Below are 72,089 nucleotides of genomic sequence, written 5' to 3' on the forward strand. Positions count from 1 at the left end.
GCCCTTGAGGGTCTGCACTGCTCCCCTCTCTCCCTCTCTCTCTCTCCCTTGCATATACCCATCATTATAAAACATCTTCCTCCTACCATTATGGCTTAACGACTTTCCCTTCAACTTCACAAGAGGTATTAATGTCTCCATTAACAGCCACCAGAAATGGAAGCTCCATATATCACGGGTGCCGCGCCGCGTCCTTCTCCTCATGCAGAAGTTTCAGAAGCAGTTAAAACGTAGCTCTGTTGAAAATTAATGGCCCAATATACAAAAATGTGTAATTGCTGCTGGAGGCGAGGAGGAGGAGGAGGTGGAAGTGCTCAATCTTGGTGTAATTAAGTACCGTGTTCTGTGGCTGCTTCTCCCCCGTGCCGATGGGATGTAGGTCTCGTGCTTCACACACAAGGGATGGTGGGAGGCAAATGTTCCCTACTTAGTGTCATTTGCCCAACAGAGTTAAGCATCAGGAGAGGTGGCGGTGTGTGGCACAACCTTGAAGGCTAGGCTTGCATGAAAGGGGAGCAGGGGAGGAGCGGGAGCTGCCCTAACCTTCCCAGAAAGATGCTGTTCAGAATATCCCCCCTACCATTCCAGTTTAAGCAATGGAAAAGCCAGGCAGTGGGGTGGGTGAGCCCAGTCTGCTCTGTCCATCCACTTCCAGTGGGGAGACTCTAGCCCGTCGCCTTGTGGGGGACATCCATGGTGACCAGCAGTGCTGGGGAGCACTGGAGTCAGCCCCATGATGCCAGGAGGGCCAGTTCTGGTGGGGCCAAAGGGACTCTAGGACAATTGGAGCCTGCTCTGGTTTTCCTCAGCCTTGTTTTGGAGAGGGGATGTTGCAGTTACTCTTTTAATGGCCTGGGGGAAGATGCATCAGCAAGGCTGCAGGTCTGGTCTGCCTCTCCAAGGTACCAGTTGCCTTTAAACTGAATTAGTCGCCCGTAGTCATCAGGTGTTTTGAAAGTGCTTGAATGGGTTTATAATGGCATAAAGCTGATTTAGCCTAATTTGTTGTCAGGCTTTCTGGGGCTTGTGGTCTAAATTCAGTTACACCAGACCACTGCGTGCTGAGCGGGCTGGGAGGCAGCTGGGCGTTGAAGTCAGCGTGGGAGCACCGGCAGCTCCCAGTAAAGGCCTGTGGAGGAGAGGAGGGAAAACCTCAGCAGCTGCAGCCAGTGTCACCCATGGGCACTGCTCTGCCTGTTGCAGGTGGCCTGTGGATGGCGGGAGATAGGCTGAACGCTTGTCCTCCACGCATGCTAAGGATGCTGCAGGGGATGAAGCCCACACAAGGACTGGGGATCGGGGTGGTCAGTGCAGCAGATGTAATGGCCACTGTGAGAAGCACATCCTTTTTAAAAAAAAAATAATAATAAAAATCCCAGAGACTTCTTTTGAACTTGCTTCTGTCAACTGTGAAACAAAAATGACAGCAGCTAATGCTGTGACCTCCTTCTTCTTCAATAATCTGGTGTAGCCCTGGGGAAAACTACATTTTCAGAAGATTTTTGACACTCTGGAACGGGCTCAGCTGAAACAGGCTGGGGCAGTGACAACAGGGATGGCCATTCCAAGGGATGTCGAAATCCTGGGCCTCTGCACTGCAATAACCAGAAGATGACACATTTCATTAGCACAGTGAAAACAAAGTAGTAGAGTATTTTCAATTAAGAAAAAAAAATATTTTAAAAAATACAGTCAGATGACTAAACATTAATGAAACCATCAACACTTTACGCTTTTCTGAACATTGTCAGTTCTGCCAGCTTTGGGAAAAATAAAAGGCTTTAAAAAATACTTAAAAAGCAAGTTTGGCAGAATTTGATGCTATGCTTATGTGAAAGTCCCCCATTTTGATATTAAGCAAGAGGGCAGCGATCCTTCAGCCCTGGAAAAGAGAAACAGCGTGCTTTTCCTAACTTCCTAATGCAGAAGCATTTTTCTGAACAGTGAATCGGTGTCTGTTGGCTTCAAAAGTTTCAACGAATTTCGGCATAACACCAGTGCCCAAGGATGGGATTAGCCTTCTAAGCCTGAAGCCACTTCTTTCAGCAGCTTCTCCTTGTGCAAACAACTGCAAAAACCTTCCCAAAACCGTCCAAGAGAAGTCTTGGAAGGAGCTTGGCTGCAGCTAGGTAAAGAAAGGCACAGTTAGCGTGTGAGGGCATCCAGCTGATGGCTTTACAGTGGCTTTTTAAATTTAGATTGTAATGGTGCAGTGCTGGGAACATGTCATTTGAAATAATAACAAAAAAAAAAAGTGTTTTTCTACACGTAACAGGTATAGCCACCAAAAAATGGCAGAGCCTACCAAAAATTATTCTCCTGCTCTCATGTTAGTCCTTCCTTTGGGATAGGTTGTTACAAGTGAGCCATGTGAACGTAAAAGCCAACAGACAATAATGCACCTCCAGCTCCATACACAAGGGCAAAACCGTAACCTACCAGAATTTTTATTTTAATTGTACATTCACATTTCTCTTTTGACGTGGGCGGCTTGTACACCGCCGAGTGATAAAGTTACACATTTCGGCTCTTCCATGTGCATTGATTTCAGCCATCAAAGAAACTTAGAAAGCTAACAATAAACAAGTTTTCCATAGCTCTGTAGTCAGGCTGGGAAAAATTATGTGACTTTCCCTTCCTCTGGCACCCCCCCAGCAACCAAATAATTCCCTTGACTTTTAGGCTTTTCTCTTTTAAATGACTGATAACACTACTTAATATTTAAGATGGGTTCCTATGGGTCTCTCGCAATGAAGCTGGCGTTAGGGGCACACTGGGCTGTACTGCTCGCTCGCTCTCGCTTCTCCGGAAGCTCGTTTGGGTGCATCGTTAGTGGCTGTTGCGATGTGCTCTCCGACAGTGCTGTGGGACTATATAAATTTTCTTAGCCTGCTGTTTTTTCTTAAACATTTTAGGGTCATCACATGTCAGCTGCAGCACTTTACAGTTTACAGCCTTTTTTGCCAAACCTTCTCTGTACACTGAAAGTGATTCAGAAATGACAAAAAATGCCGCATCCAATTAGCACGTACAAACATTTATTTTGAAATTTCCATTCCGACCGTTATGAAGAATTACATCATCAAAGCACTTTATGGCAGTGAAAATAGCTCTTACCCATCTGACTCATCCATTACACCATTAAAGCTGCAAAATGTGCAATCTGCTTGAAAAATAGGTTGCTTTTTATTCCGTTTCCCATGAAAAGTCAAAATTCAATAACAAAAAAAAAAAAACCAAAAAGAAAAAAAACAAACCCAACCCAGCTTATAGGGACTCTACATCTGATCCTCTCCCTCTTCCCCCAAAAATAACTTACAAAGATAGTTTAAAGTTTTAAATGAGTTTAAAACCCAGTGCATCTTTTTTATTATTTTTTTTCTTCTTCTCATAATAATCTTAAAATTCTAAAAACCCATAATTTACTTTCTTGGAAAAAAGGCAGCGAGCCGTTGCTTCTTGATTGGAAGAATATGTATCTCCGGTGAGTTCATTTTCTTTAGCTTTACGCTCCTGTTTTTGACGGGTTTCCTGAGGGCCTCGGCGCTGTCCCGGGCCTCGGGCGGGCTCTTCACGTCGTAGCACTGCAGCACCGAGTCCTGGGGCAGGTCCCTTTTGAAGGAAAAGTTTTTGGTGGAGACCCCCGACAGGCCCTTGATCTTGCCGCAGAAGATGGTGGGCACGGCGTCCTTGACGGAGACGATGACTTTGGCTGTCTGCGAGGTGCTGACGATTTCGATGTTGTTGCCGGCCTTGGGCTCGCAGCCTGCCCTGCCCGCCTGCTCCACCAGCCACTTCTGCGGCTGCCGCAGCAGCTCGGCTGCCCCGCCACCAGCCCCCCTGCCCTCCGCCTTGCTTGACGCCTCCTGGGGCTTGCAGGGGGCGAAGGGGGCAGCCGGGCCAGGGAGCTTGTCCGGTGCGGGGTGACCGCCGGCCTCGGCAGTGGCGGTGGGGCCAGTGCTGGCCGCCTCCCCGTGGGGCACCCCTGGCTTGCGGCAGGAAGCCAGGGACAGGTCCAGGGCCCCGTCCTCGGGTGGCGGCGGTGGGGTGGCCTCGCTGGCCCGAGGCGCGGGCGGCCCTTTCATGGAGAGGTCCAGCGCCTCATTCTCGCCGCCCATCTTGATGACGGTGTGGCGGCTCAGCTGGGGAAACTCCCGTGGGTGGAGGAGGTCGAAGGGCTTTGTCTCCTCCTTCTCCAGGGGTGTCTGAGTGCCTTTGCAGGAGTTGGGGGTGAAGACCGGTGGCTTGGGTGGGTCGGGGACCACCTTGGCCTCGGCACCGTGGGGCACGGGGATGGGGACGGGGATGGGGATGGGGACAGGGACGGGCAGGGGCACGATGACAGGATAGGGCACCAGCAGCGTGGCAGGGGGCACCAGTGGGGAGAGGGGCGAGCTGAAGGCCTGGGGTGGGAGGGTGCCATACTCAGGGGGAGGCTGGCAGGGGGCAGAGCCCAGGGTGCCCTGCGAGGGAAAAAGGTCTTGAAGGACGGCGGCGAACCCCGGTGTCTGAAAGACAGGGGGCAGGACGGATTCCTGCGCTTGGCCAGAGGGCTTGGGGTCTAGGAGCTGGGGCTGCCCAACTGGAGTGGTGGTGCCAGGGAAGAGGCCAGCGTGCAGAGGGCTAGCGGGGCAGGCAGCCCCCGGGGGCAGCACCAGGGGTGAGTTGAGGTGCTGGAAGACGTGCTGCTCCAGGAGGACAGGCAGTGGGACGGGACCCTGGGTGGTCATGACGTAGGGGGTGGTGGCATTGGCGGGTGGCATCTGTGGGGCAGCGCTGCCGGCGACCTGCAGGTGGATGGGCAGGACGACGGGGCTGTCCCCCAGGCAGATGGGCTGCAGCACAGTGGCTGCGACCTTCAGGGCCACCCCGCTCTGCGACTCAGCTGGCGGCGTCAGGATGGAGGGTGCGGGGACCGTCACCAGTGGGGACAGGGCCTTCTTCATCAGGTCAGCTGAGTTGATGTTCCAGGCCTCCGCCGTGATCAGCTGGGCCACCCCGTTCTCCAGCTTGTTGTTGGCCATCGCCGAGGGCGAGCTGGTGACGTCCATGGGCAGGTTTGGGGCGTCCTTGTACAGCTCCTCCATGTCGCAGGGCTTCTCAGGCTCTGCCGGCGTCGCCTCTACATCGCCGTCAGCGGGACCCGCAGTGGCTCCGGGCTGCCAGGAGCATCAGCACCAACATAATTTGGCCTGCAAGCCAGAAACGTATTTTAGGCACCGCATAAATCTCCTCCTTAAAATAATATTTGCAATTGCCTTTAAAGACCCCATCGCCAAAGAAAAGCTGTTAAACGTTTCCACGCTTCAGGCTAACGGCTCCATAACACAGTGTACTATATACACAGAGATGCTGGATATACGTACAGCCCTGAGTGTTGTACGAAGAGTTTTAAGGAACTTATATTTAGCTGTAAACACAGATAATTTAAAAGGCCTCGAGGACTGCCTGCAGAAAAAAAAACCCCAAACCCCAGTATACAGCTTGACACAAGGACTTGGGCGGTCCGTTTCACATTTTTAAACAAAGCTTCACGTAATGACAGTGCACAGCAGAGCCGAGTGACAGTGTGCTGTTTTAACTCAACAAAAGCCCCCAAAAACAAACATTTCTAAAAATATCACGGCTAAGAAATGTTCCACCGCGAGCGAAGGGTACTTGATTCCCCTACAATACTCGTCCCTTTTCATGCCCATGGGATTTACTACAGGCGAGTGCCGCACGGTGCATACAGCACCTCCGAAACTGTCGTGTGCAGGGTGAGAAAGGAGGACAAGCAACGGCAAAGCAAAAACAAACCAAACCCTGCCACAGAGCTAAAGACAGTAATGTGAAGCAGGCACCTGATCCATTAAAGACCCGAAGAACAACAAAAAATCAAAGCAACTTCAGATTTATTTTGACAGCTCAACCCTTTATATTAACCAGCCAAGTAGCAATTAAGAAAGGGCAGAGATGGTTTCTGTTCGTGATCATGGTGAAATTTGCAGCCTATTTCCTAAAAAGATTAACACCTCCCTCCCTTGAAAAAAAAAGCAGCAAATTAATGGCGATGCGCATCCATTTATTTGGAAGGATAAATAATTTCTGCTCTGTGAGCTGCTGCTGGCAGACTTTGGGTGGGGGCTGGCCGCTCCGTGCCTCTCCCAAAGTGTGCGGCACATCCTGCCGTAGTAATAATCACCATGGAAACTTGTCCAGTTTCAACTCCGTTTCCATGGGAAAGCACCAGCGCACCCCAAATTTACATTTTTCACCTGCACAAGCGAAACGCTTGCCATTGCCGCCGCCAGGCTAGCCAGGCTGGTAGGGGTGAAGGCACTTCCCCGCGGTCCCGTGGGCACACTGGCGTTGGGATGATAGGGAGGGCGGCGCCACTCCAAAATTGGATGGGTGAGGAGTCCCAGCCTGGGGACGCATCTGTGTCTGGGAGCACAAAAAAAGTTCTGGCAGCTCTGGCACTTGCAGAAATGATTTGCTCACATAGATGTTTGTAGGACCGACACTGTAACCTGCAAACTAAGAGGGCACAGGGAAAAGGGGGACAAAAACCCAAATCTGACAAACAAAAGCTAAAAATGGCCAAGGCACGGAAGTGGGAAATCTCCTGAGTCTCTCCTGAGACTTGTAAATCCTTGGATTTGTCAGCGAGATGCCTCGGCGAGTGTACGACTACAGAAATGTTGGGAGTTAACAGCGGGGACTGGTTGGGTAAAATGCTAACAATTTATCGGGCGCATTTGAGTTCTTAAGCAGGATTTTTAAAAGTAAACAGATGAGTCATTTCTTTTCCCCTCCTGCTGCTGGCTTAAGGAGAATAGTTCTGGATTTTTTCTCATCTCATGAAATGTTCTGCTGCAAACATTCACAAATATAAGGCTGCTGGTTTTTTTGTTAGTTTCCTTTTCCAGCCTCGGCTGAGACAGATTGCAGGCAGATAGAGGTGCCCAAGCACTGAAAAAGAGGTGCAAAAATCAAATCCCTTATTCAGAAAGTGACAAGTATCAATATAAAAAAAAAACCAAAAACTAGGCCAGTCTTGCTTTGGAAAAAAAAAAAAGAAGAAGAGCAATCATTTCTAAAAATAAAGACAATGAGAAGACTGCTCAGCAGATTCAAGCTGAAAAAAAAAATAGGTTGTTGTTTCTGTTTAGGAATTAAAAAAGCCATTTCCTAGTGCTCTTATATAACCTCTCCCTCCCTCTTTTTAAAATGACCAGCTTAAAACCCTGTGGTCTCTGCAGTGTACATCAGCATCCCTGCTCCTCCAGCTGCCACAGCACAGCCCAGTATTTTGCAGATGACACTGGCTCTGCCCGACGTTTCTGTTTGCTGGAGAAGCATGAGATCGTGGTGTTTTCATGGAGAATTAATGATCTGGCGGGGACAGGAAATGACCCCCAGTTTCCCTGGCGAACCCATTTAACGTTGAGAAGCAGAAAAAATGAAGACGAAAATTACACTGCCTAAGAGACTTGAGGGATTAGCATGCCGTATGGACCCGTGGAGGGAGAGACAGATCACCGCCGAAGATGAAAAGTATAAAACAATGAAATCCCTCACCATTGCTGCTTTAAAAGGTGACAGGGCTGGAGGCAGAGGAAGTATCTAGATGAGAGGAAGACGAGCTCATCTATCACCATCAGACACCTTGAAGAAATGCCTGTGGACTTGGTTGGGTTTGTTTCTCAAAGCATAGCCAAATACTGTTTTCCACACGGAATCCTATCAGTTTCTAGGATGTATAAATAGATATTGTTGAGCTGGTGGTCCTACACCGCCTCCGCGAGGGCCTCACCATGCAAGGGGATGGAGGACAGGAGAAAGGTGAGGTGCAGCCCTCGACCCAGGTTTATGGGTTTGGAGTGGGGTTTTTCTCCCCCCCTCACCCTTCCTGTGTGGAAGTGTACCTTTCCATACTTCTAAGTCCACCTGCTTCTTCAGCATGTGATTGCTACAGAAAAAAACCAAAAAAAATATATATATATATACACACTGAAAAATATTTCACAATCCTGCCTGCAGCTTGGCTGTAGCTGGGTGCCAGGTACAGCGGAGTCCCAGCACAACTGCCCCCTGCACCCCGTAAAGCAATTTTCAGTGGCACCTAGGAGGCAATCCCAGGGCTGCTAAATGTGTTACGCTAAATACCTACTATTAAGGTCAGTAAGCAGGCAGAGTGAAAAGGATCCAAGTCCCTGAGCCTCAAAAGAGGAAATGTTTGAAGATCTGGGACCAAGGGACAGTCCTATGTTGTTTGAAGTGGCGTTTTGTAGTTCCTGGGCTCCTTTTTTATACTACCTACACCGAGTACACGGTGCAAAACCGTAAGTCAACATGGAGATGACTTCAACTGCAGTAGATTTTCAATGTTGGTCTTGCAAGTGAGAGCTATACTGTATTTCTCCTTTCATAAAAATCAACCTGAAGTATGTACTGGGTTTGGGTTGTTTTTTTTTTTAAGATTGCTGCTTCACTGCATATAAATTATTTAGTTACCCAGTTTTCAAAACAAGTTTCATGTACCTCATATACACAAATGAAAGTAAGATAATTCAGTGAAACTGCCTTACGTTTCCTCTGTCTACCACACCTCAGTGCCAGAAAATAAATTAATTTCACTTTCCCTACTTATCTGTTTAATATTTAATTTGCTGTTTGTTTTAATTGAAAAGAAGCTTGCAACACTGAAAGGAGCCCTATTGTAAATATCCCAGGCTTTCCCACCGGGGTGCTGATAAGAGTTAAGTTCATAGCACTACGCAGCGATGTGTGTAACGGCACAGGAAATGGTATGTTAGCTATACAGAAATGCCATGAAACGGCTGGTGATAAGTCTAGTTCACTTTTTTTTTTCTTTTTTTTTTTTTTTTATCTCCGGCTGATGGCCGTGCAACAGACTTTTCTCACGGCTGCTGCATGCCTTCCGGCGGGACTGCAGCGCTGCACCGTAGGCAGCTATCCCTGTGCTCTGCTTGCTCGTACCTACCGTGGCTTCTACCTCGCTGTCTACACAGAATTCAAATTATACTGTGCACACTACAGGAAGGGTCTCAGACATCCTCTTTGCAGGATGCCCTGCTCAGTATTTCCTGGAAAAATAAGGTTTCCCTTCAGTAGAAACACAGTATCAAACACAAAACAAAATTAGAAATCTTGACTCAATGGAACAGCTTGGGGACAAAATTATGGATGGATTTGGACTTCAATGTTTTGCCAAAACTCACTGCTTGCTGTCACTGACCCTCCTGTCAGAAGCAACATGTTCAATTTTCGCTCTGCAGAAGCCCTTTAACAAGGGCTGTGCTGAGAGCATCCCTGATGGGGACACTCCATGGCCCTTCGGGAGGGCGGCAGACCTGCCGAGGACCCCCAGTGCTCGACCAGAGCACCAGGCAAGGTCCTGCATGCCCCAGTCCCTACCAGACTGGTCCTTACCTCTCATATTTCCCACTCATTCATGTACTCAGGCACCTGGGACTGAGAATCTGGGCTACCCCACGTACCCTTTCAGTAGTGCAATCCTCAGGCACCAAAGGACAGAGAAGTAACCAACTCACAGCTAATGGTGAACGAGCCTTTTCCTCCATGTTTCACCATTCATGGTGCTGCATTTCATACAGAGGCAGAGGCACCAGGAGGGCTGGTGGGACCTGTCCCCACTCTGACAGGTGGGGGGTGACCTGGGAGCTGATGGTGACCCCCTCTGACGTACGGGGCAGGCAGAGCGGAGGAGACCCACAGGACATTTGTTAAGGCAACCAGCCCTTCTCTCCTGCCAGCTCACAGTCGGACCCCAAATGCAGTCCCATCACCTCTGGAAAGAGAGCTCGATGACCCCCACCATGGTCATCACCAAAGGGGAACCACTGGGTCCCTTCAAGGGGCACCAAGGAACCATCCTGGTTTAGCCCTGCCCTCTGCCCCCTCGTTCCCGTGACTCAAATACCCAGCAACTCCCTGTTAAGATTTAGGAGGCACTATTCAAAAGTGACGGAGGGCTAAGTGAGAAAGACATTGGAAAGGCAGGCGGGATTCACTCTGCTACCAGGCAGAGAGAGGAGGGAAGGCTACGCCGAGGTTTCCCCACCGGTATGAATGCTACACCTGCAGCCCTTGCTCCCCATCCCTCTGCACAATGTCCTCTGCTCACCACGCACCTACGTGCTGCCCCACGTTACTTCTAACTCTACGGGAGCTACGCCACAGAGGACGAGTTGGGTGCTGCCAAGGAGCCGTTAAAGTAAGAACATCTCATCAGACACCTCCAGGAGACGCTGGAGGAATAACAAGGCTCTGACGCAGCTCATGCAACAGGTACTCTTATTTTCCACCACTGCATCACGGAACCTTCCAGGAGGTGAACCTATTTGTGTCAAGGCTCCCATCCAGGCTGTAAAGCCTTGGGGGAACGAGAAGGAAAGGAAATCGTTATGGCGGCGCAAAATGGTACGTTATAGATGGGACATTGACAATATGCGTACGCTGCTTCCGCACACAGCATGATCATTCTCAAATGCAGTGGCTCGACTGGCTGATCGTACTTCGACTGCCTGATGGTACTTCGAGTGGCTGATCGTACTTCGGTCTTTTAAATAGTTCAGCTGAGACAAATACCAGGGCAGTTTGCCTATCACACAGGCTAATCGTCTGCAAAGACCCACGTTAAAGTCGTATATTTGCTAACTATATCGCTGTTGTCAACAGCCTGTAGTTAGCAATCCATTCCGGGGAGGAGAGAACTCACTCACTTTTTTTTTCTCATTTAAAAACAAATCAGACCAATTGAAAGAAAAAATCCTGTCACGGGCCTGAAACCAGTGTCTTTACTCCCGAGGGTAATATATACAAGACAGACGATAAACGCTGTGGAAGGAATAGAATATTTGCCTGACAAATTTCAACCTGTAGTGAATTTTTATATACAATTTGAAAGCCTCACAAAAAACTCCCTACATTTGCAGCGGAAACAGTGACGTACCCCAAGCGTAAGGGAGATAACGCGCCAGATGCCTCTTCCCTTCCTCTGTTGTGCTCATGAACTATTCCACCAACTGGATATTACACTTGACCGACGTTCTCCTCCTTCCAAAAGGACCACCGCTCACGCAATATATTGTATTAAATATAAGCAGGCACTATAAAACCAGGGCTACTTTGAAATTATTTGCGATTGATTTGCTATTCCCGAATGCTCCAGTGTTTCACATCCGCAGCACATCCCAGTTCCTGGGGTCTCTAAAGCATCACGCTTGGAGGAACCTTGCAACAAGTTTCCGAAAATAAAACCTTTTGAACGGTGGTTTATTTTCTTCCCTTGGCATCGTACAGAAATGCCTGAACAGCAGCAGCCTGCTCAGTCTGCAGTAAGCTGAACACACGCTCCGAGGCGGAGACAGTGCACGGAAACCTGATGTATTAAACCTGACATGTGAAGGACAAATACAAATTTGCCAGCCATAATTACTGCTGAGTCATGTGCCGTCCAGTTTGGTAACGCCCCTTCAACCCAGCAGGCTCTCCCGACTCGGTGCATCTCTCGCCCTCCAAATTTCTGTTCTAACAGGGAAGATGGGTTACTGCATTTGCGACTGCAGAAGTATCTGATCAAATCAGCTTTCCCTTGATGCTGCCAGCAACGTGCAGGTATCTCCTCCCGAAGCATGACATAGTCCCTTGAGATGGGGACGTCAGCAGCTGCAGTCTTGTGTTGGGACACAAGTGTCAGTGTGTCACACTGGGTGTGTCAGTGACCCAGTAATCACTGTCCTAAGCGCCTGAGGTGGGGAGGTGCTGCCTGCATGGCCCTGTGGGAGCATCTTCTCACCAGCAGCTTCCCAAAAGCCAAACTGGAGGGCTGCTTGCTCCTGGGAAAAGTCCTGCCGTACACCCCTCCCTGCCTCTCAGCTCCATTGCGCACCTCTGCTTGTTCAGAATCACTGAATCACAGATAGGCTGAAGCTGAAAGGAACATCTGGAAGTCATCTGGTCCAACCTCTCTGGTCAAGAAGGCCACCTACAGCCAGTTGCTCTGGACCATGGCCAGACGGCTTTTGAATATCTCCAAGGATGGAGACTCCACAACCTCCCTGGGCAACCTGTATCAGGGCTTGGTCACCCTCAAGAGACCACACCCTTGGAGTGAAAGACTGTTTCTTGATGTTCAGAGGGAACTTCCTATGTTTCAGTTTGTGCCCATTGCCTCTGGTCTTCTCACTGGGCACGCCTGAAAGGATCCTGACTCCATCCTTTTTGCCACCTCCCTTCAGGTCTTTCTATACATCAGTGAGATCCCCCCAAACCTTCTCGTCTCCAGACTGAACAGTCCCAACTCTCTCAGCCTTTCCTCACAGGAGAGATCCTGTCCCTTCATTACCCTCATGGCCCTTTGCTGGACTCTCTCCAGTATGTCTATGCCTCTGTTGTACTGGGGAGCCCAGAGCTGGACCCAGCACTCCAGGTGTGGCCTCACCAGTGCTGAGTAGAGTAGAAGCAGCCTCATGCAGCCTGTGACACCATTAGTCTTTTCTGTGGCAAGGGTGCATGACTGGCTCATGGTCACCTTGGTGTCTTCCAGGACACCCTAGGTCCTTTTTTTCCAAGCTGCTTTACAGCTGAGTGGCCTCCAGCATGTATTGGTGCTTGGGGTTGTTCCTCCCCATAGGCAGGACTTTGCACTTCCCTTTGTTGAACTTCATGAGGCTGCTGTCAGTGCATTTCTCCTGCCTGTTGAGGTCCTTCTGGATGGCAGCACAACCCTCTGATGTATCAACCACTCCTGCCAGTTTTGTGTAATCTGCAGACTTGCTGTGGGTATGCTCTGCCCCATCATCTATATCGTTAATGAAGATGTTGAACAAGACTGAACCCAGTACCGACCCCTGGGGTACTCCACTAGTCACTGGCCTCCAACTAGACTTTGTGCCTCTGATCACCACCCTCTGGGTCCAGTCATTCATCCAGTTTCCAATCTATCTTACTGTCTGCTCGTGTAGCCTGTACATCAGCAGCTTCTCTGTGAAGATCTTACAGGAGACAGCGTCAAAGGCCTTCCTCAAGTCTACATAGACAATATCCCCTGCTCTCCTCTGATCTACCAAGCTTGCTTCTCATACAGTAGGTCAGTTTCCCACAGAGAAGGCAAACTGGCAGCGGGTTAAGAGTCTAAGAAAGTCTAGACCAAAATATCAGGGAAAAACTGGATTTACTCAAGGGATCTCACTTGCATGAGAGCTCCTGAGATTTACTATACCTTGACCTCCATGGTTTTCACACATGTGGTTCATCCACGTGTTTACTTTTTGAGTGAGATTGTAAGAAGAATGCAGACTCATGCTAGCATTAAAAGACTTCTTAGGCTCGAAGAGTAAAGTGCATGATTTTCCTATGGGAAAAAAAATATTTTAAACAATTTCTCCTGTCATTAAATATCCCATTTAACTGATTATTTAGTATCATTTTCAATCCAAACATTATATTTGCCAGCAAAGCAAAGAAAAATGAGCTGTTTTGAGAACACAGAGCTAAACAAAACAAACAAGAGAGCCGTTACTTCACAGTAAATTTTAAAACCCATGCATTTTGTTTTCCCAGCAATCGATACACCAATGATAACAAGAGAAAAAGGATACCAATTAAATGTAATTGCCAGCCCCGCTCCCCCAAAACCCGAAACAAAAAGCACTCAGTGTCAGCCTGATAAAATATTTGCTCCTTTCCCAGTCAAGTGCTTTATTAAACAGTCCTTAAAGCATCTCAGTTCTTACAAAGGATTTCTAAGTTTGATGTCAGTGAAACGACTTCAAAGCCTCATTAGTTTCCTGGCGGAGGTTTGTTCTCTGCTCAGAGGCACTTGGCTCACTATTTCGTCCTGACCCTCCCCACTGATCCCAGGTCGAGATATTTTTATGACATTCATTTTGATCTTTTCCGACATTCAGATGAGAATTGGTATCGGTGTGGCAAAGGTCGCCATCCATTGCCCGTCTCTTCTTGCTTACGTGAACCTGTCTCTTTCCTGGTTACGAGGGACAGGGACCCCTCACAGACCAATTACCAAGGCTCAGCCAACAGGTTAGTGAGGTAAAGTTAAAAATCAGTTTTTAAACAGCTACCACACTTTTGCAGGCAGAACATCTGACTTTGCCCCATTATCCCAACATGGTTTCGAGTGCTTCGGCTGTCTCCCGACTAGCCACACAAGCAACACATGCCAGAGCACCCCTTGAGGGGTAAATCAGCTTCACCAGCTCAAAACCCATAAATGTAGTGAGGTGCCACCAGCATGACACATGCCATGAGACCCCCTGCCCCTCAGATGTGCTGCAAACCCTTTCCCACCCCCTCCTTATGGCATGCCACTCCAGTTAAAAACCATTTTTTCTTGGTGCAGGCAAGGCCAGAATAGGGCTAACCTCAACACCATTGAGGGGACTCCCCTTAAGCTTGTCTTGCTTTCTAGACCTTCTTGAGACAGACAGGGAGAGCAAGCAGAAGCCAGTTTTATTGTATTTTAAAGCCATGGGGGTTAGAATAGCAAATCCTGACGCTTCTGTAACTCATCTTAAATCAACCAAAAGCCAAATTTTCACATACCCTCTTATTGTCCAAAAATAGTCTGGCTTAAACAAACAAATAATGAGAAGAAAAGCAAAATCAAGTAAAAAACTGAACCTTCCAGCTCACAGATCCTTTTTGACGAGCTATGAATCTAAGATCTCAGGTAGGTGATTAACCACACGCCCGCATGCCACCCAGCTTGCCAGGGTGGGCTGAAAGGGCAAACTCCTCCTCCTGTCTGTAGCTCTGATGGCTCTCAGTGGCACAGATATTGTCCCAGATGACAAGATTTAGGGGTGGGACAAAGAGCTGAGGACCAAAACTAGGCTCATCAGCTTCTCTTCTCTTCTCAGGGTCTCACTTGGGAGCAGGGGTGCAGGATTATCGAGGTCTTGCTTGGGGAGCTAAAGGGTAGAGAGGTCTTCCCTCCACCCATGCAAAATGCAGTTACTTAATACTTCAACCCTCCCCACTGGCATGAGTAACCAAGTGCTACTTCAGCTTGCCACTTCAAGATCAAGTTTTATATTCATGGCTTCAGATTTATTAGACTGGCTCTCCTTCTCTCCCACTCCATCACTTTGACAAACCAAGCCCAACATTTCATCGGCTACACGATGGCACTAATCCTCAGCAGAAAGTACGCCCATGTCAGATTTCAAGTTTGCTCTACTCTTGCACCACCTTGTCTAAAAATGTGTGATGTAAAAAACTTCCAAGCAAAAATAGCCCTCTATTTTCATCCTTGCAAAATTTGTAAGCAGCTGCCAGGGTTTTTGTTTAAAAGAGCCAGAAAAATGTAAGGCTCCTGTAATGTGAGGAAAATTGTAGCATTTTTTCCTTAAAATTTCACATCCTTTTACACACTCACTTTCAGCACAGTGTCTGTACCAAGGGTTTCCTGGTTTGGGTTTGAGGGGCAGAGAAATGACCTCTTCTCTTCATTGTGCCATAATGACTGAATTCAAGATAACAACAGAGTGAGACGCAGCACCACGGTGCTGATGGATGTAACAAGGTGACCTCACAACTTTTCAACATGTTTTCACCCACAAAGACCAATTTAGCCCTGCTAGAAGCCCCTGCGCTGAACTGTGAAACAGAGATGCCTCTAACCACAAATAGTATGTAAATAACAGAAAACACTGAAAATCTGTCTTGTTGCATCTCAGTGCTGCTGAGGTTACTGCTGTTCAGTTAACTCGTCCAGGTTACTTGTAACAGCTACAAATGCAATCCAGATCATCCATCACTCGTAAGGAGGAGTGGGCAGACACACATGCACGCGCTCACCTAGGCAGCACGGGACTGCCCTCCCTCTCAGTCTAGCTGCTGGCCACTACTTGCAGTTGCGTTCCTCCAGCGCGCCTTCTCCTCCTATTTCATCAAGGTCTACCGTGTTTCTTTCCTGCTGGAGCACTTACAGCCTGCCTTAGTGTGGATGTTGACGGCCAAATTTTACTAATTTGATGCTATATGAACAGAGACCTCTCAGCCTGTTCAGAGGAGTCTTCTCCAGCTAGGTAACCTGGCTCCAACCAACACATTGCTTGTACTGCATGGAGGTGAGACTATTCCAAACTGTGCCCAGAATACATAAAAAAAAAAAAAACCAACGCTTTTTATCATCAGTGATCCAGACTCTGATCATTCAGGAGAAAAAGGCTATATTTCAGGAAATGCAGGCAGGGCAACCAGCGCTGTAAAAATAGCACTGTTATTGCAGGTTAAAGTAAACATTATTTTCCTGATACTGTGAACCAGTCAACATGAACAAATTTTGCAGACAGATATTGCAAGAGGAAACGAGGTCAGCCCTGCCCACACTTTTACACCAAACCCTTGAAGATCACATACATCAACATGAATGCAGTATGCCAAATTTTGTTATTATCACCTTCCCTATCTTAATGATGGCCGTGTGGTACCAGAAGAGGAGTGTGCTGCCATAGGATATAGAGCCCCTGACATATTTACTGCAATGTTTTTCACTAGCAATTTCTACTGCGATGTGCGCTATTACGTGTTCTGAAAAACTTAGGGAAACTGCAGGATGCAGAACGACAATTACATCTCTCCCAGATGAGACTACTATGTTAATGGATCGGCATCATCCATCACCATAGATCGCAAGTCCTCTGGGGAATGTCACCAGGCCACTCCAATAAATCTGACCAGGAGATTTTGTATTTGGCTGTTCAGCTCAGCCCTAGGAAGCAGTTTAGCTCCTAGGGCTGAGCATGCACGCTCCGCAGCATGCCTACAGCTCAGCTCTCCTGGTGAGGTGACGCTGCTCTACGGCTGTGAAGCTCTGGATGTTGGAGTTCCTGCACGCCAGCGTGGAAGGGCACTCAGGGCTGCAGCCTGGCATTAATTCCTCACATAGTCGGTTCTTCAAAGAACCGAATTTTGGTACGCAGATCATAGACGGTGAAGGAAGAAAGCTGACTGTGCAGCTTTGTTCCTTTACCAACAAGAACAAAGAAAAGGAAATAAGAAATAAAGAAGAACAAAACTAACAGACAAAAAAAAAATACCTGCCAGCAGACCAGTGCAGCTCTGAAGTAAATTTTTTGGTTGTCAGTCTTCTTGATTCTTCAGGCCACCTCAGCAGGTGGAGCAGACTGTCTGCCGTGAAAATGTAAGGTGATGTTTTATTAGGGAAGAACATACTTCTCACAGGCTCTTCCTTCTGGAAAGCCAAACAAATAACCCACAAATAAAAACCTCCATGGCTGTACCATGTCCTAGCTTATCCTTGTAAAAACAGGAGAATAGGACCTGAAGCTGTCTCCCCTCCTCTCCCACGCTGACGCAAATACAGGAGCAGTGAAAGAGCAGGCTGAAGGGAAGGTCAGCCCCATGGAAGCCCTTTTGGGAGGCAGCTCCGAGCAAGGGGGTCTGAGGGCACCTTTTTCTCTCCAGTTTTGTGTATATACTGTTTCAGGCAAGATATATTTTCCTGACACGCTGCTCATGTAGCTGGAGCTAAGCATTTCCTCGTACAGTACTGGGGGTGGGGATCTGCCACTGCATCACTACTCCCAGGCTTAACCATTTCAAGCCCTCCCTTCCATTAGGCACCAGCTTTCGTCACCCACCCCACCCCACGCCTGCTCCAATGCCACGGGTGATGAGCATGGGCTTTCTCCCTCACCCCTGAGTACCCAACACAAGGGCATCAACACCAATGCCTGTTCCCACCAGAACAGGGCCACCATCAGGAATGCCCCCCAAAACAGGGACAGCCTCAGTGTGTCGCCCATGCCTGTACAAGCTCGAGCCCTCAAACTGCTCACCCTCAGGGTGGCCAACCCCCTCCTGCTGGTTCCCTATGGGTGCACCAAGTTTGGCCAGAGGAGCAGGGATGGAGACCGACAGCTTGAACTACTGCAGCTCCTGCGGCAGTGAGCACTTGACGGTAACAAGAAGGGAGCACAGCACAGTTTAGGAGATTAGCAGAACATGGAGGAAATAGTTTTAACTACATAATGATTTCAGGGAATAGAAACTGCCTATAGCCTGTATAAGTCGTGAGAAAAGGCGCACACTTGTCTTGCCTCAGGCAAATCCATATGTTGGTAGACAAGCTCAGCTGCAGAAATGATACCCTTCCTTGCAGACAGAAACAGCAAGAGCACCCAAAAAGTACAAAATAGTATTTTCTTGGCGAGGTGTCAGAGAAAACAACCACGCTCATTTGAGAGCCTGCTGTTGGCAAAGGGGGAGGGCGGATGCCCCCAGCCCTTGCCTCCTGCAAAAGCTCTCCACCACCCTTCCAACGTGCCAGTCAGCTTCAGGTCTCTGCACTTGCTGCTTCCCTGCTCAGGGGACTAAACCGTTGCCGGATGGAGGGGCTGCTGCACTTTTTGGCTCCTCCTGCATGCAAAATGTGGGTCTGCCCCACACCGCCCCAAGAAACTCTATAGCTCCAGCTGCGCTGCCCTGCCCAGGCACCCCATGTGCAGGGACGGGCGGTCTGTGAGGTACCAAAGCAGCGTGTGTCAGGCCACTGAGGCTCCCAGGGGCCACTGCTGGCCAGTCTTTACCGCGGATGGCAGCAGAGGAACATTGAAAGAGTCTGCAATACAAGAGGCACAGCAGGAGCAAGCCACACCGCAACAGGGGTTGCAAAAGAAGCCCAGAGAGCTAAGGCCGCAACCAAGAAAAATCTCTGGTTTTACACATGTTGGTGGACACGCTCATGTGCCAAACCGTTGGCCGAGTTGGGTAAACATCTGAACAGCACAAACCAAACCAGAGGAGACAGCTGTCTCCTGACAAGCACAAACCCTTTGCGACCCCCACTGCATCTTCCCCAAAAAGGTGTCATGATCCATAGTTTGAGAAACTGAGCTGACAGCCGCTGGTCATGGCTGCACTGGGAAGGGTGGCCACCAGGACAGGTGTGAGTGACAACAAATCAGGAGCCCAGCTCTCTGCCAAGATGTGCTCCACACCACGAGGGCATCAGAGCCACCCAAAACTCAGCATCCACAATTTTTGCAATGGGGAGGGCCGCAACAACCAACCTGCATTTCCTTGCCTACCTCAGGGCCATCTCCACATGGTGCATTTCCCAGAAAACACGTCATGCAGATTAACTCCAGTAATCTCAAAGGATGCAATTGCCTCTGTTTGGGCAAGGGACCTCGTCTGGACCCCGCTGGCAAAGTCAGTGCCAGCACCCACGGCTTTGCAGGGTACATGGCCCCAGGGAGCAGGTCCCGGCACGCACCCATTTTGCCACGCCCAGATGTCCTCTGTGTCCAGTGAAAAGGCTGGAGCATGCTGCAAAAGCATGAAAAATCAATAGACTCCATTGACTTTTTGTCTGACGCGAGCAATTTTATACATAATGCTGACCAGAGTAAGCAGGAGAGCATGCTGCTACCAAAAATTAATTAAAGGGGGAGTGGATCTTCCAAGATCCCAAAGTCACCCAGTACGATGAACGCCTGGTAAACCTTGCCCTGTCCTTACAATGATTAGGGATGATTCATCCCCTGCTCAGGGATGAAGCTTTCGCCAGGACCCATGTGCCAGCGTGGGCTGGCAGAGGCCAAGGGGCGGGAAGAGGAACAGCCCATGGGCGGTGGGTGCCCAGCACCATCTGTGGTGGTGGCACCAAAGCCACCGACCCAGCAGCAGCAGCAGCAGCATCAGGCACAGCGTTGCAGGGCGCCAGCAACGGGGCGCTGAAGGCCGGCTGTTTGGGTTTAGCTGTCTAAACAGGCACTGAGGGATTAGGTCCCTTTGCGTCTTTGGTGCTAATTAAAGGTCGTTTATTATCTGATTGTTCCCAATAGCGCATATTTCTTCTTTGTGTAAACACAGCTGATGCTGACGTACCAAAAAACCCGCAAAAGCAGAAGGAGTGGAAAGGTCCACGTTTGAGCAAATTATGGGGTGCGAGAGACACCTCCCAGCCCACCTCGCTGGTGCCCAGCTTTCCCCAGCCAGCACAGAGGCGCAGGCGCTCGCAGACACTCAGCGCTGGCCTGAATGCTGAGTCCCATCCACATCTTCCACGCTGGCCATGACTTGGGCAATAGTTACCAGGAAGAGAAGTTTTGGCTGAAGCATTTGCTCTCAGAGCAGCAGTAGTTATCTGTAATCGGAGCTTAACGAGGTAGCTGGAGCGAGCGCACTCCAACGGCAAAGTCATTACCGGAGCATCCCAGGCAGTGTTCATACACACGGAGGTAGACAAAATGTGCATCTGGAATAACGGGCAGCATCCCCTTAACCACAATTTTTGTGGCCCTAGATAGGGTTTACCTAAATACAGTTAAACGTATTTGGCAACGTCTGCACCCTTGATACAGCCAGCGGAGAAGGACGCGTGTCTCCTCCAGGCCCGGGCTTTAGGTGGGCTGTGGGCACCAGGCGGGTTTGGCTGGGACTTGAGCCCAGCCTTTACATCAAAAAGCCACCGAAGCTGCAAACTCCGGCACCGAGGAGAACAGAAATGCAACCTTCTTCTGGTTGCCTATATGCTCCCGACTCTGCGCAGCTGCGTTACCATGCGTTCTTAAACACACAGTGATCCCCTCTTTTTCAAAAAGCCTTGTCATGCTACAAAAGGACATACACAGAAGGAAAAAGCGATTCTTTTCACAGGCCTCTTTGGAACATTCAGGCTTTTGACTCTGAACTAAGAAACACTTTTTCATGCAGACTTGTATGTGTGATGTAAAAAAACGAAATTAGTCTATGAATCTGCTTTTAATTATATGATACTACCTGCTACCCTTGTAACCGTACAGAATTATTTCACTCTTTCTCTTGCTGTGTCTTACAAAGGCAACATACTGTAGTTTCAGTAGTTGCATTTTTAAATGTGTTTATCTGGGTCACTGCTACTTACGGCATAAGAAGATTTAGTGAAGCCAGTTTAGCGCCAGTCTAGGGCAAAGGAAAAAGTACTTTAATTAAAACCAAAAGAATTACATTGTTTGGAGGGTAAAAATTTCAACATTATCAAATTAAAGTCTTTGGACTGAATCAAGAAGAAAATAAACCTCTGGACAACTTCATTCAAAAGGTGTTTGGGGAGTTTTTTTGGCTCGTCACACGTTATTTCATGTAATTGGCAATTTCACGTATAGAAAAGATAATGGAGAGCAATACAACATACAACATCAGGATTTTCTTTAATGGTATAATGGAAAATCATGAACAATGGAAGAATGTGTGATTCCTGATCACGGCAGTCCATCTGACGCACATGGAGCACCACCGGTGTGCATGTGCCAGCTTGCCCTGAGAGGCCACACTTCTTTGCCATGTAGTGGCCATCATGGAAGACGGGGGAGAAGGCAACCTGTTTTGATGGCACCACTCCCAGATCCTTCCACTAAGATACAAAAAAAACCTACAGACAGAAGAAAGCAAGGGGGGATATTTAGAGGACAGGAGAGACACCCAACTTAGTCTCCACGCGTTTCCAATGGTCCTAGCTTTCCACTGTCTTGGAAAATGCCAGAAGAAAGGAAGATGCTGTTCAGGAAAGGCAAAGCTCCCACTCATGTTGGAAATTACATGGGGGGCTGAACGGCCACTGTGAGATGAAAGTCTGAGCGTGTCCGCATGGCACAAGAACAACATCCCTCAGCATCATGCTGCCCATCGGGTGACGGAAGTTACTCGGAAAATGAGCTCACTTCAAAGGTTTGTGGAATACTGGTTTACTTTAGCTGAAGCCCATCTGCAGCAAAGCGGGAAAGACAGCAAGCAGAAAGCATCCGCTCTGTATCCTGCGGTGGCTGCTGGAGCCGTTCATCCTCCAGGAACAAAAGCCTTCCTCCTCTTTTCCCTTTCTTCTGGTCGATGGAGGAGGGCAGGCGGGGAAATAGCTGTCATTGCCGCTGCCGAACCGCAGCCAGTGGAGGCCTGACGCCACAGTGGAGGAGGAGAAGGATGAGATGCTCGGCGCCCGTCCCGACATGCCCCATCTCTACAACAGAAAGCTCAACAACTGTCCATCCATCAGTAGAGTATTGCTGTGATGGAAACATTAGATTACAGAGCCGCATCACCACGATTGGCAGTTAATTATTCCCCAGATCCAAACAACAGCAACACAGGGAGGAAAGGAACGAGCGTGTAGCCAGTAGTTTGATCCTGTTATCGATTGGATGCTAACAGAGGGAAATAACTAACTATAAAATATTTCCTGTCTCAGAAACAGGGAGGAAGGATGATGGATTTTCTTCAGATTATTGAGGGCAAGAAAAGGAAAGTCATAAATTCTCAAAGCCCTGAAGTTTTTACTTACTTTTGTCAAACATGGCAGATTTTTTCTAGGTTTTTTTTTGCTGACAGACAGCACACCACCAGCTATTCACTGGATGTAGTGATCTACAGCTTCAGTCCTTGGCGTTCCTAGTTGATTGCAAGAGGGCAGCTTCTGATACTCCCAACCCTGCTGCAGCAGAAGTTGTCTCACAGTTGGTGGGGCCAGCTACAGATCAAGACCCCGAAGGAGTAAAAGGCTCAATATGTAGCCCCTCAGTTAGAGAGGATTTATTTTATCATATTCTTTTTAGAGATTTATCACTTCCTTTACCTTCCTCCATACGGACAGTGAAGAAAATCTGTTTTAAACATGTGACAGGCATGGTTTCCATCAGAGAGTAAATTTTGGGGATAAATAAAGAAAGAAGGAGCTATTTTTAAGCCAGAGACAATTACCGTGCTGATGAGTGAGCACAAGTGTCTGAATGTAAGTGTTGTTCAGCGTAATAACAAGATGAGGTTGCCAAGTCGTTCTTCAGATGATCTGAGATCACCGGAAGCCCTTTCCTTAAAAATATGGGCTATAAGAAGTAACTAAATGTCAGCCTGGGGTTTGTGCACATAGGCATGACCACTTTCTCCTCAAGCGCCCTGAAAGTCTGCTGCTGGTCCTTATGGAAAAATGCATTGAGCCCTATTATTAGGTCCCACAGGTTGTGAAGCCCTACGTTCAACTTGGTGGGATTTTGGTGCAATGGCTTCAGAGAGCTGCACTGGATCGACGGCAGTAACGCAGATACCTTTGTGAGCAGGTTGGACACCAATCCTGTGGAGACCAGGAGGATGCACCAAAACCCTGAAGCAACAGGCAAGAAGAGAGAGAAGGAGGGTAGGATGCAGAGCTCCTGACATCTGTATCGCAGAACTGCAAGGACCTCTGGGTCATCTCCAGATCAAAGGACCACTTGATAGCAGTCACCAAATGCCTTCTAGCAGAACACCATCATTCATCTTATCCTTTGCACATCCTCCCAAGAGAGGCCACTGTGTTGACACGCTTCACGATTTATTCCCAGGAGTAGCTGCAATGGAAGGAAGTGATAGCACATGGAGACCTGGCACTGGCAAAGAGATTGGGGGATCCAGTACTGGGGACAAACACGGTGCTGCTGCGAAAAGTGGAGATGGTGCAGGGTACAAGACAGAGAGTTCTGGGCATTTAAAAAAAAAATCAGGAAAAAAAAAATGTATGACTGCTGTAGGGAAGATGAAGAGGGAAATGAAGGAGAGAATCCTAGAGCTGCTGACACAAGGAATAAGATGAATGAGGCTGCAGGGAACACCTGAAGTAGAGGCGGTGTAAAACTAGGTTTGTTAGGGAAGATAGGGAAAACAGTGACAAAGAACTGCTGTGCAATGCCCTTAGCTTGCAAAAATATGACTAGTTGAAGGATGTCTACTGTCTTTCTAAAACAGTTGCCAAAGATGGATTAAAAAGTCCTCTGACCACAACTGAGGAAGTGATCTATTTCCACAACTTTGAAAGCTGGAGAAGAATTGAGGTGTCTTGATCATACCACAGAAATCCAAGTCATGCAAACAGGTGTTTGCTCTCTTTCACAGACCTCCATGGGCTCTCCATGGTCTGGGTGTGAAGGTCTGATCTGGACTGAAGGCCTGAAAGAACTGAAGTGACTGGCCAGCAGTGGAGTTCCAGGGCACCTCTACAGTACAATCGGCAAAATGGTTCTCAGCTAAAATTGCAGGAACTGAGCTTGTGTGGAGTTAAAACACATTGAGGACAGTGTTTAAGGTGCCTGAAGAAAAATATTCTATCTTCTGTCTGCAGTCACTCTCACGTACAAACCCCCTTGCACTTTGCCTTCTAGAAGGAAAGAATATTACACTGAAGCCATTCTTAACCAATAACAGATCTTGAGATGACTGAAAACCAACTTGAAATGCATGTTGTCATTTACTAAGCCATTAAGAAATTTCTTATCATTGCCTTGAAGCCACAAATTCCTGTGGCCTGCTTAGACCCATTTTGCGCTTCAAATTCTCAAATCAGCACAATAGCAAAGATGACTAGAAAATGTGTGTTATGCTGCAGCCAGTAAAAATAGAGAAGAAGAAAACGACGGAGAACATCTTGAGCTTTACAACAAAAGGTTACTACGAATTAACAGATGGCCTCCAATCTGAGAAATAAAGTAACTAAAGTAAATAAAATGCAGTCTGAAAAGCAAACAAAATACATTCTCAGGCCAAAATGTAGAAGAGCCTGAAACAGCCAAAGAAGAGTCAAAGCAGATTTTCAATTTTATTACTTTGATTTAATAACATTCTTTGGATAGTGTTGCTTGCTCAGTACAACCATAGAAATTGTAATGGCAAATATTGTACTGTGATCTACGGGTTGAAAGGTTGTCCGATTTCATTATGCTGGTAAATATAACAGTGCAGACACCTTCTCTTGGAAAGCTATTTCTAAATTGCTACATCAATATTCAGATAATCAAAATTGATATTTACCTTCTACAGGAACAGCATATATGTCCACGTGTATGCGCACACACACACACACACACTCTTACATTCGTAATATTTCTGCATCTTTCAGATCGCAGGAATACACACTACAGGAACGGCCGCTTTGTCCCAGACCAAGACCTATGAACTGCAAGGTGCCCAGCCTTTCATGTAGGACATTTCTGATAATTGTACTCTCTTCTCTCGCTAAAATAAATTCAAGCAGAAGTACCCAGCAGAGGTTCCGTTCAACTATTTGTTATTCCAGAGCTATGAAGGTGTAATTTCACCTTCAGTTTACAATGATATAATTGATGGATAAATCACTGAAGCCCTAAAACATGCAGTCCAACACTTATGTTAACTTTATTTATATTTTTCAGTCAGAGTAGAGCATGGTAAATAATTTTTTTTAACTAAACCTTGCTTTTCACTCATGGTTTTGCAACAGAAGTACAAAGCAATGTGTGAAGGCAGATTTCGGGTACCAGAGCCCATGCACCACTACCTATGGCACCCACAGGGCTGGAAGCTGACAGGGAAGCGAAGGATGCGAGACAGCACCAGCCAAACAAGACAGAGAGAGAAGTGAGGAGGCAACACGGCCAGAGAGGGACAAGGATGTCCCTCGGCAAGGTGGAGCCCTGTGTTCCTGCCAATCCCCCTTGCATACCTGATACCATGCATCCCTCTTGGCCATCCCTAAAAGTCCTGCCCTGGTCACTCTTCCCTTCTTCCTCATAGCACTGAGGTTAGACTTCAGGATGGCCACCTTAGGGGGCCAAGAGAGTCAAGGTCCCAGAGCAGGCATTTGACATGCTCTGCAGTGCCGGGGGTGCTGAGAGCAGTGGGGACAACCTTTTGGCATGCAGACCCACAAAGCCGGCGGGCGCTGCAGTCTGGGCCACCAACAGCACTCCTCCACGGCACAGACCTGGCGTCGGGCTGGCCTGCGAGCCAGGTTTCCGCAGCACATCCTCCACAGTCATCTCGCACAACCCGCGTTCCCCTGTCCTTGGGACAGCAAGTCTCCAGGGTGACATCTGAAAAGGGTCAGGAAAGGATTCTGGAGATGGCAACAGAAGCTCCAAGGACACACACCCATCCTCTGTGGCAGGCGGAAGAGTGAGGGCACGTCTAGCTGTGATAAATAGACCAGGCCACATCCCCGTTTCTGCACGCTGCCGCCAGAGCCCACAGAGTGATCCTTTGCCTTGTCCCCCTCGATCATTGTCACCAGGAACAACAACCGGCTCTTATCAGCGGAGACGTCTCTGGGAAGGAGTGACTTCAGGACACAGTGTCCTTCCCCGGTCCCTTGAACCCCCGAGACAATTTACGACGCCGTCACTTGTGCATACTCACTCCTCATCTGCACAGTTCTTGCCTCTAAATTTAACATTTTGATTTCTAAATAAACGTCCTTTAGAGCTCTTACAAGACCTTGATGATAAGCCATTTTATTGATACTCCGGTTCACTTTTCAAAATATTTGCAGATTATAGGATAAATAGTGTTTGCTTTTATCCCTTCTTTGGGAGATAACAGCTCACTAAACTTACGTTACGTTGGTTAGCATTGGGGAAAGCAGATCCTTTCCAAAATTAGCTTTTGACCTAGTTAGTCTTTCATAAACAAGCAATGATTTAAAAAATCCTCAGCGGATAAGGGATGTTTGCGGTCCCAGCATCGACTTGCATGAATGTTAGAAGGTGTAAGGATAACAAACCTACATCAGCCATATTTACAGCATAAAGACCGGGGATGAAAAACTACAGAAAAAAAAACGTCCCTAATGAAATGTCAAAGCCAACTAGCTTCACTACAGCTAATCCGCAAATCCTGATGACAGTGCAGATTACCCAGCCTGCTAAACTGGCAAGCGCCCAGGGAAGCTCATCTCCCAGGGATTACACCTCCACTCAAGTTTGCCTTCCTCTGAATTATCTGGAAGAGCCTCAGAGGAAACAAGTTTCAGCTCATCTATTTCCTTCTCAGGGCTTTCAGTACACTACCCTGTCTTAAAACATCAAGCAACAACAGCACGTATACACACAGACAGGGAGACAGAGCCCCAAATATTGACACTACTGTGCAACAGGCCAGTCACCCGCAGATACCAGGTGGAAAGCTGCTGACAGATGCTGCAGTATAAAGCTCCTAAGAACCTTCAGGTTTGGCGAATAAATCTCCTGCTCTCCATCTACGCTGCCCTGACGCTTGGATCTGAAAGATGCCCGAAATGAGAGATTATTTTTTTCTCACGCTGGCTATCTATAGAAGATCCTTTTTACAAGTCTCTGCTGTGCAGCTCCTGAATGTCAGGCCCAGCAAATCAAAACATTTTATTGTAATTTCATAGTGTTTACTTTTGCGAGGCAGGATCTTGGCAGAGACGAGCATTTCCTCCAGGGATGAGGAGGATGGGGCTGAGAGGGGGGGGGGGAAGGACAGAGGGATGGAAGGAAGCATTTTAATGCAGACTTCCTCATTGTCTGCTTTAATGGGGACCCTGGCTGAAATACAAAGGAAGAGGTATCTAAAAAGACCTTTGCTACAAATTTAGAGATGCCAGAGAACGGGTGTGAGGATGCACCAAGGCCAGCCTATGCAGGCAGTGACAACAGATGTGGCACAGCAGCAGGAAAAAACCAGCAGCCCTTGCCAGCACCCCCCAGCCCACCCACTGCTGCGTCCCCAGCGGGGTGGGGGACAATCCCAGAGTCCTCTCTGGGTGGGAACAGACCAAAGGGCTGCAGCCAAGAAGGTACGAGGAAGGACAGCTTCCCCCCTCCTGCTCCACCACATGCCCTCACAAAGCCAGCGTGTCCCCCTCGCCTGGGGACACTCCTGGCTCCCTCCCTAGACCCTCCTCTTCCTTCTCCTTCCCCAGGTTGCCCTCTGAGGAAGATAGCAGAACCAAAGCATTTCTTTCCCCGTCGGGCCCTTCTCATTCTCCTGGGAAGGAGAAGGGGAGGCTCCTCGCATCCTGTCAACACCAGTGATCCCACCACAGGCATCTAATTTTTCACTGCATGTTTCCAGGGAGATTTGACTCACAATGTTCAAATGTTTGGGTGAGCAATATTTAAGCCGATGAGAGCATTTAAGAGCTTTGGGTTGGGGGAATAAGACTTTAACACATCACGTTCATCTCCCTCATATGCACGTGGTTTCACTTTGAGCCTGCTGCTGAAGCCACCGAGGAGCCTGCAGGAGATGGACGACGCCAGGACAGTAGTATGGCCGAAAGGGATTTTCTTGACTTAGTTTTGTCCTCAACTGTCCATATCAGGAACCAAGACCTTCTCACCTTCTTTAATCCCAGCTTCCTTGGGCTGCTTCACACAAGACAAAGACCCAGGGCCAGAGAGGTGAAAGGAGCATGATGCCTCGAAGCCACGACTTGCCCCGTTCCCAGGATGGCTCGTGGTCACAGGCAGACAGGCAGAGGCAGGCAACACCCCCCTGCTCCTGCACACTGCCTGGCAAACCTCGGCAAAGCCAAGCTGCTGGCTCTCCGCCAGGCATAACAAATCTCCCTGTCCTTCGGCATGGTCTCTCTCTGTCCTTCTCAAGCTTTGTTTGGGTAGAGAAAGTGGTTCGCAAAGACCTTTGCACAAACTCAGCTCGACGGCAACTGCCTGACTACGTAAAATGATTCACTAGCGTTTAAAAATCCCACAAACAGGAGCCCTCGACGACTTTATGACCGACTTCCCACGAAGGCACCGAGGCCTGCAATCGCTAATGCTCTCTCTGGCATCGACTCCCCGCAAATATCTCTCAGCAATAACAACTGATAGCAGAGCTCGGAGCCTACACATCATCCCCCTGTTTGTACATAAACTCCCTTTAAAAGGATCTCGGCATCCTCACGCTGCTTCTTCCCAAGCGTTCAGGCTCTTAAAGCCAAGTCAGCCAGACAGAACGGTGCCGCGCAACTACAAACAACACGGGACAATTTTTTATTACAATACACGGCACTATTATTTCTAAAAGCACTGACAGTAATATGAAGGATGTAAAAATACACATTCATCATAAAGAGGTTAGATACTAATTCCCACAGCTTAATTTTTTCTTAAGGGTACCAGCCCATTTTTCAATTAAGGCAGGATAATATTATTAATCATAAAAAATTGCTGATGTGTAAAATTGTTTCCTTTCTAGCTAGCATTGGCTGAGGAACATCAGACACACTGCTTCTGAATTAGTCTAACTCAGTGGCAGTATGGAAGCTGTACCATCCTTTTTTGGTGAGGATTCACACTGGTCCCAGCCTTGGCTGTGGGGAAAGGCGCATCCCTCTGGGGAGCGTGCAGACCCTCGTCTCTGCTGCACCAGGTGCAGGCTGGCAGCAAGGAGCCTACGGATATAGATTCCCATGGAAGCGCAAGCACGATCTGCTGTGGGGCAAAACAGCCGGGATCACAGGGCAGCCCCATGCCAGGAGCGTGTTTTAATGCTCTCTGTTGTCTGAGCACTTCCAGCGTGCCATGTTTCAGCACCCTCTGAGGAAAGAGACAGGGTTTCTGCCCTCTCCTTCAAATTCTAGCGCTAAATTTGGCACCATGGGAATCTCTGGTGAGAAGGTCAGTGCTTTCTCTTTAACAGTATTTTTTCCCCCTTCTGCTGCAGCTGAACGGGTTTGCCTAATTCCTGCCAAAATAACTGGGCACCTTGCCTTCAGACTGCGCCACCAAAAGTGGTATGAAAGAAAGAGAAGAACTTTAAAAACAACCCAAAGCCTATAAAATACTAAATTAGGAATAACAACACTTGTCCTCGCCCTGTAGTAAGCAAAGGGAGACACCTGGACTGCAGCTTGGCAGGACCCAAGAGGATGCCGCAGAGGTGTGGGCATGCGAGCATCCTCCAGGACAGCAGCTCCCTGCCGCGGTACACCACGGTATCTGGCTCCTCACCCTGCCCAAACTGGGGGCCTCTTGGATCACTCCCAGTGTGAGTGCCCAGCTCTTCCCCAGCCTAGACATGTGAATGCTTCAGGCGGACAGGAGGGGACTGGCACGTGCCCTGGTCTAGCTCCTGTAGGCCAGGTCTAGCTGGCCATGTAACACAGGCACAAGCACCCAAGCGAGGAGTGGGGATACCTCAGGCCCCTCTGCAGTGGGGCTGGGAGACAACCCTCCAGTAGATTTGCTGGGGATGGCGGAGCTGGAGGGAGGTAGCCTGGCTCCTGGCTTCGTAAGTGCCTGATGCATACTTCAGTGGCATGGATCCAGACAAAACGCCTTGTCTCTAGCCATGTGTCCAACCCTCTTCCCATCTATGGGCACCTTCCCTCCCACACATCACTAAGTCATATATCCCCTGACTTCTGTTGAGATTTCGCACTCCTTGCTTACAGGACCTCCCACAAGCAGCTCACGGCAATTACCACCTTTGCAGCTCAACCTTTGCCCATTGCCTGGAAAACTTCCAGCATCACTGTGTGCCCCCACCATTCATCTCCTCCCTCCCTGGTCTCATTTCTGCCCTGTTCTGGAAACTTCATCCTCCCTAATTTTTTTTTCCCATTGTGACCAATCTCCTCCCAGCTGCAGAATCCTCCTGTTTTTCCCACACGATCAACTTCTTAACACTATTCCCAGTTATCTGTAGCCTTGTGCCACTGGTACTCTGACATCACCGAATACTTTCTTATCTGAAACTGGGTTTATTTATATATAGAGATATATAAAAGGCCATCTTCCACCATCCTATTAACTGCTGAACAAGAGTAAACTGCATAAAGAAAAAAGGCCAGACGTCGGGACCACCCTGGGGGATGCCCCATCCTACTGTTGTTGCCTCTTGGCAAATACAACCCAGAGGAGCATTCCACTCTGAAGTCTGCAGAGGCAAATCAAATAAATAGAAATCGTGAGTTTCAGCCAAAAAATCCTTCCTGACAAGAGTCGCTCCTATTCATATGACTAGTCTCATTAAGATCAGGGAGAACTGTAAAAAAGCTGCAGGACGGAGTTTGCGTGCATCTCCTGGCTGAGATGTTCAGCTGTATTTTTCCTTGGGAAACGGAAAGCTAACCCTGTGCCACCAAAGCAACAAAAGTAGTGGGATTACTGTTCAGCAACACATCGGATACCACTTCCAATGGTTCTATAGTTAGTAACTACTCATTGACAGTAATTGTTACAAACAACTGAATTACCAGAGAGCTATTTTCATATTATGTATACACATATATATATAAAAAACCCACTTTGTACAAATCTAAAGTATGTGAGGTTAAAGCTAATGGGCTAGCTTTGTTGAGCATCTCAAAAAATCAAATTAACTGCAATCAAATTCATGGCACAACTCAGGGTTCATTTCATTACTATCAGAAAATTCAATCTCTGAAATCTTACAATATTAAGCTAAAGCAATGATCTTTCTGTTGAAGTTCTTTCTTCTTTCATTTTAAGGTGAGAAAAAGCTAGTGGGCCCAGAGAAGGTAGGGGTGGGGATTCCCGATGGATTCTACTGAAAGCTTGGCAAACATTCAATCAATTATTCTTATATAAGGGAAAGGGGAAAAAAGAGCATCCTTTCAAACACATTCTAAAATACATTTTGCAGTGTAAATTCTACCTCTTGCATCTATGTCTACGTCATGCTTTTTCTTGCAAAGACGGGGTATATACACACACGCACATAGACATGCATATACATCTGTCAATTCAAAATACAAACCTATTAGGGAGCTACTTAAATCTGCTCATCGCTGCAATAACTAATCATCTTATCTCTGTGCCATGCTGGATGTGGGAGAGCCAGAAGTTCATGGCATTAAATGCAGGCATTTTCCTTGTTTTGATGAAGCTGCCTTTTGGGTTTATTCTACAATAAGCCCTCTTTAACCTTACTGCAAGACCTAGATGTAGAATACTCACTGCAATTTCAGCCTTCTGTTTCATCCCTCCTCTTCCAAGGGTCCCAGTTAGGTTTCTCTGCGTGAGTCAAGTGTGGTTTTAATAAGGCAGATGAGGCAGGGCTTCTCAACTGCTTTGGATAGAGGTGAGGTGGTCAGCTCTTTACTGACTTTCTGCAGTACTGCAGCTACAGACCATGCAGACAATCTCACTTTATGAGCATGCACTGGGCAGGAAATGGGCCTGGAAATTTCCAGCCGGCAGCGTTTGATGCACTGTTTGAAAAGCTGCACAATGTGCATATAAAGGAAATGAAGGAGAGCCTTTTGTTGTTGTTGTTGTTGCTGTTGTTGTTTTTGTTGCTAACCCATCAGGCTGCAGTCGCTACACGTATCCGCGAATGCCTGCTCAGGAGCCATTTTAAGAATTAATACGTCTCCGCACAAGGAAGAAAAAACATCGGTTATTTTGTGTGCGTGAGAATAGTGCTGCGTATCAAAGATCCTTTTATAAACACTTGGAAAAATCACATGGGAGGTAACTAGCCGCTAAAGGATTTTACTGTCCCTTTCTTATGTAAGCAGCCAGAGCACATACACACTGTATACAGTGCACAGCTGCACCGATATACGTGCACCCTCACAAGGGGATGTAGAAAAAAAGGAAGCAATGGCAGGCTGGTATCATTAAGGTTTTATTGATACCAGCATGGAGCAACTGCATCACTAATTAATGGATGCTCACAAGCTACATGCATCCTTCCAATCAAGCAGCAATAAAACCAGGTAGCCTTTTTCACCCTCATGCATTTATTACTTTGGCTATTTACCCTCCCCCCCTGGTTTTTTTCGGTTTCTGCACACCTCCCCTCGCCACTCTACACCTGCTCTAGTGAGGTATACTCCTCTGCTCCGGCATCAGGGAGACGCACGCTCACATCCCCACTCATGAGCTTCCCACGCAAGGCAGAGCGAGACACTCTGAGCCAGGTTTGTAACAGCAGACAGGGTCCAAACTACACAGACAGGAGGACTGGAAACACCCCCTGGAGATGTCTCCATATATGCAGACACAAAAATAACTATTAAAACTGGGATTGATATCTCTCTGTGCCTTGTTTACTCCCTGCCCAAGGGGGATAGTATCTTCCTGCCCCAGGGGAGAGCCGTAACAGTGAGCAGAACAGTGAGCAAGAAGGTTCAAATGCTTTGGTGATGGCAGCCCTACAAAAGCTAGAACAGACTTTAGTCCCTATGAAAACCCCCCACACACGTACCCACAGCCGGGTGGTGCTGCCTGCAAACTCCAGCTCACACCCAGCTGCAGCAGCATCAGCTGCACAACTGCTCTTCTCAAGGACCAGCTGAGGAAGCCAGGTCCCACTTCCTGCTGAAGCGCTGCACCCGAGTATCCAGAGCTGCATGGCATTTATAATGATTTCATATCTTTCTGCTAATTGCAAAGCTCCTGGGGACTCTGAAAATAAAGCTATACACACATATAGGAGTTCAGAAAGCTTACAGCTATAGTGTTACTACCAGAGCATATCCCCTTACTGCATGTAAGATTTAACTACATGCTTAAATTCTACCGACTTCAGTGGACATAAGGATTTGCTTAACTTTCATTACGTGCTTAAGTGTCTTTTCTCAATAGATACTCTTTCCCGCACAAGAACTTTAATGTATACTAGCCATTTGTTTTATAATCGCCTGGACAATACGTCTCGCCTTTCCAAGCACAGCACTGGGCTACTTCCACTCTAGGGTATTATGTGCTGCACATAAACGGAAGAGCAGGTAGGAACTGGGGCAGGTTGGATTTTTAGTTAGCCACCTGAAAAACATGGACAATGATGGGCAGATGTTATCACTGCATGCTGCAATGCTACCTGAGTGCTCCCAAATTTTTGCCTCCTAGATAAGCATCAGTGGACAGCTGTAACATAGTACTTAAAGGAAGGTGAGGAAAGGACAATAACCCATAGCATAGAACATTTTCATACGGTGTTCTGCATTTTATATTTAAAACACAGCTATGGAGAACAGGCATCCTGTGAAATAACAGATGTTAGACTCTCACCGCACATCCATTGCTTTAATTCAGATGACCTTGATGAATTAGGAAACTAAATACAAGATAAATGTCCACCTTCTCTTCTGAACACCCGACTTGAGCAGACTTGGTTTTGCTGGTCTTCAGCTGATCTGTATTTCCCCCCAGTTCCCCATCTGCAGTTCCCCAAAATGTGTTCCTACAGCAGTTCAGCTTCTTTTTCCAAATCAGATGCTGCTTACTTACTTGGTGAATCTCACAAATTTTCTTTGCTGATAGGAATTAGCGGCTGCGTCACTGTAACCCTCTGACTTGGCAGAAGCTGGAGACTGGACCTGCTGCCAGTTTGTGCACTGAGTCTACTCCCAGTTGGCAATAGATGTTCAGGGCTTCGGAGAATCATATGCAATACATTGATTTCGTCAAAATTACATGCAAGTTTCGCTCTTTAAAGCAGAACTTAAACAGTCAAACAATTAATGATTTCTTTAATTCTTAAGGTCTTTTTTTCCGCACATGTTTCAAATACTCTAAGAGAAGAAACAGACTGGCATTGTCTTTTGGTCTTTTGCTGGTGGCAAAGCAGATTATGCCTATCATATTCTGCAGGGGTGCTGTCAAATGCTGTTCCAGGCTATGGGCCAAAACCTACCCCCAGTCCATGTGCTCAGTTCCCACTGGCATCAATGATATCTCCACCACGGACTGACAGTAGTAAATGGGCAGAGATGTCCTGGCTGCTCGAACAGCACGAGCTGAATGTGCTGAATAATTCATTTTAAACTGTTGCACAGATGTCAAAATGTTATTGCTGATTTCTAGCCAGCAGAATGGGCGTTTCTTCTCCTGATATGAGTGTGTCTATGCCTGTAACGCCAGAGAAGATCTAGGGGATGTCTCAGCAAGAAAGCAAAGCCCATACATGGCATGCCTGCAAAAGTACAATTAAAACGCTTGTTACAGGTCATCTTTCACTCTCCTTATTAGGATTCTCCTGTAGATGCATTCCCATTGCCTCCAAAAATTTCAGAAGAGCAGGTTAAAACATGCCGCAGTTATATCGGTTTGAGTTCATGGTCTCTGAGAATCACTGCAGCCCTTTGGATTTTCTGTAAAATCCCGCTGAAAACCTCCAAGTACAAACAACTGAGCAACCTGATCTAGTTGGAGATGTCCCTGCTCCTTGCAGGGGGTTGGACTAGATGACCTTTAAAGGTCCCTTCCAACCCAAACTGTTCAATGATTCTGTAACTTAAGAGTCACAGCCAAATTTGGATAACAAAATAAACCCCGAATAAACAAAAAAACCCCTCCTGTCTCTGTAAATGGAAATCAGTAGATCTATCCTACAGAGTTTGTCAGCGTGGCCACAGCAAGAGCCCCACAGCAGAAGTCAAAGATCTCCCTACCCTCCAAAAGAAAGGAAGAGAAAAGGAGTTTTCCTGTGTTTCCCCTTTCACTAAAACGAGAGCAGCCCATCTTTTCACCTGGGCTTAGCACCGAGATCGTCCAGGAGTTGCGTTACCCACCCACCGACCGGCCAGGTGGACACCAGCTGCTGATGGCCAGCAGCCATCTCTAGGAGCGAAGTGGGACTCCCGTGCGTGAGGGCTTGGGTGGCTTCACCGGGGGTGACCGAGGGTGACAGGAGAGATGGAAGGAAAGTGGCATGGGTGCAAGAAAGCTACAGGTTTTGAACTGAGATCAGAGACCAGGAATCTCTGACATGAACCAGGAGAGCAAATGCACCCTGTGCCAGCCCAGGCGCATTTCTACAAGAGATGTGTCAGCTAAAAAGTGCTATATTCCATGCTCGTAGATGGGCTTTTTCATGTCAGCTGGTCTGTGTGGAAACAGACCTAAGCTTAATGAGGTCTAATTTGTTTTAAATCCATAGGTTTCTTTTTAATAATTAACAGTCCCCATTGCTCAGCAAAGCCATTCCTTAGCCCTGACTACTAGCTATTAGGAATGAATTTACTGTGAAATACTGCTAAAAGGTGGAAAGCAAGTGACATAATTCAAGTTTTAATTAAAAAATATATATATCACACAAAGCAAGAGCCGTAGAAGGAATCATAACCGAATAAGCGAAAAAAAACCCCAGCCTAACCCAATGCCTACTCTCCCCAATTACCCACTTTATTCTTTTTACGCTATTTGAATTCTTGTAATTGGTTTCTCTTATGGATGCCCTGTGCCCACACTGTATGTACGGTTTTCTCTCTGTGATTCCAGGAACTAGAGGACGTGTCGGCATCACTACCATGAACATTACACAGGCTTACACGCGTGGGTCCAGGAACTACAATTAACACATTAAGAAATAATAACTGCCAAGGGAGCAAGGAAAGATAAACAGCATGGAGCTGATGTAGCAAGAATACTGCTTGGAAAAGGGCTGTCTCTTGAGTGACCGGCAAGGGAGAGAAATCGAAGCGCTGTGCAGCGCTGCCCATTTAGTGAAGAAATCCCTAAAACCGGTTGAACAACTGTTTATACATTAATTTCTTGAAATTTAATTTCACTAAAAGTATTGCTGGCTTTAAACTAGATTTCGAAGGAATCTGAAGGCTTGTGTTTACAAAGAAAGAATAATTGTGTCCCATTCAAAAGCTTAAACTTGATGTGGTTTTTGCTATTTGAAAAATTGTCCTGAAGTGTTGTGGGGTCTGTTGTTTTCTTGTTCTGGTGGGTTTTTTTTTATTTATTTCTCTTTTTTTATATATATATTTAAAAAACATTTTTAAAATACTTTTTTCCTGGTTGTTGATATCTATATTAATTATTGCCTTTTTTTGTTTCCCTTCTTTTTAAAAACAAAATTGAAAGAAATGAATTATTTACAATGTTTTCCCAATTATTTTTATGAAAAAAATTTAAGATTCCAGAGTCTGTTATTTAAAGCTTCCAGTCTGACAATGTTTTGTGTGAGTAGCTGCCTAACAAAAGCCTCCCGGAGCGTGCCCACCATTTGGATATATATTTTCACCACTGTAACCAACAGAAATCATGGACCACGCCGGTCTTTTTGGATACCAGTCCGACTTTTGCTATTGCTTTCAGCTAGAGCAGCCGAAGGCCTCAATACTTCATTTTTTTCATTTTTCACAGAGATGAGAAGCTGAAGGAAGACCATGGCACAGGCAAGGTTTACAAAATGTTTTGCCTCGCGTCTCTCCCACCTTGGGGCAGCATAGCCACACAAAACCCACCAAAAATATTGCCATTATAACCCTTTTCCTGCAGTCATTTAAATCTCTGTAGGGGGGAAAAAGAGGCAGAAGAGGCAGAGACACAAGGGTATGATTAGCAGCGCTCAAACCCACCTTTTGGGGAGAGAAGGGTGAGTCCCTCTCAAGGTTGGGCTGGAGCACAGCGTTTCTGTGACAAGCGCGATCCCCCACACTGCCCCCAAGCATCACTCATCCGTCAACTAAGACAATTCAGCAAATCACACGGCACTTTGTAAAAACATAATTGTTTTTATTTTCCAATTTTCCATGTTTTGTGTCGAGTGCTGCTGTGTTCAAGCGAAGTGAATAAAAGCATAAACAGTAAGCACCATCTGGAGAACATTCTTCCAGCATGCTGAGAAACAGCAGCCGCCTGTGCGCTACCTGCTATAAATAAATGTCATTTAAAAATGTCAAAAAAAATTATTTGTTCCTATTTGATGGAACTGCAGCCAGATAAAATTTTCCTTAACCCTGTCTTCGGATACCTGCCATCTTCACAACAACAACAACAAAATCCAGATGTTTGTTTCTCAGTCCTTTACTATTGGTATCACTAGAAGAATTATCAACCCTACGCCTGATTCTAATCGCATCAGAGGTTGCAACTTGAGAGTGATACATGAACAAGACATTCAAAATCCAAATGCTTTTTAAACTGTACCAGGTTTGGTGATATCCCTCAGCCTGCTAGCAAGAGAACGGGTAAAATTATTCTTGCTCTAAACTGATAGTGTATCAGTTTGGAAAAAAAAAATAATTAAAAAGTCAATAATTTCTTTTCACTCCAGCACAAAGCCGCTCCAATCTCCCTCTCTGCTGACAAAATACAGACCAAGTTGGCAGCGGGGTTGTGATGAGGCTCTGTGAAGGGTCGGCGTTCACTGTGTTTGTTTAATCACTGCAATTAGAGCTATGCAAATAATGAAATTGTTTGCTATAGTGGCCAGGCGGGGAAAAAAAAAAATTAAAAAGAAATGTTTGGGTTGAGCAATTTGAGAACTATTTTTTCTTAAAATGAAAAAATAAAACTGTTTTGTTTGTTCCACTCGGCGGGCAGCGAAGCCTTGAAAGAATCCATTCAGTCTGAAATGGAAAATACATTTTCACACTGGAACAAAGCGTTTGAACATTTGACATTTTTCCTTTCTTTTTTTCATCAGACAAACACTTTCAGCACCCAGAAAGGGATGCTTCAGGGAGCTCACTGCTTGCTGGGTGAGGGAGGAAAGGATTTGACCATCCCTCACCCTAACCGCAGGCTCATCTTGGACCTTCACAGCAGGAGATGGTTGCTTCTCCCTTGCGGAAGCTGCCGCCAGCCCTCGGCTTCTCCGCCGCAGTGCTCAGCTCCGGGCAGCCCCCCAGCTCAAGGAGCCCAAGGGGGATCATCCCACTCTTCCCTGCGGCGCGGGGCTGGCACGTTGGCTGCCAAAGCATGCCTGGTTGGTATGGCTACAGGAACACCACTACTGCCTTTTCTTGATCATTGGTGGCCCAGCCACAGCTTACCCATCTAAGTAGCTTCACTGATACCAGGCCAAAGCTTCGCCCCACTTACACCCACGCCATTTTGAACCAACAGCTAATGAGGTTGGTATCTGGCCCCTTGTTTTGGGAAGAGACAGGAAAGTTAGTGAAAAAATTAAAAAGCCGTCAAGAATAAAAGGACCAAATCCACAGCGATTAGGCTGCAGAAGAAAAGTGTTGGAGAAGCCTCAGCGGAAATGCGACCCCGGCACCCTGGGCACCGCAAGATGGTGCCTCTTCTCAGAAGCAGAGCTGCCTCTGTCTCTGCTAGAGGTGGTTTAGCTGTCTGCACCGAAATGTCTGCCTTCTTCCATGCTTGGGGGAACACTTCAATGGGGTTTCAGGTGGGAGGGAGGTGCATGCAGGCCTCAAGGAGGAGGCTGAAACTACCCACTGACTGGAAACCAGGTACGCCCGCACTGAACACCCAGGCTTGGATGAAGCAACCGCCTTGAATCTTCCACAGCTGTAACAATTTACAATTGACTATTAAAAAACCCCAGACAACAAGGACCTAAAGTCATAACGGCACGGTGTGGCTCTTCCCAGGCAGCCCAGGTCGGGATGTGCTTTGTGGTACAGGACGGGGCTGAGGCAGCCACAGGCTGATGCAGGAGGCAGCCCGAATCCTCGCTGGTGAGCCAGCAGCGGGAAGACGGTTTTGAAGAAATTTTAGGGTTTTTTCCTTATTTTTTTTTTAAACCTTGGATTAGTAAGCGTCATGAACTGATGGGAGCGATCTGTCTTGTGAAACAACATCCACAAAAACAGGCTGGGTCCCTTGACGGAGAGCGGCTGTGACTCCCGAGGCACAGGGTGCATCGCCAGTCTAGCACCCCATCATCACTTCAGGGCAAGAGTGGAAATGATGGACATAAATCAAACTGGGTCCTTCCCTCGAGCTATACTGCTTTCTCCAAAACCCCAAGTTGTTGTGCACCGAGTGGGTCCTCTAAAGCCTTGCTTTTGGCTGGGACTGGCCACCGTTCCCACTGGAAGCAAAAGCATCATTCCCATCATATTTTATATTCTGTTTTCACAGGGATGCAGTGTGCCAGGAACTGCATGAATAAGGATCAGGGTACAGTCCCTTCCCTGATGAAATCATCATCTCAAACCCAGCAAGGGCAGGAAATGATAACGTGGTTATGGTTCCCATTAGCCATATTTTTCTAATATAAATATTTTTGCTGCTTTTATTTACAGAGTCCACTCATACTAGTTAAATGAGATACTTTGCAAAGGGATACTTAAGCTGTCTGGAAATGAAGACATTGGACTACTGATTTTGTTAGGATGATGATTTGCCTAGATGAATAAGGTTTCCCTGGACCAGGTGTGCAGGGAAGGCAGGTGGTGGGAACGTGTCTGTCTATCTGCCCATGCACACACGCGTGCGTGTGTGTGTGTATGGGGGGGGAGGGTTGTTCTTTGTTTTGTTTTTGCCTTTGGTCAAATTCAAACAATGTGCAGTAACAAGAAGTAAATGTCATTTTCCTCCCATCCATCTTAATTTGGCATCCATTTTAAAGCTTACCTTTGACCTTTTAAAATGTTAATACACTTAAGCAGATATAAAAACCACAAAGCTCCTCGAAAAATTAATCAAAGCCATATCATGATGCTAGTCTAAAAATGTAACATCAGTTGTTTTCCTCTTTAATTTTAAGAAACATTTGTCCAGTACAGCAGCAGTAACTATGCTACGATTAGCTATTATTTCTTTTTCAAACAAATATCCATGTTAAATGCTATAGCAAAACCCTACCAGTGTAACCAGCACAACCTACTATGAATTTGCTTTGTTGAGTAGCTGCCTAGAACCACAGAAAAGGTCCTGAAAAGGACCTTGAGAAGTCGCCTAACCCATCCCTCTGCCCCGGGCAGGACCAGCTCTATCTAAACCATTCCTGACAGGAAACCTTACTTAGACTTCCTTAAAGCAGCAGCCTTAAATAGAACTGTAAACAATTGCACAAATCAAAACACATAATTTAAATATGAAAATAATTCATATATATGCCCTACGTATATAAATATGAAAATACAAAGAGGCAACCCTGACCTAAATGATAACTGTCCCACCTCTGACCACTTCATAACCTTTAACCAAAGAGTTCAAAACAGGAAACTCTAATAAAAACACTTCCTTCCTTCTAAAAAATAAAAGGCTGCTAGCTTGAGAACATCAGCTCCTTGGAAATGCAGCAGCAACACTTCTCAAGAAAAGTAGATTCAGAAGCACCAAGTCCCAAAATATTTGAGCCTTTATGCTTCAAAGCAAAGAGCTCTTCACTTCCACCAGAAAGCAAACAGGAAGCAAGAGTGTTGACTGACCTCTACAGTAACCGAAGCAAATCTAAGATGTCTGGAGTCTGTTCGTGATCAAGGGCATCCACCTCATCTGTTGACTTAACCGTTTCAGGCGGGAGGCGGTACCAGCTCCCTCCAGGACGGTCATTGCACAGCTCTGCAGTTACACACTCTGAACGTGGGGATCCATGGCACGCAGCCATACGCTGCTTTCACTTTCTTTTCTGTAGCATTTGATGGCATCCAGGGCTACTCTCATCCATTTAATAACCCCTTTAGAAGACAGAAAGTTACAGTGACAGCCAAAGTGTATCCTAAAAGACAAGTGATGGTTTCATGGCTAAACACAGCTGCTACCCGAGCATCCAAAAAAATCACTTAAGGACCTAAATGGCAAATCCAAACCAAAGGCAGATGCATTCCCTCAGTGAGTGGGGAAATATAACTCCTTGCAACTGCTTTCTTCCACCTACCAACATTACTTTGGTTCCAGCACAACTGGAACATGGCCAAGCTGTCTTCCACAAACTGAACACACTCTTAGATACAATGGTGGGGGGGAGACGTGACATACCAAGCTCGGCACCACTGGCCCCTTGAGAGAACAACACCCTTTCATGCATCCCACACGGACAACATGGAAAAGCTGTAACATACAACCCAGTTCCTTCCATCATGAAAGCCTTGTGAATCTACCCTAACTATACATAGGTCCTCCAGTAGTGAAATGGCAAGAGGTGACTCCATCCAATCCTCAGAGATGAATTAACTGCATGTCACAGCTACAACAGCAAGACTCTTCTGTGCATTTCTTCTTCTAGGATACACTTCTGCAAGTACGCAAGCGTACGTCTGCCTGTGTATATATATATTTATTTATATCTACATGCTACATGCTCTCTCCAGTAGAGAGAATTCTGTGCCAAAGGGACCCTTTGCTGTCACACCAGGAGACCCTCCAGGGCTGTACACTCATGCTTGCACTGATCTTCTGGGTACAGCCCTCTGATCCAACTGCTCTTCCATGGGGCTTGTGGAAAACTCTTCCCCAAGGCCAAGCATCTTATATAGTGGGTCAAATGGGCTTGGCACTTGCAACAACTGTCTCTGAGGACCCCAAAGACAGCTGCCCAAGACAGTAACAGAGACAAGACTCTTCCAAACAAGGAATGATCCTTCTTATTTTCTTCCCTGGGATGTACACAATGCTTTGAGGGGGAAAAAAAAAGTACAATAACATCTATCTTTACACATATTCCTGCTTCCTTCTGGCATCCCCTCAGCATCCCACAGCCTGGAGAGCAAGGCTTAGCCAACGCGAGCAGTGTTCTTCCTCCACCCTTTTGCAGGGTACACCCCCTGGCCGAGAGCTGCCTCCTGATCTCCTGCTCCTTCACTAAGGCTGGAGATGAAAGCATTTGTTATTCAGATAGTGATGGCTGACTGCTCGGTTAGGAAAATCTGGATGAAAAAAACAACGCATTGCCCTTCCTGTTTGGTTTGCAGTGGCCCTGTGTGGATCCAGCTCTACAGCAAGCAATCCATCACCGACAACCAGAAACACGCGTATCATACATACACAAAAATAGTTCACATTTCACTCAGTTTTCTACGTCTTCCATTCTCATTGCCCTTCTACATTATCTAGTTCAATGCTCCTCAATTATTATATATACATATAACCTATTTATTATTATATACATCTAAGGTCCACCTAATTATTTTTTAAACCAAGGATCATTTTGTGTGGTATTGTCACATAAGTTTTTAAAACCAATACAATTTTTAAAAACAACCGAACACAAGGAATATACATGTCTCACTCTGCCACTCCTGACCCCTGTATTTTGGTTTTTTTGCTTACATGCAACAGAATGCACTTGCTGTTGTTACACTGCTTGTGACTGCTTTACTCACCATCTTCTGATATTCATGGACTAGAAGTTAAATAACGCTCCTCCAGCTAATTAGTTTCTTCACTACGCACAGATGAATAACTGATAAACTACAAAAAGTCACTATTGTCTGAGTCAGTCACCAAGTAACTGACTTGGCCATTCAACCAGTGAGAAGTTTTCTTCTCTGAAAGGTGACAAGTAGCTATGTAATGACTTCTATTATTTTCTCAATAAACTCAGAGAAAATAGGACATTGCAGCTAGAAAAACACAGAGAGAGAAATTAGCTGCTACTGTCATTAAGGATTCAGAGGATGAAAAAGAACAGTTGGTGCAATGCAGCTGGAGAGGCTTTTCGGAGTAAAGTGATTATTCTCTGTCCATTAACGAATTATTTTTTTGCTGGAATGCAAGACCTGCACTCTTCCAAATAACCTGCCTTTGCCCTGAGGAGCACACTGTCTGCCAGGGCAGACGAGAGCCATTGTCCTCTTGGCCCTCCTGGTGGCCACTGCATTTCTCCTACCTCTTTGTTCCATGCCACAAGAAAAGTAGACAAATAATTAAATGGTTGGAACACATGCAGACGTTGGAGGAGAGACTGGTCTTCAAAACCAGCCTGACCAACTGAATTTGGAGCTACAGCCTAGGATGTTTAGGCTGGCGTCTGCCCTCAGAGGCCCCACCGAAGCTCAGTGAGGTCTCATGGCAAACTTTCTTCACCTCTCTTGCCTGCCAGAGCTCACCCCCAATCACTGGGTCAAAGATAACAAGATAATAAAACATTTATGGACATCGTCAGTCTTGGGGCTTGTTCTGAGATCTTTGCGCCCGCCATGGGGGAACCCAAACCCAAGCCCAATTTGCCCTTCAAGCCAACAGCAGCTGCCTGTCTTCTGCTATAGTGGCTACTTTCTAGCCGCCTTAAGGGTAGTGCAAGCAATAGAGGGACCTGTAAGCCACAACGCTGAAGGACACGTTTTCCGAAAAGGGTGAAGGGGACAGAAGACCTGTCCCAGGCTCTTTGGTTAATTCTTGAGATCATTTAGCCCCACATCTGATGTCTCAGTGAAATATTTCCAAACAACTACATGCCCAGATGGAGATCAGTGACAAGTAGTGTCTCTCAGGGGTCTGTACTGGGACCAGTACTGTTCAGTATCTTAATCAATGACATAGACAGTGGGATCGAGCACACTCTCAGCAAGTTTGCAGATGACACCAAGCCGAGTGGTGTGGTCAACACACCTGAGGGATGGGATGCCATTCAGGGGGACCTGGACAAGCTCTAGAAGCAGGCCCATGTGAATTTCATAAGGTTCAGCAAAGCCAAGTGCAAGGTCCCGCATGGGTCGGGGCAAACCCCAGCATCAATACAGGCTGGGAGATGAAGGGATTAAGTGCAGCCTTTTGGAGAAGGAATTGGGGGTATTGGTGGACAAGAAGCTGGACATGAGCAGACAACGTGTGCTTGCAGCCCAGAAAGCCAACCACATCTTCGGCTGCATCAAAAGGAGCGTGGCCAGGAGGTCGAGGGAGGTGATTCTCCTCCTCTACTCTGCTCTTGTGAGACCCCACCTGCCATACTGCGTCCAGCTCTGGAGCCCCCAACGTAAGAAGGATGTGTAACTGTTGGAGCAGGTCCAGAGAAAGGCCATGAAGATGATCAGAGGGCTGGAGCACCTCTCCTATGAGCACAGGCTGAGAGAGTTGGGGCTGTTCAGCCTGGAGAAGATGAGGCTCCAGGGAGAGCTTATAGAGGTCTTCCAATACCTGAAGGGAGCTGATAAGAAAGACGGGGACAGATGTTTTAGTAGAGCCTGTTACAACAGGACAAGGAGCAATGGTTTTAAACTAAAAGAGGGTAGATTCAGACTTGATGTAAGAAGAAATTTTTTACAATGAGGGTGGTGGAACACTGGAACAGGTTGCCCAGAGAGGTGGTGGATGCCCCATCCCCAGAGACATTCAAGGCCAGGTTGGATGAAGCCCTGAGCAACCTGATCTAGTTGGAGATGTCCCTGCTTCTTGCAGGGGGGTTGGACTAGATGACCTTTAAAGGTCCCTTCCAACCCTAACCATTCTATGATTCTGTTAACTAGCAAAAATAAAAGGGTACTGGAAACAGGCCCAGCTCAGAGGGTCCAGTCACTCACACCCAAAGCCAGCACTTGAGTGTGGAGTGGCAGCTGCTGCAGGGGTCCTCCAGAACAGCCAGCCACCCATGGGACTGGCAAAATCCCACAGACACAACCCTGTAAACACACTTCATCCCATCCATGTTACAGTGCCGCTCTGAGTGTTAAAGGACAGCATGGATAGACCTGTTTGGGGGGGGGGGGGGGGGGGGAATAAAAAGGGGAAAGCAGAACTAACAAGCAACATTAAATCACCTGGCAGAGCAGCTCCTCTGCAGAGTGGCCTATTTACGGAGTTGCTTGGTGCCCTGGGAGGAATGGGCAATATTGCAAACCCAGAAACGGAAACTCCTGAGGAGAACCGAGACAGGTTAATAATGATCCCGCTGCCTAGGACCTCTCATGCAGCCACCTTCATTTTGAAATCTGGAGTCCGCTGGGAGAATTTAGGCCTAGGGCTTTGAATGAAAAATAGGGAAAACTTTTTCTTCCTGAAGACAGTCTATGAAACCCACGCAGTGCTGAAAAGTGTTTTACTGTATTGTTATTCTGTAGATGCCATTTCTGGAGGCGTGACCCAGCGCAGCACGATCTCAAAACAAAGCCATTCGTGGCTAGCACCACACATCGCCAACCGACTCCTTCCGCTCAAAATAAAAAAAATAAATAAAAAAAAAAGTACCCCCATAAATCATTGATCCATCCCAATTTCATAACGAGAATATTTGTCAGCTCCCATTTTGCTTCCCCTTTTCCAGCTGCCTGCTCTACAAAGCCACCATTTCAGCTGCCTGTGCATACAGACCGGTGGGCACGCTGCACCGCGACAGCTCCGGCATCCCCATCCTCCTGCCTGTAGAGAGGAGGGTCACCCTTCTCCCCCAAACCCTCGCCCACACCACTGGAGATTTTTCAGGGGATTTAAAAAAAAAAAAAAAAATACCAGTAGCTCTGGGGCACCCATCAGATGTACTCAGCTCCTGTAACAATCACGTGATTTATGTAGAAGTAATTGGGGTTAAACTATCTGCCACATCAAACTCTTCACACTTGGCCCCATCTTTAGGACCTAGAAACATCTGAAATAAATAAAGCCACGTGTCACTTAACAGGGTCTGGGCTTAATTAGGATCATGCTGGATTTTATGGGAGAAATCTTGTACTGCCAGCCTTATGTGGCTAGTCCATCACTTGCAAGGTTATCTAGTTTTGGGGGTTTTTTTCCCCCTTTTGTACCTACATCAAATTATTTCTATTTCAACACAGCTTTTCTTTTTCTTTTTTTTTTAATCCTCCAACCAACCGGATGACAACCACTCCTTATCTTTGGCTGTCTTCCATGCTAAAATAAGAATGCCGTTGTTACGCCGAGGGAGCTGCACCCTTCCACCTCCATTCCCTCCCGACGTGCACACAGCTGGCTGTGCAGGAACGCCCGAGGTGCCATTTTCTGGCCATTTTCCTGTGATGTTGTTGCAATTTACCCTCTAGCTATAACTTGTCTTTCTAAATCACACCAGGCCTCTGTCGTGCCACGGATTTTACAAACCTCAAGTGACAGACGGTCTCTGTCCTGAAGAGCTGGTGATACTCAGCCCATCTTCACCACCACCGCTTCCCTGCCTTGACGTAGGCCAGCCGACACGAGGGCGAGCACGCAGCCAAACACCGCTCGAGCAATGCCGGGCGATTTGATTAGCGGCAGAGAATGACTGGATTAGAAGAGGGATAGGATTAGAGACTGATGAATCCTTGTGAGGCTGCTACGTCTGTGTTATTGGCTCCAGCAGCAGCATTTGAATGTCAAACTGCATCCCCTCGGAGCAGCTAGGTATCACCGATCGTGAGCTTCGGACTGCTGCACCCAAGGCAGTTGGGGGAGGTAAAGGGTGCGAGTTTGGGTCTGAACCGACAGCCTGGTACAGGCAAGCCCTTGGCAGGTCACAGGCAAGGATGAGGAGAGGCGAGGCAGGGAAACATTAAATGATTTGCCCAAAGCTACACCGGCAATTTGTGGCAGAAACGGGAGCCAGATTTTCTAAAAAAGAATATGAGTTCCTCATGCAGGAGATGAGCCAGCCGCCTTTGTTACATGCAAATGCATTTTTTTTCCCCTGTAATTCACACCGCTGCAGGCTCCGCACAGCAAACGCCAGCTTCCCAAAGTTGTAGCGTGCTCAGCGTGACCTGCTCATCGCACACGTCATGCCTGCTACATGACTGGCTCCGTCCTCCAGCCCGTGCTTGCAATGCAATCCATGCATGTTACAAAACCTTATCACTTGTATTTTCGGTCGGAAGCGATCAGGATCCTGCAAAACCCATCACTGGGGTGACTCCCGGTCTGACCCGGATAGCTCTGGCTACTGGAGCGCCTCCAGAATTTAACGTACACACAGAAACTCAGCATCGCTCTCCAGTGAACTCAAGCACTTTGTCCCCTCTTCAAATTTGGCTTCAATCACCTCTCAAGGTGAAAGAAATTTCAGCTTCTCTACGTTCAGAGTCCCATTGGAGCTCAGCACAGAAATGTTACAAAATTCGTCAGAGGCACCGAGGACAAAATAGCAAGGGTGCCCTAGCAGAGCTGGCCAGGAAAACAGCTCTGGATGAAGCCCTCGCTGTAGATACATCCGATTTACCAGGGCCACTCACAGAGTCACAAAAAGGAGGGAAAGGCTTTTCTAAATTTACATATTTTTTTTTTAAAAAAAAAAAGGAAGTGTGCCCATTTTTCATCCTATACTACTGTATGAGCAAAATATTCCTATCAGTAGTGTATTTGGGAAGAAATCTTTAAACGTTGAGCCAATTTTCTGGTGATAAATGACATGAAAGGTTACTTGGAAAAAACAGAATATTTCCCCATCAAGTTTAAATGGAAAATACCTGAAGAATTAATGGGCAACCAGATACTCTTTCCTCTTTAAGAATACATTAAGCAACATATATATATTTTGCACCCTGCATTTTAAGCATTATTTTTCTAAAAACGACTTCTGATGGAGAACAGTGCCCGAGAAAACCAACATCAACGACAGCAACTAAATCAAAGCCAAACCGATCTCTTAAAAAAAGAGAGGGGAAAAAAAAAAAATTAGAGAGAAGGCGAACAACTGCCCTGCAACTCCGGCGCAGGGCGCTTGCGCCCCGCAGCATCTCCCCCCACTCCTCCCCGCAACCCCCCCGAGGGATGCAGAACTTCTGGAGCAGGGCGCCTGGCCACGCACCCACCGCCACGCACCCACCCGAGGCGCGGCCAGGCCGGCGCGGCCGACCCACGCGCGGCCACAGCCTCATCCAGAAAAAGCCATTTTAGGGATGGTGCGGGGGACAGGGGGGTGGGGGGGACGGGGACACGACACACGACGACGCAGGTGACAGGGGTTCAGCCTCCCGGCAGCTTTCGCCGGGAGACAGCGGGAGGAATTTCGGCCCCAACTTCAGAGGGGTAAATCCTCCTCCCTCCCACCCTCCTCCTCCTCCTCGCTTGCTACCGGCTCCGAGGGGGACCCCGCACCATCCCCTTACCGCCCATCTTGAAACCCACCCCTACATTTTTAACCTCCTTCTCGCAGAGCTCGGACCCGGGCGCCGTGACCCGCCGTGTTTTGTTTCCCGTGGGGCAGCACCCACAAGCCGGGGGCGGGGGTGGAAGGAGGGGGAAGGGGGTGGGGGCGATGCCTCGCCGCGACACGCTCCGCGCACCCACGGGCGTGATTTTGGAGAAGTTGCGCAGGCAGGAGGAGGAAGAAGGCGGGGTGCGGGGAGGCGGGGGGGTGGCTCTGCCCGTGCGGTCACGGTCTCGCCCCGTCCCTCCCGGTCCTCCGTGTCCCCCCCCAACGCCCCGCCGCAGCCCCACTGCCGGGACAAACCCGCACAAAGCCTCCGCCGCCGGGCTCCCGCTACCAGAAACAATGGTCACGGGCCGAAGCGGGGACAGCGAAACCACCGCCGCCCTCCCCACGGTATCGCGAGTGGGAAGTGGGGAATGGAAAAAATGGAGCGGGGGCGGGGGGGGGGGGGGATTCCCGCAAAACGCCACCACCTCAGCCAACCTGTCACCGCTCCGCGGTTACCTACCTCCGGTGGAGGGTGCGGCAGCCCCTAGCCGGGCTCCATGGAGGAGGAAGAGGAGGAAGAAGAAGAAGAGGCAGAGGGGAGGAGGGCAGCCGTAAGCAGCCGCCGCCCGCCTCTGTCAACCCCCGGCCGCCGGGGACGCGCCGCCCTGCCCTGCCCGGTACCGCGTCCCCGCTCCCCCCTCCTTCCCGCGCCGGGCGGGGCGGGGGCGGGGCGAGCGGTGGCGGGTGGGGGCTATGCCGGTCATGACCACGCCCACCACCGCTCGCTCCGCCCCCCTCGCCGGGGGTAGGGGGATCGCGCCGGCGAGGGGGGCGTGGGGTAGGGACCACTGAGCCTAGGAGGATGCTGCAGCAGGCAGCGTCATCCTTGTTAATAAACCTCAGCGATTTTTCCCTCCCTGCTTGGTTGAAGTTTCGACCTCGCCTCCCCTGCCGCTATCTCAAATGGACCGCATTTCCAATTCTCTGTTTTTTATTTCCCCCTCCGCCTCCTTTCCTTCCTTTCATTTTTTTTTCCCCACTCTTCATCCCCATTTTCCCCAAAAGACCCTGATAGCCCAAGCCCTTCACCTGCAGACGCTGGCCTCCAAAATGATTTTGTCCGGGGCGAAAGAGTTTTTCACAGGTTTCAAATCTCTGTTAGCATTGCCGGCAGCTTATTGGAAGGTGCGGTGCATTAAACTAAATCCGTGGCTTGCATTACATAATGCGTCCTCGAACGTACATAAAGGATGATTGTAATTCCATCTGGATTTCTGTTGATATTAGCGAACCGCTCGAGATTTCCTCCTGCGGTTTAATGGGCGTTTCAAAACCTTGGACCGGTACTGGATCAAACAGATTATGATTTAAGAAAGGGTAAAGCACGCACACTCATGACATCGTAGGAATTAGGGAAAGAAGAAAAAAAACCCCAACTTAGTAGGTCATCTGCCTAATCCATCTTCCGAAAGAGAGTAGGAATGTCCCCATAAGATAATTTATGGCCATTTGTCTAGTTTTCTTTCAAATGCTCCAAATATGTGGCTTCCTCATTGCCCATAGGAATTTAGGTCAAGCTGCCTGAGAGTGAATTCATAGCATCTTGGGATTTAACTTCCACTACTGTTATTCCAAGTCTTTTTTCCCAAACAGCACAACTGTGCAGTTGCAGTCGATCATTTCTTTCTTGTCCATCAGCACGGAAAGATTTTGGCCATCACTTTCCCCGGCTTGAAAGCCCAGGGACAAGCACAGCTGGGAAAATGTCATCTCCGTGCTCGGTGCGGCCAAAAGAGTGAGTCAAATGTCGGGACTTGTTAGGAGAGCAACGGAGAAGAAAACTGATTTTACACCAGTCTGTAAATGCGTGGTGCACCTGCATCCTGAATACTGCCATACCTCTGGTCTCATCATCTCAAAAAGGGCATGGCAGAAGAGGAGAAGGCTCAGAGGAGGCTGGCAGTGATGATTCATGGTTTGAAACGACTTTTCAATTAGCTGCATGCAAGAGGCACCCGAGGGGAGATGTGACAGAGACTCCTCAACCCATGAGTGGCACGGAGGGGTTGAGCAGGGACTGCTGGCCGTGACTTCCAGCACAAGAAGCAGAGGCCATTAAACGAAGGTAGCAGGCAGATCACAGTTCACTTGACCCTTTTGATTGCATGACTCTTTACGCAAACACAACTATGGAGCCCCTTGCCATTTGAGTATCTGACAGGGGGCAGTCGACATTGTTTTGAGGGAAGAATGGATGAACTTATAGAAGAGAAATCCATGGAGGACAGCCAACTCATAGCTGGGACAGAAAAGCCCCTCCACCACAAGTGGTTTATGGCTGGGTTTGCTCTCTGCTTACGTTCCTCCCTAGGTGTCCATTGATAGCCAATGTTTACCTGCTGGCAGTGAATACACCCCTTAGATTTGATGTCACATCTAGGTTAATTTTGTGCTACCAACAGCTTAACCCTCCTATTGTGCAGAATTGTGTATCAAAAAGGATGAGTGGCTTTCTGGAAGGTATCAGGACAGCAAGGTGGAGGAGTCTTGTAAGCAAGCAGAGAGGCAGCTGGGAACGCTGGCAACCAAGTGTGTGGCTTGGGAGAGTGGTCAGGAATGTGGGGAGAAGATGGTCACTTGAATGCACAACAGCAAAACTGTCTTTAAACAATTGTGTTTAAGAGTGGAAAAAGGTTCTAGTTTGGAAGAATGGAGGGGTTAGTGTTTCAGGACTGTCAGCTGTCACATGAGTGCTTGGATTATGTTACACCTTTCCATCAAGAGCTGGAAAGGATGTTGTGAAACTTATTAATTAAGGTGTGTGTGGACTGTGTGACTTCACATGTGGAATGGAATATGCACAGGTATGAAATCATAAGCCTGTTGTTTTACACTCTTGGGAAAGGATGGAGAGGATGACGTTGGTGCTGATGTCATAAGCTCTTAATAGTATAAACCTGGTATTCAAAATTCAGTTCTTGAAGAAGAGAGTGGCAGAGTGGGAGAGTGGCAATGCTGTACCAACGCACAGCATGTCATGGGAAGCTCGAAGCATCAAAGCCCACTGGAAAAACCATCATTATCCATTGAGTCACTGAAGAGATGGTTGCAAACAAGTTTCTCTTACCCTTCTAAAATGTGACAGAAAGAATCAAGTCTAGCTGTGGCCTGGGGACAATGACCTTAATTTAAAATCAATCAAAAATCCCTCTGTCAATGGCAGTTCAGAGCTCAGACTGATGCTCTCCCAGGCCTGCCATCATCAGTGCTGTGACACAAGTGAGCATTATGTCATCTTCTTGTCCCCTCTCTTCCTTCATGTCTTTGGAGTTGAGATAGTGTGGCCTCAAACACTTCTCTGTGTTTCTAGCAGAATAATTGTTTCTGTGCATTACTGTATAAAGCTGTATGGGTTTGCCTCAGCATGGCTGCTTTATCCATGCAGTTTCTCCTGAATTTACCTGTTCAATAGTTTGTATCTTGATACAACATCGGGAGAAAAACTTGTTCTGGTGAGGTGGGTTGACACATGGGAGGCAAACTACAGCAATAATGAAAATGAAGGAGCCCAAACTATGTATGTGAGTGGCCTTAGTCAAGTGACTCATGGTCATAATCCTTTATGGGACTGATCTCATTTGCTGTTTTTCCAGTGTTCATGCAATATCCAGGTAGATCAGGACAGTCACCATTTTCCTCTCGGGTTGCTCCACCTCCACCTGAATCTCAACATGAATTCAGGAATGCAGCGCTTCTGAACTTCCATATAAGCTTTGTTGCAAAGTCAGGCGGCTGAGGTACCTACATGGAAAGGATTTGCATAAACTTTATGTATTGCCTGTGCTGAGAAGCATACCAAAGGGCTATTATTCTTTCCTTTTGTGAAGCATGGAAACCAGTCAGCAGTATCATTCATCTTGCCCTATTACTCCCTCTTGTAGAAACGCTTTGATCCCGTGACAGTCCTGTACAGTAGCAAAATTAATGCTGCCAGGTGCGATTATTAGTATAACAATCCAGGATGCATTGCAAGCTTTAAATTGGATTCCCAAGTTCTATATAAGCACTCACGCTTATAGGTGCTGGGTGAGGAGGTCTGACAGATGGGTGCATGCACGCTATCTGTTACGAACCTTCGGAGCGTGGCGGGAGTGCTCGTCACACCTAAAATGGACATTCTGAGCAGATGCAGGATGCATACTGGGAGAAGTAATCTTCATTTTTTTTTTTTCTCTAATAATATATGGGCATTTGGAAGCCCATGGCAAGTCTGAATTGAGTACTAAGCAGCTTTAAAATTGTTTAAGGCATTATCTATTATAAGGAAGTTTATAAAGCTCCATCTCCATTATTTGAGTTTTCACAAGGTCATAATCCACTTGACCCTCATGGTTTATTTCATCACTATTGTCCCTCAGAGGAATTATAACCTTTACCATTACCACTTGCTAAATATATCAAGAGGTTTTAGTGACATTATCATAAATCACCGAGCACAGCTTTGTTGCTTGTAATGTGACCATAGTACCTACGGATTTTTGATGCAGTGATTGTCAGCCTAATCTAGTTGTATTTTAAAAAGACATTGTATAACAAGAGCACATTCTAACAGTTATGAATATATTTGGGCTTTTCTTTCACCTTTAAAATTTACCTTTTCCTGAGGTCATCTGAATTTGAAGTGCTGGCTTTTTAGGCAAAGTTTCTGGGATTAAACATGAAAAATGTAAACTCAAGGGTATTGAAACCAAGCACAGTAACTTCAGGTAATGCCATTCTCACCATTGTTCATCTATTCAATGAAATGTATGAACATTCATTAGAAATCATATGGTGATTTGATTATCCTGAAAGCAGTTATTGAGAAGAACAAAGATATCACAGGTAAGCCAGGTGCATTACTATGTCGCTTTTTAAAAAGATAACCGTAGGGAAGCTAATGACAAGTGAGAATTTTGTATAACAGAAATGCATAAAATTATGTTCCTTTTTACATTTCAATCTATTTTCCAGCAGAAAGTGGGTCCCATGTCAGCCCCACAAGAGATCCTGAAGAGAATTTGCCACAAAAAAGATGTGCTACTGAAGCCAGTTTGCAGTTGCACTTAAAGATCAGCTAGGATCAGAAGTGGGCCTCAAAACCATTTTGACAAGATGCACCTCGTACAATGGTGACTGAGACCCAGTCAAGCTGCTTCTGGCTCCAAGAAGGCTTCACCAGTGCTGTAAATCAGGCTTGCTTGCTGGAACTGCTGGGATCCAAAACTGCATGAGATTCTTCTCTGTTGCAGCACCAGCAAAAGAAGTTTATCTGTCTGATATGATATTGCGGGGCAGGTCTGGGCATACAATACCATTTCAGCTGAGGTACAGAAAAAACACGTTGAACCAAAAGTATCTCATCTGATGAAAACCTAGAAATCTGTCTTTGGGGAAGAGGAGGAGTTATCTGTCTTTATTCTGTGGCAGACGGGGGTACAGGGGTGTACTTCAGCATCCCCCAGCAACCCACAGGCTTGCATGTCTACGGTGTAGTAATTTACATCTGAGCTAGTCGCTCTTCAACCTTTATGGTCAGCGGAGAGAAATAGGCACTTTTAGGATGTAATTCATTTGACCTTTCTTAGACATCTACTTTAGGAAGAGATAAATCACTCCCCCAAGTGTCTCTGTTGCTCCGTTGACCACAAAAGGACCAGGGAGTGATGAGTTCAGAGGCAGGTGTCCGTGTCCGTATTGCAGGCTGTCCGCGTGCAATTAGGTGAATCCCAAACTGATATTTCTACAGTGCTGCTCTCACAATGGCTGTCAAGGTGCTTTACAAAGATTCTTATTTCTATATCATGAATATATAAAATAACATACTTTTCTCCTTCTACAGCCTTTGTTTTTGAGAAGCATTACGCTACCAGGGCCTGCATGTTGCGTTGGAGCTGATCATGTTGGTGCTCTGTTCTGAATCTTTTTCAGCTGCCTACTGAGAAAATGGCAATTTTTGCACTATTTCACCCTGTGACTTTTGTCAAATACTTGTCTGATTTAATTTAAAGATGGAAGAAGGGCATATTTTACACTAAGGAAATGAATACAGCATTAGAAACATCTCTTGTCACTCTGTATGACTAAAAAGCAGATTCGAATATACATGCATTTTTGGTTTTATTTGATCACAGGGCAAGATTTTAAACACTATTAGTAATGAAAAATCTATGGCAGTGGGAGTCACTCTACTGCCGTAAGTTCACTGAGCCCGCGTACAGTACATCTCAGAAAAGGCCCAAAGCTCAGATGTCTATCTCTATGTTCTTGTATTCCCAACAAGCAGTGAATAATGCATTAGTTTTGCTTCAAGCATCCTATTTTGAATATGCTTTGACAGAATTATTAGCTTGCATGTAGTGTATATTGTTAATGGAGGTCATGCTCTATGCCCATCGAGTGCTGTCTCCAGAAGCACCCTGGTACAGCGCACAGAAACATTTCGGTAGAGATTCTCCTTGTTGGTTGTCACCATGGGGTCCCCCAAGATTTCCATATTACAGGGCCAGATCCAGCTGGAGACCATGGAAATGTCCCTGTGAACACCATGGGCCTTTGGCTCAGGCCCAAAATATTTAACAAAGCAAGAGAGAACATTTTATATTACACTGACATGGGAGGACTCCTACTTTCTGTCCTCATACTGCTCTGTGGAGACCAGCCCTCTGTGGAGACCAGTCTCTCTGCCCAGGCAGCCTGATCCGTGTGTGTTGAACTGCATTGAGGATGTCTGAAGCCGTGTAATAATGAGTAACCTCCTGGAGCTGTCCTGTACTTGGCCAAGGCGAGGATAGCCTGAAGAGCGTCTGTCTTAAACCCTTAGGTCTTGAAGAGGGCCACCAGTGCCCCAGTACCGACAATGGTCCCAGTCACCTGCCCAGTCTCCTTGTTTGAGAAAGGAGTTGCACAGCTGAGTCCTGGGGTGAGGCTGTGATCTTGATTGCTGTGCAGATGTACTGCTCTCTCCTTTGGCAGCCGTGGTGGTCTGAAAAGATAATTAGCCCGCAAAAACTTAGAAAGAGAGCTTTATTTAAGATAAAGAGTATCATTTGCAAAAGAGTAGACGTTTACACACACATGTGTACACACGCACGCACGCAGTCATCCCTTATTTAAGTTTCCACAGCTACCCTTGGTGCAAGGCAGCCAGCTGTTAAATCCGAAATAGCAACGAGCGCACATCATACGCCCTCTGTATTACCATTTGAAAGGGATGGTTCCTTGGGAGGATGGGAGTTTGACAGGATATGAATATGTCTGAGACTCTATTAGGCACTAATTCAGCAGGACTGGCTGAATGAGATGAAGAAGCAATGAGGAGGAGAGAATCTCTTCAAATTTGAGCCTGATTGGTAATTTTGATGAAAGCCCTTTAGTCTCATTCAGTGACTGTTAATTACCTCTGGAAATTAACATTTATTTTTCTCTTCAGGAAATATTGTTCGCCTGCCAATATGGAAAGATTAATTAAATTCTTCCATGGATGAAGGCGAAAGTAGGGTCCTTGTGGTCAGTGCACATTTTGGCTGTGGAGGCAGGGATATCATGACAAATCCCTCTTTGAAAAGAGCAGCCCAGCTCTTTCCTCTTGTGTTTTCAAATGATAAGTGTGTCCTTGTCCATCTGGGGTGAGGCTGGTGTGTCAGGTGCTTTCAGTGGGGAAGTCTGGGTGTGGGAGAGCTGCGAAAGTGAGGAAGGACAGGACAGCGATGACGAGAGTTAAAGAGCTTGGAAGTAAATTAGGGGAAGCCTCTTGCTCCACCCAAGAAGAAATAATTAACCATGTGGGACAGAGGTACTTCTGCTTAAACCAAAGGGAAACCCCCCGCTTGGATCCATCTATACAGAGTATCGCAAAAGTTAATTGTTTCCAAAAAAGTGATAACTTGAACCTCGCATTCATAAGCTGTTCATAAACACAGCAGCTTTCCCTTCCAGTTCTCATTTATTTGATCTTGGCTCAGCTGCTTTTGTCAGCACTAATGATGGCCCTTCCACTGCTCAAGAGTTTATTTCCAATATCCACTATTATGCCATTCACTCCTGCTGTGCAGAAGGAAAAATAGGAAAGAAAGAGAAAGCAGTGTCCCAGGGAAACTCCTGTACGTGGTTGGTACGGGCATTTGACTGAGTTCCTGATTTATAGCTGCCAAACAAGTGTCTGGGTGTAGTTGTTAAAAATCAGGCAACATCATAAAAGGAAAGGAATGCTCTGTTCCTTGATTTATTTATTATTACTATTTTTTTTTTCTGAAAGGAAGTCCTTGCATTAAGTTTTAATGATAGATTAAATAGATGGAAAGTCACTTGGAAGCCCAACGGGCAGAGGGATTTCAGGCTCCCTCTGTCAATTCTCGCAAGGAGGAAATGAGGCAGCTGGGAAGCTCAAGCATCAGGAAGGAGGCAGACAGGTCAAACGGACAGGCTTTCCAGAAGCAACCTAGTAGGGAGCAAACAACCAGCTGCAGTCAATCAAAACCAGCAGGGCAGCCAGCTCCAGAGCTTGCTCCGGGTTTGCTTGCGGTGCAAGCCAAGCCACCCCATGGGGAGCCACTCTTGCGCTCCCATCTTCCACGCAGCACCAGAGTGGCAAGCTGGCATTGCCAAGTGGTCTTGCCAGGAGTGTGACAGCTGGATTGGGAGAAAGATGACGGTCTGCACGCCAGCCTTCCAGCCTGCAAAAGCCGCCCCCCCGCCATACACATGTATCCAGCCCCTTGCAAGGCTCATCTGGGTGCTGGACTGGGGACCTCAGAAAGGGGATCTCTAGAAAAATGAAGAACTTGGGGTCCGATTCTGGTCTCAGGCTGGAATATTCTTCATGCATCTGCCAGGGTCAGCAACAGGCCAACGCAGCAAAGGAAAAGGCAAGCATTGCTAACATGACTTGCCTTGATCATAGGGAGTTCTGCCTGACAGAGGCATGGGATACTGTCCTGGAGCTTCAGCTGGCAGCGACATTGAAGGGTTGAAGGGTTACACTTTGAAGGCTCTGTTATGGGTGAGAGACTGTAGTCCATTTTGGCTCGTCACTGTTCCCTATACATAGTGGAGAGGAAATTATACCTTGGCCCTTTGGTAAATCTCCCACAGGTTACGGATTTTACCTCTGGTCTACTTTACAGTGTGTTTTGAGATCAATATGGGAAAGCGCAGCAAGCTATAATGGACGTTGCTGCCAGGCAATGGCGATCTTTTGCTTGCAATAAATTTGGTGATTAGTGACTTAGAATCTGTTCAGCTGAATCTGTGCCAGGGAGGAGCATTGGAAATTATGAAGACAGGCAGCAGGAAGAAAGCAAAAATGATACAAACAGAGAAGATGGGATGGAAAAGAGTAAGACCCTCACATAGGACACATCCATTCAGTGACCAATCTGGAAAACAAAAGGAAGAGATTTTTCTATAGGGTCTAACCATCCCAGACCCCTTTTTGTAGCTTTTAAATAATGTCACATGTGGAACAAATATATCATTTCCAAAGAAAAACATGGAAAGTCTCTGTTGTGTTCTTATGAATGTTTTCTATTTCTTTCCCAGCTAAATTTGTTTACCAAGTCAGACTTGATTCTGCAAGTTGCTTCTTCAAAATGACATTTTTTGACAAATTTGTTATTTGCCAAAAAACATTCTCCCAGCTTTAATTAAAAAAAAAAGAAAATTCAATGAACTGGAAAGAATCCAGTAGGCTTTGGTTCAGGCCTTGTAAAGCAGCAAATAAACATTTTCTGCATGCTTTAGGAAAGCATATGACTCCTTGGTCCTCCACAGTCTCGGTATAGAAGAAGGGAGCTAAATACATGAAGAAATACCTAGTTAGATTCATTTCACCTTCAGTTAAGAAGGCAAGCTAGATCTGCTTCGGCCTCTGCCACTGATGTCAGGCTGTCATGATTAGTCACAAAACCCTTTTTTTTTTTCTCTTATACGGTACACAATTCCAATATGTCCCAAAGTACATTAAAGGGAAGTAAATAACTTCATGAACAAAAGAAATTAGTGCACATAAATTATCTGAACTTCCTTTTAGCTTGTCTGCCTTCAGCCAGTCATATTACAGCAAATAGGAACACAGAGGTGCTATGATGACAGCTCTCACGGCGAGTGTGGTCTTCAGGCTGATGAAACAGCTATTAGACATGTTAGATGAGCAGTGTATACTGTTCCTAAAAAATATTGTCTTGAATGCTGTCTTCTGAGACAGAAGGAAAGATACGTACACATATGTATATATGTATGTCAATGCTAGCACTGAAAAAAAGCTTCAGAACTGAGTCAGAGATGCACACGCACATGTTTTTATATGTACTTCTTGCTTCAGCTTTCTTTTCACTGTCCAGAAGAGTTCACCACACTCTTTGCCCACTACCTTTGCAATATTGTCTGCTCTTCTTAAGACAGCCGCCATACTGTCTTCCTACAAAGCTCAGAGAGTGTTGACCCTCTCCGGCTGTTGGGATTTTTGTGACAGCTTCTACAAGAGCAGCCAGTGCATGAGTAATATTTGGAGCCTGGCACCCCGTGTCATCGTGATTCCACGAGACGTTATTTTATGACGCAAATACACTCTGACCTCCATAGCATGCAATAGATCAAGCGTTTAATGTATGCAAAAATGATCCCAATAAGGGAGGAGGTAAATAAATTTGTTATGATTTTAATGATATGCAATTTAAATGTCACTTTTGCTGAGCAATTAGGGTCTGAAGAGAGTGACCTTTGCACAGTACCCAAATTGTCCTGAGGCATGGTACTTCTCCATGCATTTATTACTGACTCACATGATAAAGTGTAGACAGTACAATACCAGTCCATTATTTGTGCTGGGAACCTTTCTGGCCGAGACACACAATAGAAGCAAGGCAATGCAAACGTTTGCCACGCTGTGTGAGAAGCAAGGGATATTCTTTACTGAAACCCACCCGCCCAGTCGAGCAGGGTCAAATACATTGCCACCCAACGAACGCTCGCAGTGGAAATGCTTTGCTTGTAAGCAGGGTGCTGACCATGGCGCTCCATGTCGGGAGGAATCCAGTTGCCACTGGGAGCAATCAGTTATGCAGCTCCTCCTGCCCACTTTACTCAGCAGGTTGCAAAGGGCTGGGTCTGTGACTTCAGTGCACACCTGTGCCCTCCTGACACTCACACGCACAAACATGGGCTGGGGGTCTCTGTCTGTACAGCTGAGGAGAAAGGGGACCAAACCCCCAGGCCGTAGTGTGGCAGACTGTCCATCTCCTTGCTTCCCAGGAGAGAAGCGTGGTCTCTAGCCAAGACAGGGGAGGCGGGCCGTGTCATCCATCTGGGTGTGGGAACATCATCTTCTTATCCATTCCTGCTGCTGGGTTATGCTACAAGCCCAAAGATTTCCAGAGGGTGCAGAGCATCCTCAGGCGTACCCACTCTCTGAATCATAGAATCATAGAATGGTTTGGGTTGGAAGGGACCTTAAAGGTCATCTAGTTCTAACCCGCCTGCCGTGGGCAGGGACACCTTCCACTAGACCAGGTCACTCAAAGTCCCATCCAACCTGGCCTTGAATGCTTCCAGGGATGTGGCATCCACAACTTGCCTGGGCAACCTGTTCCAGTGCCTGATCACCTTCATAGTAAAGAATTTCTTCCTTGTATCTAATCTAAATCTACCCTCTTCCAGTTTAAAGCCATTACCCCTTGTCCTGTCACTACCTGCCCTTGTCAGAAGTCCCTCTCCCGCTTTCTTGTAGGCCCCCTTTAGGTACTGGATCAGGCTTAAGATATTTTATCTACTTAGTCAAACCAGGAAGAGAGGTTTTAACTAGTGAGATGTGGCCTCACTAGCCTCTCATTACCGACCACTGTTTCAAAGGCAGTCTGTTAGGCAGAGAAGTGACTTGCATAAGGCAGTCCCATAGCTGTGGCGACAAAGGGGAAGCAATAGTGTAGGCAGCCGCCTTCCACGTCCTGTGCATCCGCTGGCAGCGCTGATTATGGGATTATGGGAACTACCTACACCTCAAGTCTAAGGCTATAAAGTATTATCTTTACAGCTGAGGCATTTTAGTATGTGGTAAAATGCAATTGTAAGTAGGAAATATTAAAATAGGGGACTCTGTTTTGGCAAGGAAGAACATTGCAATAATATGGTAACGGGCAAGGTCTACCTTCCAACTGCGCCTTTGTAAGCGCTGCCATAAATACTGGACATTGTGTGGCAGCTGTTAGTTCATAAGCAGTGCGATGCATCACCAGAAAGAGCAGTGGCTGATACAGAGCCACTATTTTCCCTCTTCAGTATTTTTCCTTCAATATTTGTAACAAGTCGATGTTCATAACAGCTGAGTCTCCAGTGGCGACTGCGGGAGTTGCCTGCCGGTCTGACAGCAGGTGGTAAGGGTGGCAACAGGACCAATGGTTCCACTTTGTCAAGGAAGCCACCCTCCAAGCTGGAAGGCCAACCATAGCAAGGGAGATTCAGACAACTTCCATATCTAATCCACTCTTGGTTTTATTGCCAGCAAGGCTGTCAAGCGTTGGGCAGATGGCTAATATTTTCTCTCACTATCAGCCTCCGTTGGATTCAGACCAATGATGTAAATATAAATGGCTCTGGCTCTCGGTCACCAAAGCCTCCTGCCATCAGCCCTCCCAGGGAGGTGTTATTTAGATGAACTAGGGAAGTGGGCATCAGTGAGTAAAACAAATCAATTTGCCACGCAAATGGGAGAACTGATCTCTTGAACCAAGTCCTTGGTTTTGCTGTTGCTAGCTCGCACCTGAGGGGATTCAGTTCTGTGTTTACTATGTGTCTGGTGTTCAGTGGCTTTGCAGGGTGGGAGAGGTGTTGGAGTATTTAGGACTGCATGTGGTTTAGGCCATCTGGTGTGTTGGAGCCACATATGAAGCTCCTGCAACATTGAAACCTTGAACGATTGAAGCCCAAACCTGCTCATCTGCCCAAGTCTAACTGTATTTCCGTGGTGTGAGTCCATCTCTGGGGCTGATTCCAGTGAATCCAGGGAAAATTCAAGTAATTGATTAACAGCTTAAAAGTGCTCTGTGCTGCTTTTTTCCACTGTGCCCATATATGTGACTTACCGCTGCTGGTTCTGCATTGTTCTTGCACTCCCAGGCTCTGATGCATTCAGCGTGCTACCGTGGGGCGTTGAAGCCCGGCACAGCCCAGGCAACAGTAAGTGTATGAAGATGCCTAACACTGCTTCCCCATGAGGAAGAGTCACTCATGTGACGCTCTCATTTGTGTCCTTACCTGACCTGTTAGGAGGAGAGAGACCTCTCTTATGACTGGTGCAAACCCATCACGGAGCAGCACTCATGACTCCACACCAGCGGAGGAACTGCTCCTAGGGGAATGCCAGCCACTGCCATCATCCCACCCTGGGCTCAGTGTATTTTCAGTGCAGCATCCCGGCTTTTGCTACCTTGCCTCCCTCATCGCTTGCTCCTCCACATCCTCGTGGCTGGTCTTTCCTGAGCAGCGGCATCACCAGTAGCTAGACTGACCTTTCTTGCTCTGTTCTTGCTATGCCAATGCGTAAACCATTGGGTTCATAAGACATTGGGTTCATAAGACGTTAGAAATGCCACTGGGGTTTTTTTTCCAGTCACAGAGTAGAAAAGAGGAATATAACAGAGTAGATGAGGAATGTTTTAATTCCAAGAATGGCACTTTCCAGGTTTAACTGTTTAAAAGACCAGCTTCTGGAAAATGTCTCTTTTCAGAGTGGAGGCACCCCTTGGCATCACCATTCCCAGGTAGAAGACCCTAAACCAGACAATTATATAGTATTAATAAAAGAAATAGCCCCTCTAATCTCCAGCAGCACATTCCATCTCAGAAATATTTGCAGGTAAGCAGCAGTTCTATATATCGTTGGAGAGGTATTTCGTTTTCATGTCTTTCAAAAGCATTTTTGCTGGTTTGTTTACAATGTCACATGTGTCAGGTCTTTCCTTTTGGGTTGGCTGGTTTGCTGTACCAAATGGCAGTGTGCAGGGATGGAACAGTGATGGCATTATTCTGCCTCTTGCTGCATCTGAAGCTAGTATGCACCTGTTGTAGAGCAGTGGCTGCAGACAGAGGGGAAAAAAAAACCGAAATAATCTACAGATTTCTGGATCATGCATTAAAAATGATTCTGAAATATTATCATGGATTAATTTAATGCTGCCATAGACAGACTGTGTTTCAACGATCACTGAAAAGAGAAAGGAATAGTTCACAGGGCGTAAACGAACAGGGAGCCTGCTAAAAAAAAAAGCATGCAAATTATAGGGAGAGATCTTCAATACTCTCATTTAAAATAAGGAGTCTAGAAAGGGAGTCTAGTCTTGATGAGGGGGTATGTTCTCACACAATTCTGCAAGGATACCCGTATTTTACATTTACAGCGTTCTGGGGACTATCTAGAATTCAGCCTATGCTGCCTTTTCACGTAAAATAAACAGAGGCAAAATAATGTGAATACAATTAAACAAGGTTAACTTGTATCTAGACTTCTGAAAGCCTGGTATTTCCTTCATTTTTTAATCAGAAATTTCTAAATGCGTAGGCTTTTTTTAAAAAAAAAAAAAAGCCAGACAGAGAATCCTTCTTCCCCCCTCTGGTGATTTTTCTCAACCACTTGTGCTTTCACTGTGCTGCTGGAGTAGCTGGGAGACAATTGGAGGTTATTTTTAGACTGACTCACTCTGTAAGGCTGACATTTGTAGGTTAGGCGTACCAGTTGCTGATTGCTTCTTCTGCATCTTCCTTAAATATTCCCCTTCTAAACAGTGGGACATCTCCTTCCTCCTTCCCCAGTCTTTCCCCATAAGTATCGAAGTACTAAATCCATGCTGTTTGTCAACATTTTCAGTCGAGCTGAGTTAAAAGCACCATTTAAAAGGCACAGTCAGCTCATGTCCTCTGACGCAGCTGGAAAAGCCCAGCGCAACGCAGTGCTTCTGCACCTCAGAGCTGCTCCTAATGGAGCGCAACGTGCTCAGCATCCCTCTAAAGCACACAGGAGAACCGGCCCGCGGGCCAGATTCATGTACTGAGGGTCCCTCTGAGGTCCACACCAGCAGGTCTCCTCTGCTTGCCATCCTCTCTGAGAAAATGGGCATCAAGAGGAATTTGCCCACAGACTGTGCCTTCCCAGAGAAGGGGATGCCCAGGAGCGCCGTGCAACATGGACTGTGTTTCTAGGGCTTGCCTTTTGTCATGCTTATCCACTGAAGGTGGAGAAAACAAACAATGTTTAAAACTAAAATTACTGGTGTGTCCTGCCTCCAGGGAGTTATCCAAGCATGGGCGTGCTGGCACAACTGGTGAGCATGGTTGCAAAAGAGGCAGGAATGTATGGCACCCCATGGCAGCAGCCTGAAGGGGCTGGGGTGCAAATCCCTGGGATGGATTTGGTTGCTCGCTGAGGGATCTGGAGAAGTCCTGGTGTACAATAGAGTCGGCACTGCAGTTATTCACCGCTCTTAAGCCTTAGCACTTAGCAGCACGGCAAATTTAAATCACTGAGCTTTCAACTCTGAACTCCCTGAATCTGCTGGGGTTTATGGAAACACAAAAACCTTCTAAACCCAAGGAGGAAAGATGGTGGCTAAAATCAGAATTCAACAGCAGATTAGATTATGAAACTGCCATTAACCTACTCTATATTATAATCTCAAATCCTTCTAATATATTTGACGTGCAGCAGTACAAACATTATTGTCCACTTTAAATTAAAGCTGAACAGAAATCCTTTTTCCAGTCAACCTCTTTCTTTTCCTGGTGCTTTTGGGGGACTATTTTTTCAAATGAATATCTTCATGCAAATCACAGCATAAATAAGTCCAAGCACATAATCTTCTAGGGCAAAATCCATTTTTTTCCAGTAGAGACCACATGTGGGCCTCGTGCCAGGTAAAATCTAGTGTGCAGTCTAGTGAAATCCATCCCCAGCCACCCCATCAAGACAGAGCTCTGCTGTCCTGCTCAGTGCGATGCTCCTACAGGGATTTATGATCACAGGGGTGACCACAGTATTCCTCAGTGCTTGTACCGAGCTACCAGGACCATTTCACCCTTTTCTACCCGGCTGCTGAAAATGAGTATTCCCAACGTGATCTATTTAGGACAACCCCAAAATCTCCTTCCAAAGACCTGAGTGGAGGAAGACAAAACATGTTGCCACTGGACTCACACCTCCTAACATGTAGCCCAATGCATGGGGTGCATGGGAGACACTTGACTAATCCTTCACACCAGCATCACCCATACGTAACACAGAACGGGACGGCTTTACCAGAAGCAAGAACTTTTCTCATCCCACCAAAGAGGGAAGTTGGAGCGTGCCCAAAGCCAGGATGGCTGGAGGCAGGGCTGCTGGGAGACCAGAACAGCTCAGGTGAGGACGTGGCTGAGATTTAAGTAGTCTTTGGAGGGAGGCATTGCTGAATAGCGTGGCAAAATAGAGGAACAGACAACAACCTACAGCAAAACAAAAAAAAAGCCCCACCAGATTCTTCTTTTCTTAGCTCTGTATCTTCTGTTGAAATGATGTCAAATTAAAATGTTATTAGAGTCTCTCTGTTTTAATGATATTTCAATGGTTCCAGCAGTGTAGTGCTCTTGGTTGACAGGAGAGCACGCCATGAGAGAAGCAGAGCGTCAGTCAGGTCAGTCGGTGTGTCTTGGTTCATGCTCGGAGAAGCCCGAAGTTGTTGTAGCTCTGCCATTTTGGAAGTATTCTGTCTCAGGAAGCAGCGCTGTGCTGAAGTCTGGGAGCACCTCCTGCTCTTGTGTGCACTGGAGGGGAAACCAGAGCCCAGCGGTGGGAAGTGTGCTGTCTCTGTTCATTTCTCCAACAGTAAGCAGGGTTGTGCCTGTGTTTAATAAATGTACACCTGTTATTTTATTTCCCAGAAGTGTTCACCATGGTGCTAGAGATCCCATGAGGGCACAAAAGGATCCTCTCCCTATAATAGCAAAGTAATATTGCAAAGGTCGCATCGGCAGGGCCCCTCTCACCCATCTCCACCGCCAGTTGCCCAGGAACAAATCTCCTGAAAATTCAGATGCTAAAAGCAGCTAAATGAAAATCAAAAGCAGAAATTAAGAAGGAAGGAAGGAAATGTGTTAACCAGTTAATTAACTGATTGATGTTACTTTGTTAGTTCTCACCCCACAGTCAGCATCAGCTCAGCAAAATGTGCTTGCAAGAGAAATGATGCTAATTAAATATATGACAGAGTAGCCCAGGTAATAATTAGCAAGGGGTAATGTGACCATTCATTGGGAAATTTTTTTGTCAGGCCTGCAGCTGATTTATATTTTTGTTTGTCTGCCTGAACCTTGGGCTACCTAAAATGATCTTCACGAAATGTAACATCCATATCCCTCCAGTTTAAAAAGTCGCAGAAATCTGAGATACAACCAGCATTCATTTTCTATTATGCAAATACGACTTCACAGTATGACACATCTGTAAGGCTTCATTTGGTTCCCCCCTGGCACAGTAAGCATCTGCAGCTTTAATGCCTTTGATATACTGTTTTTGATTAGATTAAAGATGATATTTATAGTCATTTCAGTAATGTCATTAGCTGTCACTAGAGTATCCTCCAATATTTTGTTTCCTCCATATGTTTTGCAGAAGAGATAATGAAATTTGACTGTCCTGCAGCTTGGATATAATAGCCTTGTTTGGGAGCAGGCTTACACGGGATCAGTCGATACTCCTCAAGCAAAAATGGGGATGGTCTGGTGGGCTTTGTAAACTGTGCAGGAGAAGCCTGCCATCTGCGCTGTTGCCGTGTTCTTCCTTCTCCATCCCTCCAGAAACAAATTCCTCTTCCCTGTAAGTTGGCTGAAAATGCATTGCTTGCTTGTGGGGTCAGGTCAGGAGGAAGGATGGAAGGATGGACAGACGTGATGGTAAGACTTACGAAGAGTGACTACAGATCACCATAATATTCAGTAGAGAGGGGAAAATCCTGGGGACTATGATGACAAACAATAAATACCTTCAGTTTAACAGTTTAAACAAAGGTGGGGAATTATTTATGGTAGGACAGTGAGTGTTGGCCAAAGGTCAAGGAAGGGAAAATTTAGTTTAGACTTTTGAGGGGAGAAAGTGGTATGTAGCACAGCTGCCAAGACCAGAGGCCGAGGCACATCTCTGTGGCCATGCAAGATGAGAAAGAACACGGGTTGGGGTTACGTGGTGACAGCCCTGACAGTGGGAGAGGGAAGCTGGGCACGCAACCAAGAGGTTTTCTCTTCTCTTTCTGATCCTGAGACTCATCCCACAGAGCACAGGCACTTTCAACTCTCCGAAGGCACTCCCACCTGGCTCTGTGTAGTTACTTGTGGGATTAAACACTCCAATTTTGGGACTGTTCTAGCTTGCTCTCTTAAAGTCCCAAATACACTGTGTTTCTTGAAAGAATATGTGTACCATTGGCATTTTAGGTGAACGGTAGGCACACTGGAGTTAAATTATTGCTGCAGAATTCAACGTATAAATATTTGCTCCCCAAGAGGTGAGGAGTGAAAGTATATGTATGAGTGACTTTGTTTAAGTAAAAGAAGATTGCTTGACTTTGCATTAATATTTCAGATTCATTTTGCAGAAAAAGAAAAAAAATAAACCCACAAATATCCCCCAAGAGCATTTAGAAGGACAAGAAAAAGAGAACATGAAAAATGTGTAGATAATTTGGAGCATTGCTCTTAACGGTGCATTCCCAAGTTGTCTGTGCTGAAGATCTGTTGAACAGTAGCACGGCTCTAAGGAAACGGGAGATCCAGCCCCGGTGGGAAGGGCTGATGGGATGCGAGGGACAGAGGTCCCACCAGCCTCCGGAGCATCCCTGGGCCAGGCGCAGGGAGACGCAGGGGCACACGCGGCCTGGTGGCCTTTCCTGGTAGGGGCTAGAGATGATGGACATGTCAGACTGGCGGTGGGTGCGGGGGATCTGAGCATGGCCCCCTGAGCCTGCCTAGGGCAATGTCACCTTGATCAATTTAGCACCAAAAAAGAGTAATTATTATTAGGAACTTGCCGTGTCCCACATTTTAATGAGAGTTTTGCCCCTAACATGAACTGATGAAATCAGTGCTGGTTTAAATGGGAATGGTGCAAGCACATCACAAGGCAATATTGATCCAAACCACGTTTGCAGATCCAGCCTTTGAATTCAGCCAGGTTGCTATTCTGGGCTAAAAGCAATACTCTGGTCATAATAACTTTGTTTTGGTCCTTTTTACCCAAAGAAGCGAAGCTTGCCAGGTGACAATAACACAGCTCCTTCAAGTCAATTGACTTCTCTGGCTTTACACTAGCTTAAGCTGAGAGCAAATGATCGTCTGATCAGTCTAATCACAGCTAGTGAGTCCTTTCAAGCAGCAGTTCCCTTGGGAACAGCATATATTTTGCAATCAAACCGTATTCCACCACTAGATATTTATACAAAGGTAAATAGGGGAAACCGGCCCCTCTTTTTTTTTTTCAAATGTATTTTGCATTTATGAAAATCAAAGTGTCATTTCAAAAATGCAAAACTGAAATCTTGCTTAGAAGTTGTCAAATACAATTGTTTACTTTTCTGAAAATTACTCCTTCCTTCCAAATTCTGGTTCAAAAGATATGCAAACCACGATTATATATTTTCATATATAGCCACATACATATGAAATATATTCATATTGGTATTTTTGAAGATATACTCATATTTTGCATATAGCTGTTTCATTAACTTTATGAATACTTTCATTTACCAGCAAAGTCAATTTGTAGGAACTCTAGGAATCCATCTATTTATCTAAGCTATGTGTGTGCATCCACAGCTCTGTCTTCTTTGCAGCTGGCTACCCCCTTGCGTTTACTCTTTTAAACCTCCCAGACACTTTCTACTTCTTTTATTCATTTTTTTACCACTGAAACACCCATCCCAGGCTCATCCAGGTCTGGTTTACTCTAATTCAGAAGTTCACTGGGTCCCACACCCCTACCCCAAGCAAGCCCTTTCCTTCAGAGGGCTCAGCCTGGGTGGCAGGGGGCTCTCGGCTCAGCTCACACCTCAGAAGATGCCCCCACCTCCGGTCAGCCCACGGCTGCCCGAGATCCTCCTGCATTCCCACCGTACAGGGACACCACAACTCCTCACACTGAACATTAGGGGTCTGAAAGGAGAAATGTTGATTGTTTTCAGATCCTTCAGTTCTCCGTCCTGATTAACGTCTCATATGGAAGAAGTTTATGTAAAGCCGATGTTCACAGGCTCTGCAATATGCAATATCATTCTCCACCAAACAATTCTTGTCAACACCTATAGTCTGTTTCTTTGTTGGACTCTTGGTGAAAATTGTTGGAGCTCATGTTTTAATGTTCCCTCTTCCATTATTTATAATATACTGAGTTACACGTGACAAGTAACCAAAACATAGCTACAGTTCTTGGTAGATCTTTTCATTTTCTTTATACTTTGAGCACAGAGTTTGCTCTTTTTTGAAGCACAGGATGCTTAGCCTAACAATCTCAAAATGCAATTAAAACATAAAATAGAAACATTTTATAGCTGTCCTCCAGATGTCCTGAAGATTTCCTCTAAAAGGAAAAAAGATGTAATCTGTTTTCAACGTCCACATGGATTTGTACAGCATCCAACCTTTCAAGCTGCTAGAATATAGTGGGCTCTGAAGGTAGATGATATTTTTGGGGAGAATATGAAGATGAACCTTTTAGCCTTGTCTTTCACAGCTGACAGAGGCTTCAAGCCACTTTCCTGGCCATATGTTCCCAGCAGCATCAGCTTTGTCTCCTATCAGTCACCCTCAGCATCTCACCTCTCATCACATTCCTCATCAGCTCGTGTCATGGGCTTATTCATGACTGTCCCCTTCCGCAAGGAAGCCCCATGTCTTTCTGCCACACTGGGGAGCCTGCAGCACATGAGGAATACCCAGGCTGATCCCTCTGGGAGAGTCCTTTTACCTGCCATCAACTCGCATCCTTGTTTGAGACGACACTGTGCCTCCTTCTCAGCCCTTTGAGTGGTGGGGCAGACTCACCGGAGGGCCATGGTTACCCTTTCATCCCTCATAACAGGATAAACCCAAGCCTTTTAGGTGGAATCAATTTCTCACCCCAGCATGGGGTCTGATGCTCCCAGCTCAACCCGCATGCCACAGAAGAAGCTGAAGGCTGTGGCTCCGCTCCCGCCGCGCGATGGAGGACTTTTATAGCCCGTGAGTCATAACAAGAAAACTAGCCACGGGCAACCTCAGCCCCAGCTTGTGCACGCTCCCATCATCTCATGCATTACCTCCACCAGAGCTGCTCAGGAACCAGGATTTTGCTGTTCAGGAATTTGCAGCGCAGGGGGAGGGAGCAGCACTGAGCCCTAGCAGGGAGTGCTGCATTCTGCAGTGCCCCAGAAAATCCAGCTGTCCTCCAAAATAAATTGCAGAGCTGCCAAGACATCATCTTTTGGTGGGTTTAATTTCCTTTTTGTTTTCACTTGTGCCCCAAAGTGTATTTGCGTATGAAAATGGCAACACTAAAAACATCAAAATGACCTGAGCTGGAATTGAGTCGAGACGGAAGGTTCAAATATTTTCTCATTCGCCAACACTGATATCAGCATTACCCCACAAAATATTTAGCTGAAACTGCATTTTGCCAGAGAACTGTTTGATCCAAAGAATATTTTGTATGTTTTTTCCCCTAGTTGTTTGTTTAATTTTGCTTTTTTCCGAGTCCCAAAGAGCATGTATGTGTTTGGGATTATAATAATTTTGGGACGAGCTTCTCACCTGCGTGCCACGCTGGGCAGCAGCTGGCAGATGAGCAACTCACTTTGCACCTCACAGTCTGTGCACGATGCTGCTGGGACGGGACGGGCAAGATGCTGCACATGCCTCTGCTTGGGAGCACCCTGACTGAACCTGCAGCCTCTGAGCCCCATTTTGGAATGTCACCGCCAAATCCCCCACCCCACAGAAGCTCGGGGGACCTACAGGCTTCCCTGGTAATCTCCTGATCATCCAAAATCACACTTCTGGGATGAGGACTGCAGCCAGCCATTTGTGCCTGCGCAAGCTTCGGCTAATTCTGGAGTTAACCTCTTCGCTTGGGCATCCTCATCTGCAAATTGAGGAATAACAACACACTTCCAAGGGATGGGAGGGTGAGGATTAACTGCGATGCCACTTCGAAGTGCTATATACATGCCAAATATTATAATCATCCTAAAATATGAGGCTGGAATAATCCATGTATTTTTTTTTTTTTTTGCAGCCCCAGAATCCTATTTGATTTCATCTGTTTTAATTAACAAATTTAATTTTGCATTAATAGGGAAAACAAGGATAAAAAAAAATGGAGCCTGCGTATGCTTTATTACAAATTATTGTTATCAGCTGCCCCGCAGGACTCCAGTCTGCACTAAATATGAACAATGGTTAAATTACAGGGGTCAGGGAATGAGCACAATCAAAATGCAAACACTTTTCTTCTACGTGAGATGGGCAGGGAAGAAAAAAAAAGAGGAAGAATCCTTGGAACCTCCTTGGAGCCACTAGGACTGCGGAGAGGCATAGCAAGCAAACTGTAAAACTGATTACCGGGCTCAAAAAGGCTAACATGCAATTTGTGTTCTTTTTATGTAGATTAAATGCATTCACTGCAGCTCATAGAGCTTAGATGCTCAGCAGGGATTCAGAGGGCTGGGTATCAGTCAACCACAGCCAGCCACTAAACCACAGGGCAAAAATCTGCTATTGTACATTGGAATAGTCACTTAATCTGTCTTAATGGGGGGGAAAACCCATGGGACAAAGGTATATTAAAATCAGAAAGTTAGTTGTAATGTTTAAGGAAAGCTGTAAATATTCTTTTTTGAGGTAACACTGTAAAACATTGTTAATGATTCTGGAATTCTCTTGAACATCTTTACATTTAGCTCTTGAAAACGCAGCTGCCCAACAGCCCAGGTCTATTGATCAGGAGGAAAACCAAAGGCACGAGACGCTCACCATAAGGCTGTGCCCGGAATAAACTGGGGAGGAATCAAGCAGGATTTCCTTTGACCTGCCAAAGGAAATGCTGTCTGATGGGCTTCTGCTGAGCACGTGAAACGTGCTGAACACAAAAAGCTGTGAATGTGGCTACCAGGATATGAGTGCTGGCAACAACAGTAGAGCTACGTTTCAGAAAATTACCCTGATAAAGGTAATTTTTTTTTTTTTTTTGGCAAAGGCTACTGCAAGGCCATTCTCTGTCCACAGCAGAGCAGAAAAAGCCCAACTTTCTGCCTTCCTTCTTTCCAGAACTCAGAGTTATTGGAAACTGAGAAGCAATAATATGACCTAATCATCCGCTTGAAAAGACTCCTATTTATTTTGTGTGCATCTGGGCTCTCCTCAACCTCTTTCAGCTTAGATTCTCCCGACAGAAGGTTTTCTTCCCTCTGCTACTTATGTCTATATCTGCTACCATATATTTAGACCTAATTTGGACTGCCTGCCATCATGGCTCAGAAATAATTACTTTACCATAATTAGTCTTAAATCAGGATTTTTACACCTGTGCTGAGGGTGGCTGACCAAAATACTAATATTCCCACACG

At 46.6% G+C, this 72,089-nt stretch overlaps 1 protein-coding gene across 1 annotated transcript; it reads right to left on the reverse strand.

Moving 5' to 3' along the window:
* Positions 1-3,021: 3,021 nt before the first annotated feature.
* RAI2 (retinoic acid induced 2) lies at positions 3,022-49,119 on the reverse strand. The gene is made up of 2 exons (XM_086740275.1): positions 48,962-49,119; positions 3,022-5,192 (listed from the first exon to the last, which is right to left on the reverse strand). The coding sequence occupies exon 2, from the start codon at positions 5,085-5,087 to the stop codon at positions 3,423-3,425; it is 1,665 nt and encodes a 554-aa protein (XP_086596401.1). The 5' UTR covers positions 5,088-5,192; positions 48,962-49,119; the 3' UTR covers positions 3,022-3,422.
* Between the last annotated feature and the right edge of the window lie 22,970 nt (positions 49,120-72,089).

The sequence above is a fragment of the Chlamydotis macqueenii genome, chromosome 1 (assembly GCF_036417535.1).
Source record: "Chlamydotis macqueenii isolate bChlMac1 chromosome 1, bChlMac1.mat, whole genome shotgun sequence".
In the NCBI taxonomy this organism is placed as follows: Eukaryota; Metazoa; Chordata; class Aves; order Otidiformes; family Otididae; genus Chlamydotis; species Chlamydotis macqueenii.

Excerpts from the sequence above, each read along its gene's own strand:
- RAI2 (XM_086740275.1), bottom strand. The coding sequence starts at position 5,087 with ATGGAGGAGCTGTACAAGGACGCCCCAAACCTGCCCATGGACGTCACC.